Source organism: Octopus bimaculoides, unplaced genomic scaffold, assembly GCF_046866305.1.
Source record: "Octopus bimaculoides isolate indiv1 unplaced genomic scaffold, ASM4686630v1 contig82, whole genome shotgun sequence".
NCBI classification, from domain to species: domain Eukaryota; kingdom Metazoa; phylum Mollusca; class Cephalopoda; order Octopoda; family Octopodidae; genus Octopus; species Octopus bimaculoides.
Window position 1 is genome coordinate 12,419 of NW_028315332.1, and position 72,089 is coordinate 84,507.

General features: G+C 39.6%; 2 protein-coding genes across 4 annotated transcripts; both read left to right on the top strand.

Moving 5' to 3' along the window:
- The first annotated feature begins 1,364 nt into the window (after window positions 1–1,364).
- On the top strand, window positions 1,365–28,089 carry LOC149129276 (ATP-dependent DNA helicase PIF1-like). Of its 2 annotated transcripts, XM_089346631.1 has the most exons (6): window positions 1,365–3,190; window positions 8,457–8,585; window positions 10,435–10,563; window positions 15,257–15,385; window positions 22,841–22,973; window positions 27,796–28,089. In XM_089346631.1, exons 1-2 carry the CDS (start codon window positions 2,066–2,068, stop codon window positions 8,463–8,465), a joined length of 1,134 nt encoding a protein of 377 aa, XP_089202757.1. In that variant the 5' UTR covers window positions 1,365–2,065; the 3' UTR covers window positions 8,466–8,585; window positions 10,435–10,563; window positions 15,257–15,385; window positions 22,841–22,973; window positions 27,796–28,089. The 2 variants fall into 2 exon arrangements, with proteins under 2 accessions (XP_089202757.1, XP_089202758.1); XM_089346632.1 differs by lacking the exon at window positions 22,841–22,973.
- Window positions 28,090–47,404: 19,315 nt separating this feature from the next.
- On the top strand, window positions 47,405–57,694 carry LOC149129277 (uncharacterized). Of its 2 annotated transcripts, none has more exons than XM_089346626.1 (2): window positions 47,405–48,880; window positions 52,037–57,694. In XM_089346626.1, exon 2 carries the CDS (start codon window positions 52,155–52,157, stop codon window positions 57,672–57,674), a length of 5,520 nt encoding a protein of 1,839 aa, XP_089202752.1. In that variant the 5' UTR covers window positions 47,405–48,880; window positions 52,037–52,154; the 3' UTR covers window positions 57,675–57,694. The 2 variants fall into 2 exon arrangements, with proteins under 2 accessions (XP_089202752.1, XP_089202751.1); XM_089346625.1 differs by having other exon boundaries at window positions 47,405–47,485.
- Window positions 57,695–72,089: the final 14,395 nt, after the last annotated feature.

Here is a 72,089-nt window from a genome sequence, read left to right on the forward strand (position 1 = left end):
TGCTGTAATAATACACATACACATACATACTTTTCTTTGTACGACGGCCTGTCTTTGATTATGTTCTTATATGTCGCATTCACACTCTCACACAGACATACATCTTTAACACTACAATAAATATCTCTGTTATTCATCTAATACGGTTGTGGTCTTTCATTACTGGTCATCTATGTTATCGACGTATAACATATTATGTATATCATCCATTGATATATATATTTGTATGTTCGACCGTGTGACACGTTTAAATAAAAGGAGTCCTCTGTTCTTCCATTCGTCACCATATCTCCTTTTATGAGTTCGCACGGTCGTCCCTTACATATATATAGATATAGATCTATATGCATACATGAATATGTATACATATGTGTAGATGTACATGTAATATGTACACATATATATATATACATGCATACAGATATCTATACATATATACACCCATCACACACATACACATGCACACAAACACACACATTAGTCATTTGTTTTCTTATCCAAAACTACGTCAAAAGTACTGAATGAATCTTTATGAAATTTGGAAATTATATTCTATGCATAACGGCCATAACTCCCATGAAAATTCATATATTTTTGATGTTGATGAAATTTTAACCCGAACATAACAGATGAGCATTATTTGTAATTCAACGGTACAACAGTGTAAGACTACCCTTTCAAACATACTTACATTGTGATTTCTGCAATGTGGTGCATAAATTGTCAAGTAAATGAGACGCATCTTTGCCTCCACTGATTCACTTGCAAAGTGTTGAGTAAAATTATTTCGTTGCAGACCTCCTTTGAGTCTTTTTATTATCACTGCGACACACATAGTCCCCAGTTGGTAACATTGATTTCAATGCCTTCCAAGATGAGAGACTGGTTGTTCTAAGACATTTATCGATTGTAAATTTTGTTTGCACAGTTACCTATCGGTATAGTGGTCATTTGCAAACTCCAGAGGCGACACTTTCATTTCCCTTTACTCCAAACGTCACACGTTGTTATTTCAATTGGGTCATGCCCTTCCAATTTCTATAGATCCGTAATGCATCTTACAGCTGTGTCTGTCACCTGTATGGTGAGCAATCCTACATGTATTTGGAATGTTTGTGTGTGTGTGTCTGTCTGTCTGTCTGTCTGTGAATCCCTAACACTCGAGAACTACACAACCAATTTCATTCAAATTTTACACATGCCTTACTTGTGTTTTAATCAAAACCAATTTCTAACCTATGGCATACTTCCAGTCCACAGCAACATTATATCTCTTCCACTATTTAAGTATTACGTGTCAAAAATGAAACAAAAACACTGATGTCAATTCCAACTGGACTCTCCAAAACATTGTCTCCTTACATCTCATTCTCATTTAAGTACCACGGCAGGTAAATACAAATTAATTCTCACGACGATATAATGGAAGATGGTAACAGACATTAACCACATGCTACCCTGTCAAGTCAAATATATTGTCATCCAATTCAACTCTAACCTTCCTACCCTAACGACAGTTCTAAGAACCCAACACGACTACAGCACTACTTAACTGCTATCTCTAAAATTTTGTCCACTTACATCTCATTCTCATTTCTCTACCACCACAGTGAAATACAACTTACTTATCAATAAAACTCTCATTGACACTGAAGACAGAATTGCTACACTGGGTGGTAATGAATTGTCCACATATAGCCTGCCACAGACATTCAGGTCAGGGTCAAATAGCCTTCCCACTGCCGTCATTCGTGAAACCTCTTACGACACTCAAGCGCTTTCAAACTACATTGCTGAAAACAAGCATAAATTACTTCCGGACCAGCTACAGGCCTACACAACTATTATTAACAGTGTACGCCAACGTGATGGACGAATCTTCTTCCTCGATGCTCCTGGAGGGACAGGGAAAACATTTATAACAAAGCTTCTCCTTGCAGAAGTTAGGCAGCATCAGGACATTGCAGTAGCTGTGGCTTCCTCTGGGATTGCAGCTACTTTGTTACCCGGTGGCAGGACAGCACACTCGACTTTTAAACTCCCTCTAAATTTAGCAGCATCCGAGATGCCTTCATGCAACATCACCAAAAGCTCAGATCAGGGGCAGGTACTTAAAAGGTGTCATTTAATTGTCTGGGATGAATGCACCATGGCTCACAAGAGAGCTTTGGAAGCATTAGATAGAGCCCTGAAAGACATCCGAGACTGTCACGCTCCAATGGGAGGTGTTACGCTTCTGTTGTCAGGTGATTTCAGGCAAACTCTTCCTGTCATTCCAAAAGGCACTAGAGCAGATGAGGTCCAAGCATGCCTAAAGTCCTCTACCCTGTGGCATCATGTTACTATCCTCACTCTTAACACTAACATGAGAGCTCAGCTACACGGCGACCAAATGTCCAAAAAATTCGCACAGGACATTTTCACAATTGGTGATGGCAAGGTGCCTCTCGATGCTGCAGAAGAAATAGAAGTATGGCTATTTTGTTCTGTTGTTAATTCTGTAGATGACCTCAAACACAAAGTCTTTCCCAACTTTAAACAAAACTACCAAAATCACAATTGGCTGTGTGAAAGAGCAATATTAGCTCCAAAAAACGTAGCTGTTACAAAAATTAATCAACAGCTGATGCATTCTCTTCCCGGCAATCTTCAAACTTACAAGTCTGTTGATACAGTTCCAGATACAAATGAAGTGGTGAACTATCCTCCTGAATTTCTCAATTCGTTGGAGCCTCCAGGACTACCTCCCCACATATTATCACTTAAAGTTGGAACGCCTGTTATGCTGCTCCGCAATCAGGAACTACCAAGACTTTGCAATGGAACACGACTCGTTATAAAGAAAATGATGTCACACGTTATCGAGGCTACCATTCTTTCTGAATGTGCAAAAGGGGATGACGTCTTTATTCCAAGAATTCCTCTTACTCCATCAGGAGCAGACATTCCTTTTACATTCAGAAGACTACAATTCCCCCTTCGTGTGACTTTTGCCATGTCCATAAACAAATCTCAGGGTCAAACACTGTCTGTAGCTGGTCTTCTCTTGGAAGAGCCCTGCTTCTCACATGGACAACTGTATGTTGGCTGCTCAAGAGTGGCAGCAAAAAAAACCTATTTGCATATTCTCCACAAGGGAAAACAAGGAACATTGTTTACAACGAGGTGTTATAATCACAACAGTAAGAAAGTATGTACATGACTTTCATATATTTATATTGACTGTCATATATTTATATTGATATACATATATTTATATTGATATACATATATATACGTGTGTTTGGGTGCGTGTGTGTGTGTCTATATATATCTCTATATATAAAGATGATGCGTAGTCTAGACGGCGTTTTTAGATTTCATTATTCTCTTTAACCCGGGAAACGCCGGGTATTTCTGCTAGTAATAATAATAAAAGAATGTAGATATCATGCAACAATAAATACCAAATGAATGTATATAAGATACTTATTATATAAAGATAGAAAAATATTAAAAATATCAAAATAATAAACATTCCATTATCAAACCTACGTCCATTATAATATAAGCTAACAGGTATATTATATTCAAAAACCAACTTAACGAATTTTTCGTTTAAAATACAATTTGGACGAAGTTTAGTGTTAAAATAATAAAGATAGAATTAGCACATATCTAAACGATGCAATAGTTTAAGCTAGAATATTTTAGACTACAAACGTTTATTTCAAAGAAGTCTAGTGAAAATATTGCGTAAAGAATAGGAATAGAATTAAAAATATGAATGAAAGATTAAACTTTATATAACTTAAGTCATAATAAAACAATTAACGATATTGTATAATCAAAGAAATTAAATAAAAAGACTAGTTATTTATCGCATAAAATAGAAAGAAATATTAAACAATATTAATTGAAAATATTTTAACCCTAATCAAATCGAAGTCTTAGTTTAGGCTAAAATGATACTCTTACTTCTAAATAATTTTGTGTTAAATAAGGTATCGATTAAAATTATCATTAAAAATCAATTGAATAATATTAAAATACAAAAATATATATTTGTTTCAAACAATGATATAAAGTCGTAGACGTTAAACTCAGAAGTAGAGCATTTATTAGAAAAAGGTCGCGTGAAAATACTACGTTAAGATAGAGAATAGAATATAAAAACATGAATGAAAAAATTATTCTTAAAATCATGAATGAAAGATTTAAACTTTATATAACTTACATCGTAAAAAAAAACCGAGCTATATTATAAAACATATTAATGAACTTTAAATTCTAAGAAATAATAAATTTTAAATAATAAGACTAAGAAACATAAATTAAATAATATGTATGAAATAAGGTAAAATACTACTATTAATTTAATCTTATAAAAATCGTAGTGTCATTACAATTTTAAATCCTTAAACTCACTAAAATATTAACCTACCAATAAATATAAATTATAACTACTACAATTAGTAAAGAAGGAATAGTATAAACAAATACACACCAACACACGCCCTCACACATACATATATATACATATAGACATACACATACTAATATACATACCTATATACATACATATACACATATATACATACATATATACATACATATACACATATATACATACATATATGCACAAGTATATACATATATACTCACAACATACACACACATATACACATAAACACACATATATACATATACATAAATAAACACATGCACACATATATATATATATATACATACATACTAACACATATAGAGAAAATCACACACACTCACATATATACATATACCCATACATATACATCATCATCATCATCGTTTAACGTCCGCTTTCCATGCTAGCATGGGTTGGACGATTTGATTGAGGACTGGTGAAACCAGATGGCAACACCAGGCTCCAATCTAATTTGGCAGAGTTTCTACAGCTGGATGCCCTTCCTAACGCCAACCACTCAGAGAGTGTAGTGGGTGCTTTTACGTGTCACCCGCACGAAAACGGCCATGCTCGAAAGGGTGTCTTTTATGTGCCACCCGCACAAGAGCCAGTCCAGGGGCACTGGCAACGATCTCGCTCGAAAACCCTACAAAGGCCAGTCAGGCGGTACTGGCAACGGTCACGCTCAAGATGGTACATCTTATGTGCCACCCGCACAAGAGCCAGTCCAGGGGCACTGGCAACGATCTCACTTGGCTTGCCGGGTCTTCTCATGCACAGCACATTTCCAAAGGTCTCGGTCAGTAGTCATCGCCTCAGTCAGGCCCAATGTTCGAAGGTCTTGCCTCACCACCTCAGCCCAGGTCTTCCTGGGCCTACCTCTTCCACGGGTTCCCTCAACTGTTAGGGTGTGGCACTTTTTCACGCAGCTATCCTCATTCATTCTCATCACATGTCCAAACCAGCGCAATCGCCTCTCTTGCACACCACAGCTGATGCTTCTTCTGTTCAGCTTTTCTCTCAAGATACTTACACTCTGACGGATATGCACATTGACATTACACATCCAGCGGAACATACTGGCTTCATTCCTTGCGAGCTTACGCATCTGCTCAGCAGTCACAGCCCATGTTTCACTGCCATGTAGCATGGCTGTTCGTACACATGCGTCATACAGTCTGCCTTTTACTCTGAGTGAGAGTCCCTTTGTCGCCAGCAGAGGTAAGAGCTCTCTAAACTTTGCCCAGGCTATTCTTATTCTAGCAGCTACACTTTCAGCGCAGCCACCCCACTACTAACTTGGTCACCCAGATAGCGGAAGCTATCGACTACCTCTAGTTTTTCTCCCTGGAAAGAGATAGAAGTTGTTTCCTGTTTGTTTACAGTGTTTATTGCACCTGAACATCTGCCACATACAAAAACTAACTTTGTAGTTAATCTGCCTTTGATATTGCTGTACCTCTTATGTGTCCATAGCTTGCACCGGGTACATCTTATAGAGTTACTACCTACTCCTTTACTGCATACTGAGTAGGGCCATCTACCTGAAGGGGTTTGTGTTTTATCTACCTTCCTACTTATTAGGATTTTGGTTTTTGCTAGGTTGACTCTAAGGCCCTTCGATTCTAGTCCTTGCTTCCACACCTGAAACTTCTCCTCTAGTTCTGATAGTGACTCCGCAATTAGTGCAAGGTCATCAGCATAGAGGAGCTCTCAGGGGCATCCTGTCTTGAATTCCTCTGTGATCGCCTGGAGGACTATGATAAATAGGAGGGGGCTGAGGAGGGAACCTTTGTGGACCCCTACCTCTACCCGGAATTCATTACTGTACTCATTTCCAACCTTCACCTTACTGGCAGCATCTCTGTACATGGCTCACACAGCTCTCACTAACCATTCTTCTATCCCAAGTTTCCTCATTGACCACCAGATAAGGGATCGGGGGAGCCTGTCAAAGGCTTTCTCCATGTCAACGAAGGCCAGATACAGAGGTTTATCCTGCAGCTGTCTCACTAGAAATATGGCATCAGTGGTGCTTTTACCTGGCACGAACCCAAACTGCATCTCATCTAAATTGATTCGCTCCCTAATTAGTTGGGCTATGACCCTCTCCGTAACTTTCATAACCTGATCTAACAGCTTGATGACTCTGTAATTATTTGTATCTAAAGCGTCACCTTTACCTTTGTAGCAGCTGACTATGGTGCTGCTACACCAGTCATTGGGTATGACTCCTTCGTGTATCACCTGGTTCATAATACGGGTGACTAGGCTGTAGCCAACACTGCCAGATATTTTGAGCATCTCTGCAGTGATTCCTGATGGGCCGGGGGCTTTCCCTGTCTTCATACTCTTAATTGCTTTATCTACCCTGGTACTGTCAACTCGGATAGCTGGTCCCTCTGTTGGGTCGACATACGGCAGGCTCTCTTTCTCCCATTCATTCTCTTTATTAAGCAATCTATCGTAGTGGCATCTCCAGATCTCTTTCTTTGCAGCCTCATTTAGTGCAAGCGTACCATCATCCATGCAAACACATTTCTCTCCTACAACATCACTATTCTCTCTCCTACACTGTCTTGCAACACGAAATACCTCGAATATGTATGTATGTATGTATGTATGTATGTATGTATATATATATATATATATATATATATATAATATATAAACAAATTAGTGTGCGCATTTATACACAAAAGAGAGGGCAGTTAAAGCCCAAACCACAAGAGTAATTTCAAAGGGAATGAAAAATAAAAATATTTCTATAGTTACCCCTAGACTCAAGTTTCTGTATTAATGTGAAAATAAATTAATTTGCCATTTGTGCTTGTGTATATATGTATATATATATATATATATATACATGTGTGTGTGTGTGTGTGTGTGTGTATATATATATATATATATATACACACACATATACACACACACATATATATATATATATATATATATATATATACACACACACACACCCACCCGTACATACAGTCACACTCTTTACGCCCATGCCTTCCCCTAATACAATGTTCCTCCAACCCATTCTCAATACTTCCCTTTCCTCCTACTTCATGCCCCTCCACTCTCCCTCATATGCCACCTCACACATATTCACTCTTAATGCCCTTACAGACTTACCATGGTCCCCTGAGACACTCCTATATCTCTCCCCCTCCCTTGTTACACTCTCCATAACACCCAGTCCATCTTCCCTCACTCTCTTAGGGATCACACCTCTCCCTTCTCTCTATCCACACACCCTGCCCAGTCTTCTGTGCCCCTTCATTAGGCAGGTGCTCCTACTTCCTTGTGCATTCACTCTGCCTATTCCGAATATGATCCTATTTAACAAGAGAGGAGGGGAGTGAAAAGTAAAACTCTCCTTCTGTAGAGAGACTGTCTAACTGTCTGTCTCTGCATCCGTCCGTCTGTCCATCTTTCCATGCATCCAATCACAAAAACAGATATATAGTTCAAATTTACAGAAAATAAAAGACAGGTGTAGGAACAAGGAGCACATGTATTAGTTGAAAACTTGAGAATGGAAAAGTTTATTATATATTATTTGCATACACGCACACACGCACACAAACTCACACATATATACATGTAAATACATACATACATACATATATATATATATATTTACGTATATATTTATGTATGCATATATATATATATATATATATATATATATATATATATATATATATATATATATTTACCTATATATGATTACATGTATGTATATACACATTTATCCACGTAATGCAAGCTAATTAATCAGAAAATGTAACGCAGTGTCCATAACTTAACTCAGTACCCCAAAACCTAAAAATTACGTGAGCAGAATAGTACCAACATATTACTGGTACTTAATATTTTCCAGTATGGCGAGATGCTGTGTAAAGTTAGTCCAAATAGTATGTCTTGGCTGGAATGTCTTGGCTTCTAGATTTGATGGATCAGGGCTGAGTTGGGGCTAAACTGCTATAACTAGACTAATACCAACCTTTCCATCTGACAGGTACCATGACCACCACCACTAGCACCAATGTCACCACCACGTTGCCAATTTCTACTCTGGCCACCTCCACAATTTAGTCAAATGCCTTGCCTTGGGCCCTTAATGGAATGAGAGCAGTGCCATGGTGAGGTAGGTATGTCTTGTATTTTATTTATTGATCCTGAAGGAATGAAAAGTAAATCTGATTTCAGCAGAATTTGATCTCAGAACACAGAGAGCCAGAACAATTACTGAAAAGCTGTCAATTTGCTACCATCATGGACAATTAGAAAAAGTAGCTAAACCTCACTCAAATCACACGTGGAACAATAAATTTCTAGCTGGCATTCACTGACTTCATCAACAAGCTTGGGGGAAATGACATGACATCAACAACAACACCAACAATATCACACACACACACACCACTACCAAAATCACCACCACAACCGTCAAGAACAGCAAGATTGACAATCCTTAAATTTATTCAAGATCACCTTTCTTAAACGAGACAATAAATGGAAACGCCTGGGGTAAACTGATACAGTGAAATTATCCTACCTCACCTAAGGTGGCAGTCACGTTGTCCATCGATGTTATTCAAGATAATATTGGCTTACACACTCTGCTCTCTTATTCGGTTCTGCAACAATGAATTTCTAACCTGTTTCTTTATTTTGGGTTTCTTGCAAATATTTCAACAATTTCTATCCTGATTTGAAATGTCAGACTGAACTTTATAGAAGTAAACTGGTTAATTTCAAACTGGGGGTGCACACACACACATACATGTGTTATGTTACACACACACATATGCTATGTGTGTGTTTCAGTATCTTTGCTTATTTCTGTATTTGAGGGTTATGTAGCTACTATTTATAGCTGGTCTTACAACCATACAGTAATTTCCCTCATTGAACTCTGTGTGTGTATGCGTACGTTGGTGATGTCCAGCAAAACTGACTTTGTAGACAGCCACAAGATTATCCAGGGGCACTGGCAACGCTCTCGCTCGAAAATCCTACGGAGGCTAGTCAGGCGGTACTGGTGACGGCCGCGCTCAAAATGGTGTATTTTATGTGCCACCCACACAAGAGCCAGTCCAGGGGCACTGGCAACGATCTCGCTCGAAAGTCCTTACACATGCCGTGGGCACAAGTGCCAGAAAGGCGATGCTGGGCACAGGTGCCATCACAAATTCACTTTCGCTTGCCCCAATAAGTCTTCGCAAAATGAGTTTCGTGTCCAATTTAACTCGATCTCGATTTCACTTGCCTCAACAGATTTTTGCAAGTGGAGTTTAGTGTCCAATGAAGGAAGGTATGCCTAAGTGGACTGGCTGAGGCCTTAGATTTAGATCTCACTTGGCTTGCTGGTTTTTTTCACGCACAGAATTTGACAGAGTATCTACAGCTGGATGCCCTTCCGAAACGCCAACCACTCAGAGAGTGTAGTGGGTGGTTTTACATGTCATCGGCAAGAAGGCCAGTCAGGCGGTACTGGCAACGGCCATGCTCAAGATGGTGTATTTTATGTGCCACCCGCACAAGAGTCAGTCCAGGGGCACTGGCAACGATCTCGCTTGAAAATCCTATGAAGGTCAGTCAGGTGGTACTGGCAATGGCCACATTTAAAATGATGTATTTTATGTGCCACCCGCACAAGAGCCAGTCCAAGGGCACTGGCAACAATCTGGCTCGAATGTCCTTAGGCATGCCGCGGGCACAAGCACCAGAATGGCGACGGTGGGCACAGGTGCCATCAAATTTCGATTTCTCTTGCCAAATCTTACTACCCCAAAACCTAAAAATTACGTGAGCAGAATAGTACCAACATATTACTGGTACTTAATATTTTCCAGTCTGGCGAGATGCTGCGTAAAGTTAGCCCAAATAGTATGTCATGGCTGGAATGTCTTGGCTTCTAGATTTGATGGATCAGGGCTGAGTTGGGGCTAAACTGCTATAACTAGACTAATACCAACCTTTCCCTCTGACAGGTACCATGACCACCACCACTAGCACCAATGTCAACACCACGTTGCCAATTTCTACTCTGGCCACCTCCACAATTTAGTCAAATGCCTTGCCTTGGGCCCTTAATGGAATGAGAGCAGTGCCATGGTGAGGTAGGTATGTCTTGTATTTTATTTAGTGATCCTGAAGGAATGAAAAGTAAATCTGATTTCAGCAGAATTTGATCTCAGAGCACAGACAGCCAGAACAATTACTACAAAGCTGTCAATTTGCTACCATCATGGACTATTAGAAAAAGTAGCTAAACCTCACTCAAATCACACGCAGAACAACAAATTTGTAGCTAGCATTCACTGACTTGATCAACAAGCTTGGGGGAAATGACATGACAGCAACAACAACACCAACAATATCTCACACACACACCACTACCACAGTCACCACCACAACCATCAAGGTTGACAATCCTTAACTTTATTCAAGATCACCTTTCTTAAACGAGACAATAAATGGAAACGCCTGGGGTAAACTGATACAGTGAAATGATCCTACCTCACCTAAGATGGCAGTCACGTTGTCCATCGATGTTATTCAAGATAATATTGGCTTACACACTCTGCTCTCTTATTCGGTTCTGCAACAATGAATTTCTAACCTGTTTCTTTATTTTGGGTTTCTTGCAAATATTTCAACAATTTCTATCCTGATTTGAAATGTCAGACTGAAGTTTGTAGAAGTAAACTGGTGAATTTCAAACTGGGGGTGCACACACACATACACTAACATACACACACATACGTGTTATGTTACACACACACATACATGTGTTATGTTACACACACACACATATGCTATGTGTGTGTTTCAGTATATTTGCATATTTCTGTATTTGAGGGTTATGTAGCTACTATTTATAGCTGGTCTTACAACCATACAGAGATTTCCCTCACTCAACTCTGTGTGTGTGTATGCGTAGGTTGGTGATGTCCAGCAAAACTGACTTTGTAGACAGCTGCAAGATTATCCACCATCTTTCCAGCAGCAACCTTCGGCCCCTGTTTTGAATTCCATATGTCTAACCCCGCCATTGACATGCTTACAAAATCAAAAAACAATGCATCGTCCATGAATTTCGTAAACCTTTTCTCTTGCTCAGAATTGAATCAACCACCCGCATAGTAAGTCTATGTATGTACATACGTAGTAAGTATATATATATACAAAGGTGTGTATATATAGATATATAAAATTATATTTATATTCATACACACACACACATATATATGTATGTATCAATATATAGATACCTGTCTATATCTATGTGCTTTTATGTATATATCTACATATATACATGTGTGTGTGTGTGTGTGTGTGTGTAAGGTGAGCTGGCAGCAGAATCGTTAGCACACCAGGCAAATTGCTTGGTGCATTTCGTTCGACTTGTTGTTCTGAGTTCTAATCCAGCAAGGTTGACATTTAGGTTCAATGAACTCTGGGACTGATGTAATCAACTTAACCCCTCCCCATTATTGCTGGCCTTGTGCCAAGATTTGAAACCAGTAAATATATACGTAGAGGTAAGCCGTTTATGTTTATGCCTTGCCCCAGTACAATCTGTTCCCTCACCTCCCCCACCACAACACACTATTCCAACTCCTTCCTTTCTTCCACCCATGATCATTCCCCCCCCCCTCTGCATGCTCCTCTCCCCCATCACATACACTCACTCTCAATGCCCTCACAAACCTACCCTGGCCCCCTGAGCTGCCCCTATATCCCTCACCATCACCTGCTACACTCTCCACACATCTCCATCTGTCTCCCTTCCCACTCTCATGAATCACCCCTACCCCTTGATCTCCTCTGTCCACTCACCCTGTCCAATCCTTGGTATGTCCTTCATTTCATTTATATTTTCTCCCCCACTGTCCCTTAAGAATATGTCCCATCACACATCTCCCCTGCCATTTATTTTTCTCAATCTTTCAAACGGGGACAGCCAAATATCTCCTACAATACGACCCCTATCTCTACCTTGCTCCCAATTATACATTCACTGTGTACATCTGTCAGACGGGACCTTGATGAATGCCATGAGGCATGAAAGTATACTAGCCCTTATATATTTAATATGGAGATGCCACTATGAAAGGTTGCTCAATAAAGAGAATGAATGGGAGAAAGAAAGTTTACTGAATGCCGATCCAACAGAGGGACCAGCTATCCGAATTGACAGTACCATGGTAGATAAAGCGATTAAGAGTATGAAGACAGGGAAAGCCCCTGGCCCTTCAGGAATCACTGCAGAGATGCTCAAAATATCTGGCAGTGTCGGCTATAGCCTAGTCACCCGTATTGTTAACCAGGTGATACACGAAGGAGTCATACCCAATGACTGGTGTAGCAGCACCATAGACAACTGCTACAAAGGTAAAGGTAACGCTTTAGATACAAATAATTACAGAGGTATTAAGTTGTAAGATCAGGTTATGAAAGTCACGGAAAGGGTCATAGCCCAACTAATTAGGGAGAGAGTCAGTTTAGATGAGATGCAGTTTGGGTTTGTGCCAGGGAAAAGCACCACTGATGCTATATTTCTGGTAAGGCAGCTGCAGGAGAAATACCTAGCCAAAGATAAACCTCTGTACCTGGCTTTCGTTGACATGGAGAAAGTCTTTGACAGGGTCGCCCGATCCCTTATCTGGTGGTCAATGAGGAAACTAGGGATAGAAGAATGGTTTGTGAGAGCTGTGCGAGCCATGTACAGAGGCGCTATCAGTAAGGTGAAGGTTGGCAATGAGTACAGTGAAGAATTCCGGGTAGAGGTAGGGGTCCACCAAGGTTCTGTCCTCAGACCCCCTCCTATTTATCATAATCCTCCAGACGATAACAGAGGAATTCAAGAGGGGATGCCCCTGGGATCTCCTCTATGCTGATGACCTTGCACTAATAACTGAGTCACTATCAGAACTAGAGGAGAAGTTTCATCTGTGGAAGCTAGGACTAGAGTCGAAAGGCCTTAGAGTCAACCTAGCTAAAACCAAAGTCCTAATAAGTAGGAAGGTAGACAACACACAAAGCCCTTCAGGTAGATGGCCCAGCTCGATCTGTAGCAAAGGCGTAGGTAGAAACTCTATAAGATGCACACAGTGCAAGCTATGGACACATAAGGGGTGCAGCAATATCAAAGGCAGGTTAACTAGGAAGTTAGTTTTTTTATGTGGCAGATGTTCAGGAGCTATAAACACTGTAAATGTACAGAACACAACTTCTGCCACATTCCAGGGAAAAAAACTAGACGTAGTTGATAGCTTCCGCTACCTAGGTGGCCAAGTTAATAGTGGAGGAGGGTGCGCTGAAAGTGTAGCTGCTAGAATAAGAAAAGCCTGGGCAAAGTTGAGAGAACTCTTACCTCTGCTGGTGACAAGGGGCCTCTCACTCAGAGTAAAAGGCAGACTGTATGACGCATGTGTATGAACAGCCATGCTTCATGGCAGTAAAACATGGGCTGTGACTGCTGAGGCCATGCGTAGGCTTGCAAGGAATGAAGCCAGTATACTCCAATGGATGTGTAATGTCAGTGTGCATACTCGACAGAGTATCAGTACCTTGAGAGAAAAGTTGAACTTACGAAGCATCAGTTGTGGTGTGCAAAAGAGACGACTGCGCTGGTATGGTCATATAACGAGAATGGATGAGGATAGATGCGTGAAAAAGTGTCACACCCTAGCAGCTGAGGGAACCTGTGGAAGAGGTAGGCCCAGGAAGACCTGGGATGAGGTGGTGAGGCACGACCTTCGAACTTTAGACCTCACCGAGGCGATGACTTCTGACCGAGACCGTTGGAAATTTGCTGTGCGTGAGAAGACACGGCAAGCCAAGTGAGACCTAAATCTAAGGCCTCAGCCAGTCCACTTATGCGTACCTTCCTTCATTGGACACCAAACTCCACTTGCGAAGACCTGTTGAGGCAAGTGAAATCGAAATCGAGTTAAATTGGACACTAAACACCACTTTCGAAGATCTATTGAGGCAAGTGAAATCGAAATCGAGTTAAATTGGACACGAAACTCAGCTTGCGAAGACTTATTGGGGCAAGCGAAAGTGAATTTGTGATGGCACCTGTGCCCAGCATCGCCTTTCTGGCACTTGTGCCCACGGCATGTGTAAGGACTTTCGAGCGAGATCGTTGCCAGTGCCCCTGGACTGGCTCTTGTGTGGGTGGCACATAAAATACACCATTTTGAGCACGGCCATCACCAGTACCGCCTGACTAGCCTCCGTAGGATTTTCGAGCGAGAGCGTTGCCAGTGCCCCTGGATAATCTTGTGGCTGTCTACAAAGTCAGTTTTGCTGGACATCACCAACGTACGCATACACACACAGAGTTCAATGAGGGAAATTACTGTATGGTTGTAAGACCAGCTATAAATAGTAGCTACATAACCCTCAAATACAGAAATAAGCAAAGATACTGAAACACACACATAGCATATGTGTGTGTGTATGTGTGTGTGTAACATAACACGTGTGTGCGTAACATAACACGTATGTGTGTGTGCACCCCCAGTTTGAAATTCACATAATGCAAGCTAATTATTCAGAAAATGTAACGCAGTGTCCATAACTTAACTCAGTACCCCAAAACCTCAAAAATTACGTGAGCAGAATAGTACCAACATATTACTGGTACTTAATATTTTCCAGTCTGGCGAGATGCTGTGTAAAGTTAGTCCAAATAGTACGTCATGGCTGGAATGTCTTGGCTTCTAGATTTGATGGATCAGGGCTGAGTTGGGGCTAAACTGCTATAACTAGACTAATACCAACCTGTCCCTCTGACAGGTACCATGACCACCACCACTATCACCAATGTCAACACCACGTTGCCAATTTCTACTCTGGCCACCTCCACAATTTAGTCAAATGCCTTGCCTTGGGCCCTTAATGGAATGAGAGCAGTGCCATGGTGAGGTAGGTATGTCTTGTATTTTATTTAGTGATCCTGAAGGAATGAAAAGTAAATCTGATTTCAGCAGAATTTGATCTCAGGGCACAGACAGCCAGAACAATTACTACAAAGCTGTCAATTTGCTACCATCATGGACTATTAGAAAAAGTAGCTAAACCTCACTCAAATCACACGCAGAACAACAAATTTGTAGCTAGCATTCACTGACTTGATCAACAAGCTTGGGGGAAATGACATGACAGCAACAACAACACCAACAATATCACACACACACACCACTACCACAGTCACCACCACAACCATCAAGGTTGACAATCCTTAACTTTATTCAAGATCACCTTTCTTAAACGAGACAATAAATGGAAACGCCTGGGGTAAACTGATACAGTGAAATGATCCTACCTCACCTAAGATGGCAGTCACGTTGTCCATCGATGTTATTCAAGATAATATTGGCTTACACACTCTGCTCTCTTATTCGGTTCTGCAACAATGAATTTCTAACCTGTTTCTTTATTTTGGGTTTTTTGCAAATATTTCAACAATTTCTATCCTGATTTGAAATGTCAGACTGAAGTTTGTAGAAGTAAACTGGTGAATTTCAAACTGGGGGTGCACACACACATACACTAACATACACACACATAGTGTTATGTTACACACACACACACGTTATGTTACACACACACATACACACACACATAAATGTGTTATGTTACACACACACACACATATGCTATATGTGTGTTTCAGTATATTTGCATATTTCTGTATTTGAGGGTTATGTAGCTACTATTTATAGCTGGTCTTACAACCATACAGAGATTTCCCTCACTCAACTCTGTGTGTGTGTATGCGTAGGTTGGTGATGTCCAGCAAAACTGACTTTGTAGACAGCTGCAAGATTATCCACCATCTTTCCAGCAGCAACATTCGGCCCCTGTTTTGAATTCCATATGTCTAACCCCCCCATTGACATGCTTACAAAATCAAAAAACAATGTATTGTCCATGAATTTCGTAAATCTTTTCTCTTGCTCAGAATTGAATCAACCACCCGCATAGTAAGTCTATGTATGTACATACGTAGTAAGTATATATATATACAAAGGTGTGTATATATAGATATATAAAATTATATTTATATTCATACACACACACACATATATATGTATGTATCAATATATAGATACCTGTCTATATCTATGTGCTTTTATGTATATATCTACATATGTACATGTGTGTGTGTGTGTGTGTGTGTGTGTAAGGTGAGCTGGCAGCAGAATCGTTAGCACACCAGGCAAAATGCTTGGTGCATTTCGTTCGACTTGATGTTCTGAGTTCTAATTCCAGCAAGGTTCACATTTAGGTTCAATGAACTCTGGGACTGATGTAATCAACTTAACCCTCTCCCATTTATTGCTGGCCTTGTGCCAAAATTTGAAACCAGTAAATATATACATGCATACAGGTAAGCCGTTTATGTTTATGCCTTGCCCCAATACAATCTGTTCCCTCACCTCCCCCACCACAACACACTATTCCAACTCCTTCCTTTCTTCCACCCATGATCATTCCCCCCCCCCCCTCTGCATGCTCCTCTCCCCCATCACATACGCTCACTCTCAATGCCCTCACAAACCTACCCTGGCCCCCTGAGCTGCCCCTATATCCCTCACCATCACCTGCTACATTCTTCATATCTCCATCTGTCTCTCTTCATACTCTCATGAATCACCCCTACCCCTTGATCTCCTCTGTCCACTCACCCTGTCCAATCCTTGGTATGTCCTTCATTTCATTTATATTCTCTCCCGCTGTCCCTTAAGAATATGTCCCATCACACATCTCCCCTGCCATTTATTTCTCTCAATCTTTCAAACGGGGACAGCCAAGTATCTCCTACAATATGACCCCTAACTCTAACCTGCTCCCTATTATACATTCACCTCTCAACTGGCACAAACCCATCTCCCTCAGTGCTACTCATCCCTTCCTGTTGAGACGTCTTCATCTTGCAAGTGACTCGGTGGAGCCATGTTAAAGGCACTTCTATGAAGTGGTTGGCATCTGGAAGGGTATCCAGCCATAGAAACCAATGCAATGTGGCTAACACAGCCTGGTGCAGTCCTATGGCAAACTGTCCACCCCCATAGCAGAACAGAAAGTGGACTTTTCATACACACACACACACACACATTCATACATACATGCATACAGACGGACCGATCACGTGACCGACAAGACTATCCAATGTTGCTACACATCACTGGTCACAATTCACTTTGCACGGTTTTAGCTATCGAATGACCCCCCACCCCTCGGGCTAGGCAAGCAAACCATCCCTCTCCACGCCACCGATTTTATCCAACGGAAAGGCAAACTGGAGCAATGTGAAATAAAGTGTCTTGCCCAAGGACACAACACACAGCCCACTCTGGGAATCGAACTCACTATCTCATGATTGTGGAACCGATGCTCTGACTACTGAGCCATGCATCTGGACATACACACACACACATATAAATGTGTGTGTGTGTGTGTGTACAGGAGAGTCTCTCTAATGTGGATCCAACAGAGGGACCAGCAATCCGAATAGACAGCAGCATGGTAGATAAAACCACGAGACGTATGAAGACCAGGAAAGCCCCTGGCCCCTCAAGAATCACCACTGAAATGCTTAAAGTATCTGGTGGTGTGGCATATGGCAGCCCTTAAATGATGATGATGCACACACACACACACACACACACACATAATTATACATATCTATGCAGACAGGTATATATAGCCCAGTGGAGGGGGGCTTCTCACAAGCATTTCCTGTAAGGAGAATTCCCTTCCTGAGAGAATCTACACAGCAAAGGTCTTTGCATGTCTGTGTACAGAAACCTATTAAATATAATACATCTTTAAACAGAACACATATTTCAATCAACACTCTTTAGTCAATGTTGAGTTAATGAATTCCTGTGAAACTTTTGCATCTGTCAGAAACTGTTTTCCTGTTCTGTTGAAATGTCTTGACATCACTTGGGTGCCATGAACTATGCATACGGATTCAATGTCCTTCGCAAAAACACTTTTATGTCTTTCATAACCCAGTTGTACACAAACACACACACATATCTTTTATCTCTTACTTGCTTCACCCGTTTGACTGCGGCCATGCTGGGGCACAGCCTTGAAGAATTTTTAGTCAAAGAAATCAACCACCACAATTTATTCCTTATTCTATCGGTCTCTTTAGGGTTCATGTTTCCCTTAATTTTCCAAATTGCAAGAGTAATTTATAGATGCCTTTTATGTGTATCTAGAGCCATTTATTTATGATCCCTTCGAAAACCCTCATTAAATTAGATTATTTCATTTTCAGTTTCCTTTAGGTTTTATGTGTTCTTTTATACGACCAGCCTATATATGTATGTGTATATATATGTATATATATATATATACATATATATATATATATATATATATATATATATATTTATATTTCACACACACACATGTATATATGTATGCATTCATATATATATATATATATATATATATATATATATTAGCAGAGATACCCAGCGTTGCCCATGTTACATGCAATTGAAGAATGAGACTTTTCTGTTATATTTTCTGTAAGGAACTGGAATACCTATGATTCGAATTTCATCAAAATTGCAGATGAGGGTTCTTTCCCTCTTTACACACCATAAAAAATTCTAATCATGCCACATATTTCCCATACTACTGATCTTTATGCACAGATTCCAAAATTCCAGTCTTATGGAACATATAAAAAGTATTTTGCTCATGGAGCTCTAAAATGTGGGAATTAAGGTCCCTATTGGGGGTAGGTGTGTTAATGTCAACCAGAGAAATTGAATTGTTGGGAATGTTTTTAACTTGGGTCTTATAGTATTGCTCCTGAACATCTGCCACATATAAAAACTAACTTCCTAGTTAACCTACCTTTGATATTGCTGCACATCTTATGTGTCCATAGCTTCCACTGGGTACATCTTATAAAGTTTCTACCTACGCCTTTTCTACAGATCGAGCAGCGCCATCTACCTGAAGGGCTTTGTGGTTTTGTCTACCTTCCTACTTATTAGGACTTTGGTTTTAGCTAGGTTGACTCTAAGGCCCTTCGATTCTAATCCTTGCTTCCACACCTGAAACTTCTCCTCTAGTTCTGATAGTGACCCAGCAATTAGTGCAAGGTCATCAGCATAGAGGAGCTCCCACGGGCATCCCCTCTTGAATTCCTCTGTTATCGCCTGGAGGACTATTGTAAATAGGAGGGGCCTGAGGACTCAACCTTGGTGGACTCCTACCTCTACCCGGAATTCTTCACTGTACTCGTTGCCAACCCTCACCTTACTGACAGCGTCTCTGTACATGGCTCGCACAGCTCTCACTAACCATTCTTCTATCCCTCGTCTCCTCAATGACCACCAGATAAGGGATCGGGGGACCCTGTCAAAGGCTTTCTCCATGTCAACAAAAGTTAGGTACAGAGGTTTATCTTTGGCTAGGTATTTCTCCTGCAACTGTCTTACCAGAAATATAGCATCAGTGTTACTTTTCCCTGGCACGAACCCAAACTGCATCTCATCTAAAGTGACTCGTTCCCTAATTAGTTGTCACGATATACCTCAAGTCTTTGTTCCTCACAGCACATAACATTGGCAAACTTTTTCTCTTCTGCTTCCCCTCTGGCTAAATAAACCTGTCGCTTAGCTTCCCTTCTAGCAGTCTGATGCAATTCCCTGCTACCACCGTTCTTCCAGTCCTTCCAAGCCTGTTTCTTTTCCCTAATGTCTCTGTCAATAACATTGTTCCATCACTACATTATATTGGGTCGAGAGGGGACTTTGCACCATCCACAGATCTGGTCAGTGGCCCTCAGCAGGTTGTCCTGTTGAAACCTCCAGTTGTCTTCTACATCATGTGAAGCTATATCCCCCTCTATTTCGTCAAAGGCTTTGAATAATAAGTCTCTAAATCTCTGTCCATTCGCAGGATCTTTGAGCTTCCAGACCCTTCTCCTCCATGCTGGTCGTCTTCTGGGCAACCACTTAGCTCTAATCCTGAAGTCACTAACTACTAGTCTATGTTGTGGGGTACATTCTTTGCCAGGAAAGGTTTGGGCTTTTATAAGCAGCCATCTTTCCCTTTTCCTGGTGAGGATGTAGTCGATTTGGCTAGTGTGTCTGCCAGAACGGTAGGTGACTAGGTGACTGGCAGGTTTCCTGAAGTTAGTATTGCAAACCATAAGGTCATTTGCATCACAGAACTCCAGCAGCCTGGTTCCCTCTTCATTGCGTGAACCAAAACCATAGCCTCCATGTACGCCATAAAAGCCCCCTGAATGTTGTCCAACATGCCCATTGAAGTCACCAGCCACAAAGAAAAGGTCCCTGTCATTCGTGGACAAGGTAGTCTGCAGGAGGGTGTCATAAAATTGGTCTTTCTGTCCGTTGGGTAGCCTGGGCTGAGGGGCATAGGCCGAGATAATGGTTGCTAACTCATGGTGAAGGACTAATCTAATCTTAAGTATTCTATCGCATACTCTAACCACCTCGATTACCTTATCCACCCATTTCTCTGCAAGAAGTATACCCACGCCGCCGACCCCGTCTGTGTTCCCTGCCCAGAAAATCTTGTACCTGTGTTCTTTGCCTGTGAGGAACCTAGTGGAACCTCCTCTCCACCTTACTTCTTGGAGGCAGCAGATATTGACACATCTCCGTTCAAGCATCTCAACAATCTCCCCAGACCTACCTTTCAGTGTGCCGACGTTGAGAGTGCCAACCCTGAGGGTGTGGGAGGTATGGGCCTGTGAGACCCTGGGGCGGGGAACAGCAGCGTCACGTACCTTAAAAGAAAGCTTGCATTTTGCAGAATTCATAAACAATCAGTAGCATTCATTTCAACCTGCATCTACTACACTATCGTATTTTGCACCATATGATCGCTACCTTACATAGGAGATGAACCCTAAGTGGGGGTAGGGGGGAATGGCGTGAAGCCTTTAGAAGTGTTTATGGGAGACAGCCAAGTACTTACGGTACTGGTGGAGAAGGTAGGAACTTCCGGTACTGGTGGGGGGGTGAGAGGGCGGGTGCACGACAGCCATTGCTGCAAAGGTATTTAGGTCTAGTGGGGGAATTTGGGGTGCGCGCGCTAGTTTTATAGCCCTGGCGAAGCAAGGGGTTAATCGAAAGAGGAGAAAAGAGAGAGAGAGAGTGGGATCGAGAGAGACAGACTAAAGGAGAGAGGGTTAGGCCAGAGCACGAGGGCAATAGAGAGATACTCTTTTGGGATTTATGTCTCATAGAGACAGTAAGTGGTAGAAATATAGAATTGAGAAATAAGAGTTTTCGGTCAGCTAATCTAAGGCAGAGATAAGTGACTATGTGATAAAAATTAAAATTGAATAACTTGAATATCTGAGTGAATTTGACGACATTGTTATGGACAACTGAAATGAATTTGACGACATTATAATGAGACGGACAGAATAGTGGAAGCACTAAGTAAGGTTGGAAGCACTAATATATATATATATATATATATATATATATATATATATATATATATATATATGTATATATATATACATACATACATATATATGTATATAAATTGCATATGTATGTATTTATATATGTGTGTGTGTGTGTGTGTGTGTGTGTGTATCTAAATATGTATATCTGTATACATATATACTATTGTTTTATTCTTTTACTCATTTCAGCCATGCAGCTGTGGTTATGCTGGAGCACCACCATATATACACACACACACAAATAGATATATTTATACATTGACAGATAGACAGACAGACAGACAGACAGACAGACTGAGTTTCTTATTTAAAAGCAATTTCCAAAGTCTTCTCCTTTCTTTGGTGGGGTGGAGGGTGTATCAGATTTCTTTTCATGCAGTCTTCTCGTCTTCCCAAGTCTTCATGGGTGTGTTGCATACCCACACACACACACACATGCACACGCAGCTGTTTGCACACACTCATACATATATGCACACACATTGATGCATATACACATGAATAGAAATTGCAAAAGGTCAAAATAATAAACAAATTAAATACACGAAAAGGAAAAAAAAAAAACTGGTTGTTGTGCATTATTAAATGAAATGATTAATACTTGTTGAATAGAAGAAACATCAGGTGAGATTTTATTTGAAATGATCAGTTTTGGGTCAGGCCACAATGACGCCTGTGTCTATGTCTAAGTAAAAGTGTGTGTGTGTGTGCAGATGTGCTTGGGCACACATTTACTTGTACAGAAAGACTGACGTCACTGTGATCTAACCCGAAAACAATCATTTGAAATAAAACTCACCTGATGTTTTCTCTCTTCAAAAAGATTTAGTCATTTAGTCACTCAATAAAGCACAACCTATTTTCTCTGTTTATGTGTTTGCTTTTGCAAGATTCTTCATGCTTCTGCCCCAGTCAACCGAAAACAGGTAGACACCCTACCATCACCCCATGGCCAAGAATACCCTTATGGACAGATGGAAAAGGTGGATCAGAGGCATAAGGACTCCAGAAAACTATGACCAGGTGAGAAAATGTTACATGATAGTTGCTAGTACCAAAGTTATTCTAAAGTATCAAATGTTTGAGTTCAATGAAAAAATATATGCCTAGGAAGAGGGCATGTGGCCAACCTCTTTATGGTATGGTGGGATAAGAGATTCCAAGAACGCTCTGCAGAGAACTCCATAATCCTAACCATGTATTCTCGCTATGTTAATGATTTCAAGAAAGTAGTAAAAACACTTCCACAAGATAACATCTATGAACTAGAAGCAAGCACCATGAAGAGCATCCAGCAAATAGCTAATCCCATCTAACAGGGTGTTAACGAACAATAGATTACCCTAATAAGCACCCCAACTACAAACTACATGTTTTGGACACTCAACTGTAGATGGAAACTAGAAATAGCAAAGTTCAGATTCTCCATTCATACTATGCCAAACCCATGGCCTCCAGATCCCTGTGCCACAGAATACAACAAATGTGGATGATACTAAGTTCAATATCCTGATATCGGACTTGATAAGGGTTATGAGAAAGGAGTCCTAAATGTGTGACCCAACGGAATTGAAGAGACACATACAGTACTTCATCTACTGCTTGCAGTTCTCCAGGGACAGTCAAAGAGAAAGGATCAGGGTGGACAAAGGAGCCGTGACAAAACTCAAGACCATCATAGAGAATGATGCAAATGGGATCTGCCTGCTAGACAAGAGTAAATCATGGCATAGTATAGAAGGGACGAAGAGGAAGATAGGGAAGGCCAGCTCATGGTATGATGGCCAAACGTACCAAAACATCATGTTCATCAATGCTAGCCTTGGAGGAGAACTAACATATTAATTTAGAAAAACCTCGGGTAAATTGAATCCACTGACTGAAGCAGGAAGAAAGGCCAGGAACTGCCATAAAATCCATTCGAAAGAACTCTCTGTACTGACAGGAACTGTATATTGTGTAGGTTATGACCAGATATAAACAGCAAAACTAGGAATACAATTTATAGTGGTGTACAGAGGGATGGTGCAGAATCATGATAAGAATATAAAGAATGTGGTTGTCCAACTGTTTCCACCAATGTCCAGCCCCATTTGAACTGGTGATGCTAGTGCTTGACTATGTCGTATGATGGTGCATCGTCACCATAAACTTCTTTCATCTCATCAAAAGTCTCATTTGGTGTACGACCTTTCAAGTATAAAGAACCTGATCATTGATCTGCATTCAACTGCCTCCATTATAACTGCTTAGTGCACTTCAGCAGCCAAAAAAGACAAACGAATTCTAGTGGAAAGCTGCAATTTACAATGTGACGTGTAGAGACATGTAGGATTCTACCTGTACAAGTTCTGTTTCCTGCAATAACTGGAAGTGGGTGGGTGATAGGACATCGTTAATGAACACCCCTCATTTTTTTGTTAAGCCTTGTAGTTATTCCATCGATCCCTCCATGTAGCACCTTCTTTCTCACTCCCTCATTATATGTCCTCCTCCCTCTCTCATTCTACTCTCTTTGTCTCTCTCTTTCATCTCCTATGTTTAATGTCAGAGGGAGATTTGGACGTTATTTCTAACAAGCTGAGTCACACTATAGATATTTCCTTCAGACATTACCCAGTATAATGTGTGATTTAAAGGGATTTGACTGCTATTTCTACAAGAGAAAATATCAATACAACTATATATACAGATATACAAGAAGCGACTCCCTGTCCTCAAAACGAATAGATTTTTTTCCTGACTTATGGAGAAAGCCAGAAATGTTAAGGGGAGGGGTTAAATCAACATTTACTAAAAGTGATCTAGCTACTAGACAGAGATCCTGTATGACCTTATAGGAAAGTGGGTTATCCATCATTAGATGTATATCTGACTTTCCTATATAATATTAAGAATATAACGGAATGCTGAACTCCGGACTATCAACCTAAACAACATTTATTCAGGTGGTAAATATATATATCTTTAGCTCTTGTTTATTGTTACAGCTTCTGTGTGTGTGAGCATAGTTGTTGGGACATTGTTATGTAGATGTAAGCGAGCTGTCGAGTGTAACTCCGAAAGATGGAGAGTGACAGCTAAACACGTCCATGCTCTATTGCTGGCCAGCAAGAAAGAGACTGTCTCCAGGTTGGAATGTTGGAGACACTGCTTGACACGTCCATGCTCATGGCCGGCCGACCGAGAAAGAGATAGAATAGAAGCGGGAACGCTTGGTTGTTTAATTCCACGCATGCGCACGGCGTTACTACAGGGCTACCTTGCCAGTGCGGAAACGCACGATAATATGAAATCTGTTAGAACGCCTGAGGCAGGATGGCCACTGAAAACCACCCACAAGATGTAGCACAAAACACACACAAAGAAAAATGAAAGAAATGAAATGTACACTCGTGTGATACATGCATGCAATGTACAAATGAAATGACAATGACAAAACAACCATGATGACAACTGTCCAGGAAACTGGAATCACGCAATGTAAAAGTCTGATTGTTTGTTTTCCCTGAAAGGAAAGAAAATATATGAGTGCACTAGTGTGTGTGTAAGTGAAAACACAGAACAAGTGAAAGTGTCTGTAGAGAAAAAATCCAGTTCGTACAAGAGTCCCACAAGGAGATAGAATGTCCTGTTGAAACTTGGCGACGTCGGGAGGAATGCTTGTAGTTGGTAGTAGTAATTGTTGTCGTCACGGTGGTAATCTTGGTTGAACGAAGCTGGTGGTGAAAAGGCTGTTCGTTGATGATGGTTGAAGAGGTGCGCTTTTTACAGACGGTCGACAGACAAATCTCTGTACGGCCATTAGCGAAAACCTCGAAGAAAAATTTTCTTAACCCAAGATGAAAGAACGACCGTGCGAACTCAAAAGGACAAATGGTGACGAATGGAAAAACAGAGGACTCCTTTTATTTAAACGTGTCACACGGTCGAATACAAAATATATATCAATGATGATATACAAATAATGTTATACTTCGATAACATAGATTTCGTAAATACCAGTAATGAGACGATAGAAAAGACAACCGTATGAAATGAATAACAAGAGTTATTTAGTGTGGCATAAAAGATGTATGTGTATGTGAGAGTGTGAATGCGACATATAAGAACATAATAAAAGACAGGCCGTCTATATGTATGTGAGATATCACAGCAGATAGAAAGTCAGAACACGTGAGAGTTTTATACCAAGTTTTTTTTTTAAGTACACAATTGGAAAGTCGCAGGCTGTAATTCTTGTCTGTTTATCGTGAGTGGAAAAATCCACTCTAACAGAGGCGAGATAAAAACCGCGCTTGTTGATGTTGGTAATACGTAATTCAGTTTCCATGGCCGTATTTGTTCTTTAGTCGGGGTTCACCAGTTATAGGTTGGTATTGTAGCTCAGCGGGCTGCGTGTTCGAATCACGTCGGGGGTCACCAGTATTGGAAAGTTGGTTATACATCATTAGATGTATACCTGACTTTCCTATATAAAATTTAAAATATAACGGAACGCTGAACTCCGGACTATCAACCTAAACAACATTCATTCAGGTGGTAAATATATATATCTTTAGCTCTTGTTTGTTGTTACAGCTTCTGTGTGTGTGAGCATAGTTGTTGGGACGTTGTTATGTAGATGTAAGCAAGCTGTTGAGCGTAAGTCTGAAAGATGGAGAGTGACAGCTAAACACGTCCATGCTCTATTGCTGGCCAGCAAGAGACTGTCTCCAGGTTGGAATGTTGGAGACACTGCTTGACACGTCCATGCTCATGGCCGGCCGACCGAGAAAGAGATAGAATAGAAGCGGGAACGCTTGGTTGTTTAATTCCACGCATGCGTGAGACGTTACTACAACCTCATATATACATGCATTAGAAAGTACACTGTAATTAGAGCTTTAATTGGCTGGTAATTCCAACGAGCCTTCCTACAATGCAGATACATTCTTCAGACCTAACACAGCATGATGTGTGATTTTAGGAAATTTGACTGCTATTTCTAGAAGCATATATATTAATATAACTATATATGATATATATTATTGTAGTTATAGTATGTGTGTGTGTATGTTCATAAGACAGCGTGTTGGCAGAATCCCTCACATGTCAGAGGAAATGCTTGCAGCCATTTTGTACAGTTTCACATTGTGAGTTCAAATTCTGGTGAGGGTAACTTTGCATCTGATTGTTCCATGGTCATGAATTGAGCACAAATCATGTAATAGGGTCAATGTAATCGATTAGCTGCCCACAATAATTGCAGGCCTTGTGCTAAAAGTAAAATGAGAATTATTACGTAAATAAATGAATAGAAAGATGGAGAGGGAGAGAGTGAGTGATGTTACACTGTGTGTGTGTGTGTGTGTGTGTGTGTGTGTGTGTGTGTGTATAAGCCAGTGAGGTGAAAGAATCGTTCACACGCAGGGTCGATGGAGTCGATTAGCTGCCTCTACTAGAATTCCAGGCCTTGTGCCAAGAGACAAAGAATAATCACATGTGTATGGTAGAAAATGGTGCCCTGGGACTGAATGTCTATACGGGGGAGGGTTGCAAGGAAGGTATCTGATTCCAAATGCTGTTAAGAAGAGCTGATAATAGACAGACAGGTAATTCTGTGATTCAAGGAGACTTGACTGCTATTTCTTGCAGAAGGCCTAGTGTCCATTAAGCATTGATACATGAGATATTTAAATATTTTTCTTTCTGCTTCTTTCTATATTTTGTCCATGCTGGAGTTCTGATTTAAGCATCCCATATAATCACTCCTAACAGTTTTGTTTTTTCAATTTCCAGGAAATTTTGTTTTAATTTTTTGAAATTTAAAACAATCTTTTAAAATTTTTTCTTTAAAATGCAGATTTAGAAAATGGACAGTCTGGACTTTGTGCTTAAACCCCAGCAAAAGATCATTAAATGAATTTATTGAGAGAAATATGATGAAAGCATCAATACATGAAAGTGTTAAAAATAACAGCTAAATAGCACTTAAAAAACACAAAAACAATCTTTCCTTTTCACTTTTGCATAACTGTATCAATTTCTGTGTTGAGAACAAATTCACAAAACTCTTCTGAAAATTCCAGAAAATAATAAAGTTATGAGGGGTTGTATGGAGTGTTTACTTCAAAATTGCCCCTTCTCTTTCTTCATATATGTTTGCTAAAGTCTTGCTGTTGTTTCTAGCATATCAAGTGCTGCAGTTAAATGGACCTGTTGTTCATTTGTTGAAAGACAGCCATAGAATTTATAAACTGCAATTAATTTCAGTAGGCTGGAGGGGCATTTGGCTGCTGTTTCTAACAGATCTAGCTCTCATGTACAATTCAACTGTCACTGGTCACATACATAAATATGTATAAAGTTATGTTAAGACACTATGGTGTTATTGGAAGGGGATTTGGCTGCTATTTCTAACAGATCCTACATTCATTAACCTTTTATACATCATGAATTTAATTTTCTTTTCTGGGTCTTGATGGTTGTGGTGGTGACTGTGGTAGTGGTGTGTGTGTGTGTGTGTGTGTGTATGCTTGTGAGTGTGATATTGTTGGTGTTGTTGTTGCTGTCATGTCATTTCCCCCAAGCTTGTTGATCAAGTCAGTGAATGCCAGCTAGAAATTTATTGCTCCACGTGTGATTTGGGTGAGGTTTAGCTACTTTCTCTAATAGTCCATGCTAGTGGTGGTGAACGGATATGTTCATCTAAGTTAAATGAACGGATATGTTCATCTAAGGATACACTATTTTAGGTAGTTTATAGTAGATTTCTAATTCTCAAGTGAAATTAATTGTTGGTTTTTTGTAAACTTAATTTTTTAAAAGCCTAGCAAGGGAGAAGGGCCCTGCCAATGGCCCTTTATTTTTCCAGGGTCTGTGAGAGTGGTGAATGGAAGAAAGACATTCTCAAAACAAGAGACCTAACATGAATGCATACAACAGAGAAATCCTCTGCTAAAAGCATCCCAAGGGCCAGGTGATGGTGTTGAAAAAGGTGATAGATTAAGTCTGCAACCCAGGGAGGCAACAAAAAAGATTTGAACTCAGATCACAAAACAACCACATTACATACCCAAGATGCAGATAAGATAGAGATTTTTTATTTATTTACGGCCTCAAACATCTCATAATACCTTGCGCTTTAGTTTTGCCCCCTATTATTTATCTTGTTTCTCTCCATGAAATTCAATTGAATTCAGTTGTTGTCTTAAATTCATGCTTATTCATTTTCTAAGCTTCCTAAATTCATGCTACGTTATATTCTAATCACCCAGAATTCATTGCTCTTTTAAAAAATTACGATTTATGCATTGTTGTCTCTCAAATATTTAAAATCTACAATTAAGAGCCCTATCTACTCGCTGGCGGTACCTACCCACCACTACCCATTTTCCTTTATTCAAAAATTCTTATCGCTCCTTAAAATTATGGCTTTTAAGTGTTGATTTCTCAGCCCAAGAATTACAGCGTGATGTGCTGCTTGACTGGTCCCCCCTCTCTCTCTCTCTCTCTCTTTATATATATATATGATGATGATGATGATGATCTTTTCTCCCGCCATGCCTCTGTCTACCCCTCCATCCTCTCTCTCCTTCGTAGTTTTCCTTAAGGTCTTCAGGTTCTGGCTATATATAAATGAGAAACCCATTCTAAATTATCTCGCTGACATACTACGACGAAATACCCAAGATGCAGATAAGATAGAGATTTTTTTATTTATTTACGGCCTCAAACATCTCATAATACCTTGCGCTTTAGTTTTGCCCCCTATTATTTATCTTGTTTCTCTCCATGAAATTCAATTGAATTCAGTTGTTGTCTTATATTCATGCTTATTCATTTTCTAAGCTTCCTAAATTCATGCTACGTTATATTCTAATCACCCAGAATTCATTGCTCTTTTAAAAAATTACGATTTATGCATTGTTGTCTCTCAAATATTTAAAATCTACAATTAAGAGCCCTATCTACTCGCTGGCGGTAACCCGCCCTCCCACCCCCTCCACCGGAAGTTCATTCCTCTGTCATCCCACCCCCTCCACCGGAAGTTCATTCCTCTGTCATCCCACCCCCTCCACCGGAAGTTCATTCCTCTGTCATCCCACCCCCTCCACCGGAAGTTCATTCCTCTGCCATCCCACCCCCTCCACCGGAAGTTCATTTCTCTGTCATCCCACCCCCTCCACCGGAAGTTCATTCCTCTGTCATCCCGCCCCCTCCACCGCAAGTTCATTCCTCTGTCATCCTGTCAACCTCGGCTGTCTCCCGGAACCCATCTAGTGGCCTTGGCCATCCTCTCCCCTACCTTTGGGTAGCGCATTAAGGTTGAGAAATGTTTGCAGGTTGTAGGTACTGTTTTGCTTATGAATTCTTCCAATTGCAAGTTTTCTTTTCAGGTACACGACACTGCTTTTCCCCTTCCCAGGCTACAGGCCCACACCCCCAACACCCATACTGTTAGGATTGGCACTCTCAACGTCGGTACGCTGAAAGGTAGATCTGGTGAAATTGTTGAGATGCTTGAACGGAGACGCGTAGATATGTGCTGCATCCAGGAAGTAAGATGGAGAGGAGGTTCTGCAAGGTTCCTCACAGGCAAAGAACACAGGTACAAGATTTTCTGGGCAGGGAACACTGACGGGGTCGGGGGCGTAGGAATACTTCTAGCGGAGAAATGGGTGGATAAGGTAATCGAGGTCGTTAGAGTAAGTGACAGAGTACTTAAGATCAGACTAGTGCTTCATCATAGATTAGCTACTGTCATCTCAGCCTATGCACCTCAACCTGGGCTACCAGATGGTCTGAAAGACCAATTCTATGACACCCTCTTGCAAACTACCTCGTCGACGAGTGACAGGGACCTTCTCTTTGTGGCTGGAGACTTCAACGGTCATGTCGGACGTCGTGCTGGGGGCTTCCATGGCATACATGGAGGCTATGGCTTCGGTTCCCGCAACGAGGAGGGAACCAGACTGCTGGAGTTCTGTGATGCAACCAATCTTATGGTCTGCAATACCAACTTCAGGAAACCTGCCAGTCACCTAGTCACCTACCGCTCCGGCAGACACTCTAGCCAAATCGACTACATCCTCGCCAGAAATAGGGAAAGAGGGCGGCTTATAAATGCCAAAACCTACCCTGGCGAAGAATGTACCCCACAACATAGATTAGTAGTTAGCGACTTTGGGATTAAGGCAAAATGGGTGCCCAGAATTAGACAGGCTTGGAGAAGAAGGGTGTGGAAGCTTAAAGACCCTGCAAACGGACAGAGACTTAGAGACAAGTTACTTGAAGCATTTAACGAAATAGAAGGGGATATAGCATCATACAACGTGGAAGACAATTGGAGATTTCTGCGGGACAACCTGTTGAAAGCCACCGACCAGATTTGTGGGTGGTGTAAGGTCCCCTCCCGACCCAGAGTAACGTGGTGGTGGAACAAGGAGGTAGACAGGGCTATTAGACAAAAGAAACAAGCTTGGAAGGACTGGAAGAACGGTGGTAGCAGGGAATTGTACCAATGTGCCAGAAGGGAGGCTAGGCGACAGGTTTATTTAGCCAGAGGGGAAGCAGATAAGGAAAGATTTGCCAATGTTCTGCGCCGTGAGGACCAAAGACTCGAGGTATTTCGTGTTGCAAGACAGTGTAGGAGAGAGAATAGTGATGTTGTAGGAGAGAAATGTGTTCGCATGGATGATGGTACGCTTGCATTAAATGAGGATGCAAAGAAAGAGGTCTGGAGATGCCACTACGATAGATTGCTTAATAAAGAGAATGAATGGGAGAAAGAGAGCCTGCCTTATGTCGACCCAATAGAGGGACCAGCTATCCGAGTTGATAGTACCAGGGTAGATAAAGCAATTAAGAGTATGAAGACCGGGAAAGCCCCCGGCCCATCAGGAATCACTGCAGAGATGCTCAAAATATCTGGCAGTGTTGGCTATAGCCTAGTCACCCGTATTACGAACCAGGTGATACACGAAGGAGTCATACCCTATGACTGGTGTAGCAGCATCATAGTCAACTGCTACAAAGGTAAAGGGGACGCTTTAGATACAAATAATTACAGAGGCATCAAGCTGTTAGATCAGGTTATGAAAGTTACAGAGAGGGTCATAGCCCAACTAATTAGGGAGCGAATCAATTTAGATGAGATGCAGTTTGGGTTCGTGCCAGGTAAAAGCACTACTGATGCCTTATTTCTAGTGAGACAGTTGCAAGAGAAATACCTAGCTAAGGATAAACCTCTGTACCTGGCTTTCGTTGACATGGAGAAAGCCTTTGACAGGGTCCCCCGATCCCTTATCTGGTGGTCAATGAGGAAACTTGGGATAGAAGAATGGTTAGTGAGAGCTGTGCGAGCCATGTACAGAGATGCTGCCAGTAAGGTGAGGGTTGGAAATGAGTACAGCAATGAATTCCGGGTAGAGGTAGGGGTCCACCAAGGTTCCGTCCTCAGCCCCCTATTATTTACCATAGTCCTCCAGGCAATCACAGAGGAGTTCAAGACAGGTTGCCCCTGGGAGCTCCTCTATGCTGATGACCTTGCCCTAATTGCGGAGTCACTATCAGAACTAGAGGAGAAGTTTCAGGTGTGGAAGCAAGGTCTAGAATTGAAGGGCCTTAGAGTCAACCTAGCTAAAACCAAAATCCTAATAAGTAGGAAGGTAGATAAAACACAAACCCCTTCAGGTAGATGGCCCTGCTCAGTATGTAGAAAAGGAGTAGGTAGTAACTCTATAAGATGTACCCGGTGCAAGCTATGGACACATAAGAGGTGCAGCAACATCAAAGGCAGGTTAACTAGCAAGTTAGTTTTTGTTTGTGGCAGATGTTCAGGTGCAATAAAGACTGCAAACAAACAGGAAACAACTTCTATCTCATTCCAGGGTGAAAAACTAGAGGTAGTCGATAGCTTCCGCTATCTAGGCGACCAAGTTAGTAGTGGGGGTGGGTGCGCTGAAAGTGTAGCTGCTAGAATAAGAATAGCCTGGGCAAAGTTTAGAGAGCTCTTACCCCTGCTGGCGACAAAGGGACTCTCACTCAGAGTAAAAGGCAGACTGTATGACGCATGCGTACGAACAACCATGCTACATGGCAGTGAAACATGGGCTGTAACTGCTGAGGACATACGTAAGCTCGCAAGGAATGAAGCCAGTATGCTCCGTTGGATGTGTAATGTCAATGTGAATACCCGTCAGAGTGTAAGTATCTTGAGAGAAAAGCTGAACATTAGAAGCATCAGTTGTGGCGTGCAAGAGAGACGATTGCGCTGGTATGGACATGTGGTGAGAATGGAGGAGGATAGCTGCGTGAAAAAGTGCCACACCCTAACAGTTGAGGGAACCCGTGGAAGAGGTAGGCCCAGGAAGACCTGGGCTGAGGTGGTGAGGTAAGACCTTCGTACATTGGGCCTCACCGAGGCGATGACTACGGACCGAGACCTTTGGAAATGGGCTGTGCGTGAGAAGACCCGGCAAGCCAAGTAAGATCGTTGCCAGTGCCCCTGGACTGGTTCTTGTGCGGGTGGCACATGAGATGCACCATTTTGAGCGTGGCCGTTGCCAGTACCGCCTGACTGGCTCCTGTAGGATTTTCGAGCGAGATCGTTGCCAGTGCCCCTGGACTGGCTTGTGCGGGTGGCACATAAAAGACACCATTTCGAGCTTGGCCGTTTTCGTGCGGGTGACACGTAAAAGCACCCACTACACTCTCTGAGTGGTTGGCGTTAGGAAGGGCATCCAGCTGTAGAAACTCTGCCAAATCAGACTGGAGCCTGGTGTTGCCATCCGGTTTCACCAGTCCTCAGTCAAATCGTCCAACCCATGCTAGCATGGAAAGCGGACGTTAAACGATGATGATGATGATGATGATGAAGAAATCTTGTCAAAAATATAATTCCATCAGACCACCACCTCAGACGGGCATTTTAACTATCGACCCTTGCATAATAAAAATCAAAATTAATCTCGGCATGATTTGAACTCAGCAGACAAAGACTCAGTATAAATACCACAAGGTATTAAGTCCAACGTTCTAACGACTCTACTAATTAATCTTTTTCTTCTTTCAATCAATCAAATTCTTTAAACTGATTTTTTAAAATTTTAATATTAAACTTTGAATATAAATGAAATTGTTCTGGTGATTTCATTTCTATTTTATATCTTGAAGCAAACAAGAAGAATTGTTTAAATATTAAACAATTTGGTGACAACATATATTTTCTCTCTCAGCACATCTTTATCCTACATCAACCTTTTTAATGTGCAATGCATTAAATATGTTTTTTCACCATCTTCGATATTATTTACCAGATGGATGGCTTCTGAGAATTACTTCACATTTTCTGCAATTATTATAAACTCTATTACAAAACCAACAGCAAAGTCCCAAAGGTGCCCCTAAAAACATGTTAGATAATAATGACTTATGGGTGGGGTCATGGCTAGAATGTCTGACCATAGGGTTACTAGATAAGAATTGACTTTCAGTTAAACATCAACAACAGAAACCATAATTTTAATTTATTTTAAACAAATATATTTGTTACATTTCAAATATTCAGTTTATAAAAATAATTTTCATATTTCAACTTTATAAATTGTATTTTGACATTATAAAAGTTAAACATCCTATTAAATTTAAGAAGATTATATTTTTGATATATTTTTATAAATTACATTTAAATATTGTATTTGAAGGAATAATTTATGTTATATTTTGGTAAATTTCGAAATATTCTTGGAGATTTCTGTGGAATTATCAACTTGGTTGAGAAATAGAATAGTGATGGGTTTTTTTTAAGTGTAGATTTGTGGATAAGAAAGACATGAATAATAATTGAAGAGGGGGTGTGACATTTATAGAGACAGGTTAACAGATTAGATGGTGGTGGTCATGGTGGTGGAGAGATTTCAAGTTATGTATGTAATGTGTGGCTGATGTGTTTTACTCCTTTATTTATTGAACCATGGCCATGCTGGAGCATTGCCTTCATGCATTTAACTGATCATATGAGCACCAGTATTTCTTTTTAAGTCCGGTACATATCTTAACTATTTGCGGATCAGCTAGGTTAGGAAGTGAAGTTGATATTTTAATTAAACACTAAGTACTAACACATTTATAGCATGATTAAATGATGGAAAGAATATATATATATATATATATATATATATATATATATATATATATATATATATAAAGTGAGAGAGAGAGAGAGATACACACTTGCATACATACATATATACACACACACTCTTCACATTTGTGCTTATTTCCTCCTACCGTTTTATAAACTATAAAAAATGTGTCCAGGATTTCAAATACTTTTACAAGAAGAGAAAGTTCATATTTTCTTGAACAATCTCAAAAATATTTTATGAATTCTAAAGAAAGAAAATGTAAATTCTATTTAATGACAAAAAGTTTTAGATTTTATGTTTCATGGAAAATTCAAAATTTGTAAATCAATTTTACAGAAATAGAAGCTAAGAAATCAAATAGGTTCATAATTGTGCCTCTATTTTTGTCCCACCAAAATTGCTTGCCAACCGATGTTGGTGTGTTTTCATCCATGTAACTTAGAAGTTCAGCAAAAGAGACCAATAGAATAAGTACTAGGCTTACAAAGAATAAATCCTGGGGTCCATTTGTTTGACTATAGGCAGTGCTCCAGTATGACCACAGTCAAATGAGTGAAACAAGTACAAGAGTAAAAGAATATATATATATATATATATATTTACACCACCTGTCCTCGTCTGTTGTTATTTTTTGTATATTCTCCCATATATATATATATATATATATATATACACACACACATACATATACATGTACACAATATATATACACACTCACACACACACATATATATATGCTCATATAAAAGAAGGAAACTAAAATGTTGAAGTTGATATTTAAAAGGAGACAGTGAAAGAGAGAGAGAGAGAGAGAGAGAGAGAGAGAGAGAGAGAGAGAGAGAAAGAGAGAGAGAGAGAGAGAGAGAGAGAAAGAGAGAGAGAGAGAGAGAGAGAGAGAGAAAGAGAGAGAGAGAGAGAAAGATGTAAGTAAAAGAAGAGAAGGACATATGAAGGATACAAAATAGGAAAGGTAGGGTTGTCATCATCATCATTATTATTACTATTATTATTATTATTATTATTATTATTATTATTACATTAGTATTGTTGTTGTTATTATTTTTTAAATTTTATTTATTATTATTATTATTATTATTATTATTATTATTATTATTATTATTTGGGTGGTGAGCTGGTAGAATTGTTAGCACGATGGGCAAAATGCTTGCCAGTATTTTGTTTGCCGCTACATTCTGAGTTCAAATTCCACCAAGGTCGACTTTGCCTTTCATCCTTTTGGGGTCGATTCAATAAGTACCAGTTATGCACTGGGGTCAATGTAATTTACTAGTCCCCTCACCCCAAATTTCAGGCCTTGTGCCTTTAGTAAGAAATTATTATTATTATTATTATTATTATTATTATTATTATTATTATTATTTATCACTACTACTACTACTACTACTACTACTACTACTACTACTACTACTACTACTACTACTACAAAGAGCTGGCAGAACTGTCAGGATGCAAAGCAAAATGTTGAGCAGCATTTTGTTCATCTTTACATTCTGAATTCAAATTCCACCAAGGTTGACTTAGCCTTTCATCCTTTTGGGATCGATAAATTAAGTACTAGTTGAGTACTGGGGTCAGTGTAATAGACTGGCCCCTTCCTTGAACTTGCTGGCCTTCTGCCAAAATTTGAAATCATTTTCATTGCATTAAAAAAAAATAAAAGAAATCATTATTATTATTATTATTATTATTATTATTATTAATTAATTAATTAATTAATGTGATGAACAAGCAGAATCGTTACAAAATGCTTTGTATCATTTCTTACAAGTTTACATTTTGAGTTCAAAGTCTGCCAAGGTGGACTTTGCCTCTCGTCCTTTTGGGATTGATAAAATAAGAACCAGTTAGGGGCTGGGGTCAATGCAATCAACTAGTCCCCACACCTAAAATTTTAGGATTATTATTATTATTATTATTATTATTATCTTCAAAATATCACCAAAAAAAAAAAAGATTGGGTCATGGCTGTAAGGTTAAGGAATTCACTTCAAAACCTTGTGGTCTCGGGTTCAGTCCCACTTTGCAGCACCTTAAAGAAGTAATTTCTTTTAATCTTCCCGGTTGACCCAAGCCTTGTGAGTGGGTTTCGTACATGGAACTGATAAATCCTATGGTATATATATATATGTGTGTGTGTATATTCATGTGTGCAAAGCTACAGTTGTACTTGTATGTTTATGCGTGTGTGTGTGTGTGTGTCTGTCTGTGTGCATATGTCAGCTCATGTCTCCTTGTCTTGTCATCAGCTGCTAATTATAAACAAATGTCACGTCACACAGTGTCGTTTGTTTGCAGTGTTCCACCAGAAAACATATCCAACCATTGTGCTGTTCATGTTTGAAGAACTTGGTGAAATATTCTCTTGCTTGAAACCAGGTGAGGATTGGTGACCCTCATCGAGTGTAGTCATACACTTGACTGAGTGGGACTCACAAGAACCTGGCAAGAAACAAAACAAAATTATGAGAGGGAAAATACAGAAGAGAAAATACATCATCTGATGTATTATAAAGGTTTTGACATCCATTTTCCCAAACTGGCATGGGTAGGACAGTTGAAGAGGAAGCAGTGAGCCAGAGGACATTGGTGAGCTCCAATGAAAGATTTGGCAAGATTTCTACAGCTGGATAATCTTCCTAACACCAAATGCACACACACACGTGTGTGTGTGTGTGTGTTTATGCGTGCATGAGAATATATGAATGTATAAACATGGGTTTACTTATGTTTGATTGTACATCTGATTTTGCATGCTAGCATGGGTTAGATGAATATATTATTGCAGCATTGTTTTAGAGACAGACAGCCTTCCTATTGCTCACCCAAAACCATTTTGCAAGAACAAAAGTTCTTATTTCCCATGTCTTCCAAGGAGGGGGTGATTGGTTGACAGATGTGTCTGCTTGGAGCAACTTAAAACAGATTGCAAACATAAACAAATGTACAGACACCTACACCCACACACTCAGCTCGAGTTCACTGCTTCCTGTAGCAGAAACAGCTGGAAGCTAATGGAAGTGATTACATAACTCATCTTCTTTTGTTGTTCATTAATTCATATCTATAAACATACATATATACATACACAGACACAAACATTTATACACGAGTATGTGAAGGTATATTCATATAATTACACGTGTGTCTATGTATATGTATGTGTATATGTATATGTGTGTGTGTGTGTATATATATATATATATATATATATATATATATATATATATATATATTTGTATTTAGCAGAAGTAACAGAGTGACCCAAGATCCAAAAGTTTCGTTTATTAGCATTTATCAAACTGGTTGTGTTTGTGTGAAGCCTTTTTGAAAGTTTATAGAAATCCACATTTTCCACTTTTTCGTAAAAAATTTTACATCAATGGAATTTTCTCGATCTGAACTTTGTGTGATTTAAGGGAGATTTGGCTGTTGTTTCTAGCAACTTTGATATTTCATCGCTGCTACCTGGAACGCCATTCTTACACACGCGCTCAACATAAAAATATAGAGAGTAAGAGTAAAAGAGGGAGAGAGAGAGAAAGTGATACATACAACGTCATAGATTAAACTTTCATCTCAGTATTCTTTACCTATTTTTCATAACATTGATACGTAAAAACACACACAACCACACATACATGACCTGTGACAACAACATACACATTGCTCTCAATCTCTATCCATTTCTCCTCCTCTTCCTCTCTCGCTCTCTCAAACGTATACACGTGCAAGTAAACACAGTCATTCACATCGTGGTATATTTACAAAACATTGATGCCATAACTACAGAGTTGTATCCCCCAACTTTGGAAGGTCATAACTTTCATAAAAATGAATATTTATTTGTGAAATTTTCTATGCATATATTATTTATTATGTAGATTCCAAATATACAAAAATTTTCGGTGAAAGTGTTTTGGAAGGGGGTGGGGTACAATATTCGGAAATTCCACTTAAATTCCTCTTAACTTCCAGGAAAATGAATATTTTTTCATGAAATTTTGTACAAATGTACCTTGATGTATGTACATTTCAAGCATGTAGGAATTTTGAAGGAAACAACTGCAGGTTATTTTTGAGAAGTGTTCCCCACTCGGTGGTGTTTCGGAGCAAGTCGTCCATATTTGTTTCATTTTTCTCTATTATGTGCTTATGTGCATCCTTAGATTTCTAATGAAGTAATAGGCAGTGAAGAGAAGCAGTCATAAGAAAACTTTTAACTACCCCTATTCCTTTCTCTCCCCCTCTCTACTTCTTCCTCTCTCGCTCTCTCAAAAGCATACACGTGCAAGTACACAATCATTCAGTAAAATATAACTCATGTTCGTCAATGTTTTGTAAATTTACCACGATTTTCACTAGGGTGTTAGGGTTAGGGTTTTAGGGTCAGGGTTAGGGTTTAGGATTAATGTTACGGTTACGTTTTTTAGGGTCAGGGTTAGGGTTAGGGTTAGGGTTTAGGGTTAGTGTTAGGATTAGGTTTAGGATTAGGGTTGGGTAATCGTGCGGATGTTAATTTGAAAAATTACAGATATGTGAAAAGTACCGACCCTGCCATCTATTATAACTTTTGTTGTTCTGTTTAATATATACATAGATTATGCCTCCAAAGAAGAGAGTTTGCTGGGGAAAGACAGCAACCGGTTTAAAATGACAGCAACAGACTGCAGTAATGCACCACATTCCAGAAGCTATTTTGAACATAATGCAAAATGGTGCATCAACATCTTCTGCCCAATCTGATAGAATTCTGGCAAAACTGTGTAGCAACAGATCGCCAGCAATTGCTACATCAGAAATTGCCGTCCTAGCTCCTGCTAAAAGGGATTACCCTGCTATGTATAATCAGGGCAGCGCAAAAAGTTGTTTTGCACAAGCATTTCTATAGCCAATTACACGGATGAAATTTACGTATGCTTAATAATTTTACGCAAAACAGCCTTCAGACTTTCCCTATTAATTTCATCGTTTTTTGAATTATGAACATATTTACATCATAAGGGTTTTTTCGTTGTAAGGCTTTCTGTTTTTAGTTGATTTTCAGCTAGCAAGACTTATCGTAGATGGCGTAATAAGTCACACCCGGACAAGGTCGGGTTATACTGCTAGTATATTATAAAAGTATGCATCTATGAGTTTTATGCGTTTAAAAAACATAGCAAAGACGTGTGTGTGTATATGTGGGTATATATCAATATACATGTGTATAAATGTTCCTTTATGGTGTATATGCTTCTTCCCTAAGAACTGGCAGAAAAATGGATATTCTTCATGGAATTTCCTACAAATATGCTTCACATGCTGTAGATTCCGATTAATATGGGCATTTATTGGAAAAACCATTTTTTTTTTCTTTCATAACAAAAGGCGAATCTTGTGAATTTTCTAAAACTGCTTTTCCCACCCAGAGACAAACGGTTTTCACAATGAATTCCGATTGAATCGGAATCTAAACCATCCGAAGAATATTTGTAGAAAATTTCATTAAAAAAATACCCATTTTCATGAAAGTTATGAAGGGGAAAAATGTCGTGGAAGTTTCATTAGAAAATATCCATTTTCCGGGAAGTTATGAGGAAACAAAGTCGATGGGGTGTACATCTGTACTTATGCCCCAAAGTCAGTGGGGCACAATTCTGTTGTTATGCCGAAATATTTATAAAAGAGGATGTATATAAAATTGTGTAGAAACGTATGTGTGTATATATATGTTTGTGTATAAATTATACATGTATATGATTAAGTTTCAAAAAGAAATATCACAAGATATTAGAATATTTAATGTATTGGATAATTTCCGACTCTATTCTATAGGATTGCCGATACATTAATATAGACGTAAATATATAACCTAAAATTATATACACAGGAAAGCAGAATATTATATATGCATACATATTTATATATACACTCAGATATATATATACACCTGCAGACATATACATACAATTATACATTCTTATACAAAGCTTTCTTGCACACACATAAGCATTCAGTCCCACTGAGTGGCACCTTGAGCAAGTGTCTTCTACGATAGCCTTGGCTCGACCAAAGCCTTCTGAGAGGATTTGGTAGACGGAAACTGAAAGAAGCCCGTTGTATGTTTGCGTTTGGCCCCGAACATCGTTTGACAATGGATGTTAGTGTGTTTACGCCCGCGTAACTTAGCGATTCGGCAAAAGTCACCGATACAATAAGTACAAAGAATAAATCCGGGATCAGTCTGTCCGTCTAGAGGTGGTGCTCCAGCATGGCCGTAGTCAAATGATTGAAACAGGTAAAAGAAAAAAAAAGAATACCTTATGATATGCATAGAGAAATGGTAAGGGGAGGAATGAAATCCATCTGTGGCCACCCATGCTTAAGGACATTTGATGATATTTCTGGTCTGGCATCACACAAACTGCCCAGTCTGGAGTCTCCGCCGCATCCCGTTCAAATGTGTCTGTCCGTTGCCTAGCAACAACAATTTGAATAAAAAAAAAGAAAACGCGGAAAAAAAAAGGCGGAAAATCCGAGCTTATTTTTAAGCTCTGTCTAAATGATTTATTTTCGGTAAAACAGACATTGTCAGCATTTTTGTGAATTAAGAAATGTTCAAAGAAATAAAATGTGTCACAATTAAGTCATAATTAGGAATTATAATTAATTTACACCTGAAAAAAACAAAGGAAAAAACCTTGATATGAACGGAAGACGAGTGAAGTAAAGAAATGACTGCTGCATTTGGGTGTGTGTATATGTATGTATTTATGTATGTATTTATGTGTACGTTGGCTGGTAAATATATATAAGTGTGTATGTATATGTAAGTGTGTATGAATATTTCTATATAGTGAGAGAGACAGATAGTGGAGAGAGTGATGTATATACATACTAGCAGAAGTGCCCGGCGTTGCTCGGGGCTTAATTGTTGTAAAGTACTGTTGATTCTACTCAATTATGATTATTGAGGGAAAGATTGCTATAATTTTTCGACACCCCCCTCCTTTTCGGCATCAGGGAATACGAATCTACAAAAAAATTGGCAAAAATCGGCATTCTTCAATTACCACCCCACCCCCAACACCATTTCCTTCATTTTTTTTTAGGAATTTCTTTTTTTCAAAATATGCAGAAAAATACGGAGATTATGATTCGGACAAAAATTTCAAAACATTTCTGTATTTACGGTCACGGCTTTAGGGTTAGGGTTGCGGTTGGGGCTTAGGGTTAGGGTTTTAGGGTTAGTGTTGGGAAAAAAAGTCAAAATTGAAGAATTTGGTGGGGAAGGGGGGAAAATTTAACAATGCCGATTTTTGGCAATTTTCCGGAACCTCTGTATCCCAAAACGGGGGTTTCTGGCAAAAAAAAATTCAAAATTAAACAAAATTGGGAGGAAATGGTGGGGCGGACGGGCGGAAGTTTTCCTCATTTTTTTTTACAACCGTAATTTCCGTTTTTGTTTCGTGATATAATAAAAATATATACATTTGTAAGATTTGGCTGTTATTTCTAGCATATGGAGAGACCTTGTAGGCTTAACTTTATGTCCTCGTTGAAAATCACCTAAAAAAGATTCGGGGGTATTCAACTAAAGTTTCTAAACACGAGAAAATGACCAAAAAATACAACCATAGGGCTTTTGTCCGAGGCCCTTTTTTCCTAGGGGGCTTTTGTCCGGATCCCACAAGACGTGTGTACATCTATCTGCTTGTGGACATATATCTGTGTATCTATGACATATGTATAACAAGGTATAATGAGAACATTTTAGGATTCTATTCTAGGACTCAACCAACTAGAAAATACACAGTTTATATTATATATCCATACTTGTTTCACTCATTGGACTGCGGTCATCCTGGGACGCTACATTGAACGGTTTTATAAATGTAATTTAACTGCTATTTTTAGCGTACTTTGTTTGTCTCACAGTCTTCATTTCAGGCCTTTATTTAATTACGTTTATGAAATTAAAAGTCTTATTCAAACAAGAATTGAAATTTAAGATGCAATCCTGACCTTGTAGAAATAGAAGCTTAATCTGCCTCAAATTACTGCCAACTGGGTATATCTATCTATCTATCTATCTATCTATCTATCTATCTATCTATCTACCTGTCAATCTGTCTGTCTCCCTGTCTATCTATCTGTCTGTCCATCTATCTACCTATCTGTCTCCCTGTCTATCTATCTATCTATCTATCTATCTGTCTGTCTCCCTGTCTCTGTATCTATCTATCAAGCGCGACCCAAAAGTCTGTTTTGGGGTTCAGTACGGTCTCTGGTATGCAAGAGTTTTTCAGGATTTCCATGCATTCGGCTATGCATAGTTTGCAGTGTACGGACTCAGACGGTGGAGGGTTTTCCATGATACCGAGTATGGAATTCCATCTTCCTCCAGTTGCCAGATATGACTGGCCAGCGATGTCACATACCTCTTTTCGGAACCCCGAAGGAGGATCTATGGTTGGAAAGACGTTTCTTAAAGGAACATCCCATGCATCCAATGTGTTTCCTTGGATGCGTGCAGCTAGTGTCGTGCCTACTGTTGCTGTTGTTGCGTTTTTAGTTTTCGATGTTGCTGCTGTCGTTGGTGCAGCTATTGTTGCTGCTGGGGCTGCTGATGGCGTCGCTTCTGGTTCAGGAGCTGTTGATGGTGGTGGTGGTGGTGGTGGTGGTGGTCGCATGGGTAGTATTACTACATGTGTTGGCATTTTCAAGTCTGCCGATGTTGCTGCTGCTGCTGTTGTTGGTGGTGGTGCTGTCATCGTCGATGATGTTGGTGTTGGCAAAGGTGGGGTGGTGGTGGCGACGTTATTGCTGGACGTGTAGGGGGCGGTGTTGATGATACCATTGTAGCAGTAACAGACCAAACTATATTGGCTGCACCAACAGCAGCAGCAGTGTCCATAGCAGAGGCACCGGCATGGACATGAATAATGGTAGACGTGTCGACGAAAACGACCCCGCCTCCCAGCCTCCACCGGAGATGAGAACAATAATAACATTTTCGGTTACACCATTGGCAACAGTAGTAATATCGACCACCACCCCCTCCACATCCGACTATAACAGCAATAATATCACCAACGCCACCACTACCGCCACCTTCGCCCAACACCAACACCAACGGCCCCACCAACATCATCAACGACAACACTGGCAACATCGTCGACCCCTGGCAACATCATCATCCTCAACAGCAATAATGTAAGGGAGGAGCAGCACTGTTGCTATATTTCTGGTAGTGCAACTGCAGGAGAAATACCTCGCCAAAGACAAGCCTCTGTACTTAGATTTTGTTGACTCAGAGAACGTCTTTGACAGGGTCCTCCAACCCCTTATCTGGTGGTCAGTACGAAAGCTAGGGAAAGGCACGTGGTTGGTGAGAGCTGTACAAGCCTTGTTAAAGGGCTGCTACCAGTAAGGTGATGGTGGGCAATGAGTACAGCAAAGAATTCAGGGTACAAGTAAGGGTTCATCAAGGAGTGGTCCTCAGCCCCCGTCTTGTTCATCATAGTCCTCCAGGCAATAACAGAGCAAGTTAAAGCAGGCTGCCCCCTGGGAGCTCCTCTATGCTAAGGACCTTGCTCTTATAGCTGAATCATCTGAACTAGGTCTAGAATCAAAGGGACTTAGAGTTAACCTAGCAAACACCAAAGTCGTAGTAAGTAGGAAGGCATACAAATCATAAATCCCTAGAAACTTCATAAGATGCACCGAGGGTAAGCTTTGGACATATAAAAGGTGCAGCAATAGCAGAGGAAGGTTAACTGGGAAACTAGCTTTTGTATGTGGAAGATGAATGGGTACAATAAACGCTGAAAATATGCAAGGGGGGGGGGCATGCTAGAAGTTGTAGATAGCTTCCGTTATCTGGGTGACCAAGTTAGTAGTGGAGTTGGATGCTCCGAGAGTGTAACTATGAGAATAAGATTAGGCTGGGCAAAGTTCAGAGAGTTCCTACCTCTGTTGGCAACAAAGGGCCTCTCTCTCTCTCTCTCTCTCTCTCTCTCTCTCTCTCTCTCTCTCTCTCTCTCTCTCTCTCTCTCAGAGTGAAATACAGATTCTATGATGTCTGTGTGTGAACAGCTATGCTACATGGCAGTGAAACATGCACTGAGACAGCTGAGGACATGCGTAGGCTTGAAAGAAATGAAGCCAGTATGCTTCGCTGGATGTGCAATGTCAGTGACCATGTTTGACAGAGTGTAAGCATCTGGAGAGAAAAGCTGGGCATAAGAGGCATCAGATGTGGTGTGCAAGGGAGACGACTGCACTGGTATGGTCATGTCATGCATATGGACGAGGACAGATATGTAGAGAAGTGCCGATCTCTAACTGTGGAGGGAACCTGTGGTAGAGGTAGACCCAGGAAGATATGGGACAAAGTGGTGACGCATAATCTTTGAACTTTGAGCCTCACAGAGGCAATGATTAGTGACGGAGACCTTTGGTGATATGCTAGGCTTGAGAAGAGCCGTCAAGCCAAGTCATGGCTGGTGTTGGTGTCATGTAACTGGGACCGATGTCAGTGGCGTGTAAAGAGCAATGTTCGAGCATTGGGCCTCACGGAGTCCAAGCGGCTGAGGTCCTTTGGAGAGTTGGGCCTCGTGGAAGCAATGACTGAGACTTTGGCATTATGTTCTGCTAGAGAAGAAGACCCAGCAAAATCACAGTTATGGCTGAGGCAGGTGTCATGCAAAATGCAATCATGCTGGTGGCACATTAAAGCACCCACTACACTCTCGGAGTGGTTGGTGTTAGGAAGGGCATCCAGCTGTAGAAAACTATGCCAAATCAGACTTCCAGCTTACCAACACTGGTCAAACCATCCAACCCATGCCAGCATGGACAACGGACTTTAAATGATGATGACATCTCATACTGAATATATACGACGCAGTAAATATTTTCTGCAGAAATATTCCTGGAATTAGCACGCCAAAACGAAGACTTTTGAATTTTACCATTAAGCTGTAATTAGCAGAACCATATGCACGCGCACCCATGGCGGTGGGCAACTCTGTATACGATTCTGATGATTACGGTTACATTACAAATCAGGCTGATGAGGAATAGACAAATGGTAAGAATTTGTTAAATCCGAAACCTGGTTCCTGTTTAATAATGATTTTTTAGGTGATTTTAGATGTCTTACCCGCTCACGTTTTTGGTATGCTGCTATATTTCATGCTGAGAACAATTTAGGTCTTAATAGACACAAGATGTGATCTATTTCTAGCGCATTAATTGTCCACGTTAGTGGTCGACGTTATTTTTTTAAAATGTACCTTAATCCCCTGAGATTGCAGATAATATTTCTGAATCTCTTTGATTCTTTAGATGTGCTGGCCTCCTGATAATTAATCGATATTAATTAATATATGACTAATTACCAGATTTTATAATTATATATATATATAGATATATGTGTGTGTGTATTTTATTAAAATTATTAATTTTTATAATAATTATTACCTATAATGTTTTTATTCCCATACTGTCCACTTGATATGATCAGTATTTTAAATAACGATCTAATCCTTATATATATATATATATATATATATATGACGGGCTTCTTTTCAGTTTCCATCTACCAAGCCCACTGACAAGGCTTTGGTCAACCTAAAGTTATAATAGAAGACATTCTGTGTTCAGTGGGATTGAACCCAGAGCCATGTGGGTGGGAAGCAAGCTTCTTAACACACAGCCACGCTGTGCCTATTATTTATACATATGTGTGTATATGTATATATAGACACATACATACACATATGGCATAAATATACACTACACTGCAAGCAGAAGCACACACACACAAATCAAATATATTATATATATATATATATATATATATATATATATAGGGTGTGTGTGCGTGTATTTAATATAAAGATATATATTATATATCTATCTACACACAGATAAATGTATGTACGTTTATATATGTGTCTGTATTTGTTTTTCTAAGTATTTTTCTTTTTGTAATTGTAGTGGGAACCTAGCACACTCACAAACACACAAACATACATATATATGGGCATATATACATATATATACACCTAAACACACACATGCTTAGCATTCACTGTTATAATTGGTGTCAAGGACTTACGATTTGCCTACGTGATCAAATCCATAGCAGATCGTGTGCTAGTTTCAGACACACGCACACGCACACACACACACACACACACACACACACACACACACACACACACACACACACACACACACACACACACACACTCGAGTCGTTAACGCCCACTTTTTCCTGCATACAAATAGGCCTTGTGACTTGTGATTTTTACATTTCTGCTACTCTTTGCTACGAACTGAACTCAGAGACGAAGACTTCAGGCTGAGATTCAAACACAATTATTGACTTTGGTAAGTCATCTTTTGATAATTATTTTCATTAACAATTTAGTAACGCATTTACTTTGTTAAATATGCATTAGACCTATTTCAAACATAAATATACTGTTTTATAGAAAATTATTTTATTTTCAAGCAGTAAATTATACACGAGAAGCTGTTAAACTTTGCCAGAATTTGAACCCAGAATAAATACCTTAGGATAACTGCAGTATTACTTTTTTAGTCTGGTAAATAATTTAACTGTATCTAATTGTCGAACTGCTAGCTTTGGAAATATACCAGATATTTTAATTGAATTGTTAGTACTAAGACATTTACAGTATGTTTGAAAGACGGGAACTATGTCTATCTATCTATCTATCTATCTATCTATCTATTATATGATTGAAAAAATTGGAGTCAACAAGAAGAAGCATGGTTGGACATTTATTTTCATTCACTACAATTGTTTCTGTGCAATGTAGTTCTCCAGGTATGCAGGTATTTGATTATACAACCGTTTCCCTGCATTACGCAACCACATTGTTTTGGGTTCAGTCCCACTGCGTGGCACCTTGGGCAAGTGTCTTCAACTATAGCCTCGGGCCAACCAAAGCCTTGCGAATGGATTTCGTAGACGGAAACTGAAAGAAGCCCATCATACATATAAAAGAATACGTATATTCATGCACACAGTTACATTCACATTTGTATTTAGTTTCTCATATCATTATATAGACTATATCAAATATGTATTTGATACAGTCTATATATATTTTCACAGGAGACAAAAGATTTCTCATCATTTCTTTCTTTCTCTGTGGAAGACATTGACAGGGGTTACGCATGTAGAGAGAAAGGGATCTTTCAGATTTAAAATACCCTAAACACACTGTATATCGTCACATGGATACTTTTTCAGCTCCATTAGTTGTCCAGAGCCCAAAAAAGTGCATTAAATACATGCATACACATGACTATCAACATCATCGTTTTTAATGGTCACTTTTCTCTGCTCCCATCGGTCAATTGAGACTTCATTGAGGCAGTTTTTCTATGGACAGATGCTCTATTTCCAAGCAAGCTAATATTTTCTCTAGCCTAGCAAACTACAGACAGCCAAACTGTTAGCTTTGGTTACTAATCACCAGACACAATACAAAACAACTACATACTTACTCGTATACATCCAACACACACACACACACACACACACACACACACACACACACATGCATTATTCCTACGCATATACATTCAAATATTTGTTATACATTCAAATACGCTTAGTCACAGCCACCCACACACAACATAGTGGTGTGAGAAGAGGGTTGTGTAATGGGATGGGAAAGGCCAGTGCGGTGATGGTGGTGGTGGTGGAGTAGCGAGGCAGTGTGACGTGGAGGAAGGATTTGCTACGGGAGGGTAAGGTTTGTTTTTTTCACCTTAAACTGTTTCTCGTGATTTTAATTTCTCATGTCCTTTACTTTTAGACACCATTATCTTTCATTATATTATTGCTCCCAACAGGAATTCATTACATATTTATTGAGCTCTGTCTTAACACATCTCACGGTTTACTCTTAACGGTTTTGACAAAATTTTGTATTTTAGAAGTTATTTCGTCAGAACTTACAGAGTGACAATGGACAAATTTGTGTTTGATAAGCACCAATACACGGCTTACTCTCTAACTTCTGCCGATGATATATATGCATATTATACATATATTGTAAAGAAAATCTCATCAAGCAAGCAAACCAATGAAAGAGCCTCTGCCTGGTCGTTTGACACGCTAAAAATAGCAGCCAACGTATGCCCCTACCCCACTATCCCCTGGAAAAGTACAGGACAAGTTATTACACCTGGAAAAGTATAGGACAAACTATTACTTCAAATAAAGAATAAGAAACTTTTTACTAAAAATATTGCAGCTAAAATTAAAATTTTGAATATTAAAACTTATTTTATTATAGTTTACAAATAACACTATACTTATTTAATTAGAATTTGGCTAATTTATCTCCTTAAATACAGAAAAGAGTGACTAATTAGACAAACATACAGTTTTGTACAATAAATTTAAAAGATGAGAATTGTAAAGAGTGATAAATTAGAAGAACTGGCATTCTTTGCCAAAATATTTTAAGTAAAAAGTTTCTTATTCTTTACTTTACTTGAAGTAATAGTTTGTCCTATACTTTTACAGGTGTAATAACTTGTCTTGTACTTTTCTGAGTTTTTATAATCTTAAGAATATTACTTTTCAAGCTTGCATTTTCCCATGTAATGATATGTGTGTGTGTGTGTATAATCATAAGATTTACAATTTTACCAACAAATCTTCAGGTTCTTATTCAAAATATTCTCAACCTAATTTTACATCACCTTAAAACTAAGCGTTAAATTAAACATTAAAAATTAAAAAATTGAACTTTACAAAATTAAGAATTATAAATTATAAATATAAATTAGCATACATTTGTCAAACTTAGAAAGTCAAGTATAGAATGTCAAATATAAAATATAAAATTATACATCAGAATAAAGATGTCTGTGATTAAATGTGAAAAATAATGTGAAAAATAAAGATACATCTCCTCTCTTGATAAAGTCAGGATCTCATTCCAAATGTGTGTGTCTATATATATGTGTATGTATGTGTGTGTGTGTATATATATATATATATATATATATATATATATATATATATACTTATTAATAATTAGCAGAAGTATCTACCTTTCATCTCTCAAACTCTCTCTCTCTTCTTTTTACTCTGCTATCTTATTGCTGTCACAAAGAATGGCAGTAAATCTCTTCTCTTCACCATTCTTCCAATGAAACTAGGGATGTTACTGGACCTCCCTAAGTCTCTCCCCATCACTCAACCCCTCCTTTCCATATATTTATTACCCTCATCCCAAGGTATATGTGAAACCCAGAGATTGAGGGGAACCTTTACTTTTGTCAAGGACATGGTAATCGTCTCTAGTGACGGTGCCATAAGATGCACCCAGTGCACATTGTGCAGTGGTTGGTGTCAGGAAGAGCATCCAGCTGTAGAAAGAAAACCAGAAGATGTAACTTCAGGCAAGATATTCTTTGAACCATCCAACCCATTCCAGCATGGAAAGTGGGGGTAAAATGATGATCATATAGATACGGACATATGGATGTATAAATATACATATGTGCATCTTTGTGTATATATTATACATATTCTTTCATATATATGTATGTGTATATAAATACATATACAATTAGATTAAAGTCTAATATAATTATTATGAGAGTTTTTGTAGGTTTTTCTTCCTCCAAAATAAACCAAGTAGAATGGCACAAGTGAAAACATAAACATTAATTCCAATTTAATTTTACAGTTGAAATATTTGCAATTATCTGGTTTTCTCTTTATAAACTTTGTTGTCAACAACAACAACAACAACAATAACAACAACATAGCCTTATCCAGCTTTTTCCAAAAATATGTTCTTGTTTAGTCCATGTATATGCAAAGAGCTGACATCCTGAAGAAGGTCACTTTTACTTTTCATTCCTCCTGGGGTCAATAGAGTAACAGTCATTATTTCATAGACCAAGGAGGGGGTGGAGGATCATTCTGATGATGATGAGTCACCAGAATGTCATTAATCACCCCACCAATATTTCCTAATCCACCTCATTAAACCCCCAATACTTCATAATAAACTACACCAAGTTATATCTCCTCACCTAACACAAAACAAAACACACTTCCCCTGCCAAACCCCTTTTTCATACAAACACATCTTTCTCATTGCTACCCAAACATTGTCCCTTAAATATAATTAAGATGAACCTACCTTTAGTTAATTAAGCTTATTCATTAACCAATCTTTATTATCTCAATCAGGAACAAATAATAACGATCCTCTCAACATGCTGTGTATCAGTGTGATTATATGGAAGCCCATCTTTTGATAAGCTTTCCAAGTTTAATCAATGTTGTCTATGATAATTGTGTGGATTATATTGGAATGTTGAGAGATTTACAGCATTTGTCAGGTTGAGAACCAGTTTCAACTCCAGCTTTACTGGATATTCCATAGAAATTACAGTTGGCTCTGATTTTTAGCTAAACCGTTTCGTATTGAGATGTCAGATGTAAACAAGCAATGAGATAAACAACAAGAACAAACAACAAATGTTTTTGTCTTTGATCTCATTGTTTGTTTCCGTGTGACGTTTAGATATGAAATGTTGTAGCAGGAAATCAGTCCTGGCTATAATTTCTATCGATAATATCTGTAGAAATAACCTCAACAAAATGTTTATATTCCTTCTTACTACAAAACTTTTCACCATCACTTATATTCAGTCAATAAAGATAATGGTGTATTTATATCTTCAAGTTCTATTTCTAAAATGATTATTCCATTGAAAATAGTTTAAATGTTTAACTTCACTGTCAAATAATCATTTTTTTAAAATATATTTAATGAAATGTGTGTTTTCCTTGAAATTGTTTGAACGAATCAAGTAAATATTATTTTATCAAAAGCTTTTCACAAAACTAATAAAGTTTTCATTCTATTTCAGCTTTGTTGTAAAAAATTTGTGAATTTTGAAGAGATAAATTGTATTTGAAAGGAAGAAGACAAAATCAAGAGCAAAGAATATATTTAACAGAACAAGATAATAATTTCATATTCATAAAATGGAGAAGATTAACGAAGAAAACAAAATGTTGGCTCTCATTCCTGCCACAGTCTGTGATACAACATCGGTTTATAAGGAAACTACACCAATTCTTTCCCAAATATTACATACACAAAACACAAAGAAAACAGAAGAACAGGAAACAAAAGACACAAAGAAATCTGAAGAATGGGAAATGTCCATGTTACCAAATTTTCTTCATATTGTGACATGTTACCAAACAATAATCAAAACAGACCACATCAACACGTTTATAGATTATGTAAAAGATGAATGTAATCACATGGACTCCATGGGTTTAGATGGATCTTGTATTTTGCGTAATATCAAATGTAAAATGCAAAGATTTCTGGAATTTACAAAACAAAATAATGATTTTGTTCACCAAAACCTTGATTGGTTTCAACAAAGACTCTTTGACATTTATGTCACTTGTAACCCATACAACCACAAAACCATTCAACCAAAAATAGCAATAAAATATCGTCCTCTTTGCCCAGTTGTGACCAGAGAAGCAAAGATTGAGGAATCTGGAGAAGAATGTGACAAACTCACAATATCCAATATTATTGTAATACAGGGGGGAGTGATTACCTATTCCCACCATTGTATGACAATATGTTGTGTGACAAGAGACGGTGACAGAAATGATGTCCATTGTCCATCTTCTGTCACCAGTTTCACCAGAATTGGTCAAGACATGGTTCTAGCAACCCTCCCCTTCCAAGAAATGATTCTCATTATCAGCCCCACTAGTTTCAAGATTAAAAAGATACAGTTGGGGTTATATTTGGTTGCTTACTTGGAACATTCTACACTAATAGGTGTAGAAATGTTTGGTAAGACAGTTTACCAAATGGATTGGGGGGAGAATAGAATTAAACACCAATTCATTACCAAAGAAGCACCTACAGATATTGCTGTAGGGGTCCACAATATACTTTTAATTACATTTTCCAGTATTAACAGAGTAATCTGTTACAATATGGACGGCCAACTGTTATGGGAGGTAGAGACCCATTCTCTGCACTTCCCAAGTAAAATCTCTCTGTACCAAAGCTATTTCTATGTCCTCCAGGGACAAATTATTTACAGAATTTCGGCTAAAGGTGGTGTGACAAAGAGGGACATTGGCAGGAAATGCCACTCTATTTCTGTTGGTAAAGATACCATTTTGGTAACAGATTATTTTGGCAAACCACATGCCATTCAAATAAATAAAGACTTTTGGCCCAAACTGTCACACAACCACCAGTTACATACCCCCAGCTTGAAAGACTATATTGATATTGAGGATTGCAACAACATTACAAATATTCTACCTATGTCTACATCTTCTACATTAATAATTTACAAAAACAAGAAAGCTAAACTATTCACTGATAATGAGGAAATAATTAACCAAAATAATTTAGTTTTCCTTGAACTTCCTTCTTTCTCTTGTAGAATAAACGCAAACAGATTCCTGGTATTTTATCGTGAAATGAAAGGATTTCAGTGTATCACTTGTCCTGAACTAAGAAAAGGTCCTTTAATAAAGGTCCAAACTGATTACATGAAAGTATGTCATATTGTCTCAAATAAGTGTTTAGCTGTGACCACCACTAAAAACAAAAATGAGATCCATATCCTATTGATCAACGAAGATAAAGTTGACATTACAGAAAGAATTTCTCTGGGACATTCTAATGTCACCATTGCTGCAACTCCAATTAATTTTGTGGTCGTAGATGGAAGCAAAAATAAAATGGTATTTTATTCCACATGTGGTGAAGAACTTTTTCAAAAATACCTTCCATTCTATGGCTACCCTCATCACATCTACTCTGATAATGTTTATTTTTATGTCCTCTTCAAGAGACACTCTATTCTGATATGTTATGATATATATGGAGAAATGAAATGGCAGTGGCAACTGCCTTTCCCTGTTCACCCTCACATTGCTGTTTTCCAAGGGACTGTTTATCTACCGGACACTCAACTCAACAGGGTCCTTCTTTACAAGTATCAGGACCGGCCGTCTGGCTGTTGTTTACACCTGAAAAATCCTTATATCAGAAATCTAAATTTACGACTCAAAGAAAAGGAGAATGACAAAAAACTTGTCATTGGCGAAATATGTAATCTGGCAAATGGACAGTTGGTGGTGTCCGACATCAACCATGATTGCTTGTTATACATTTCTAATGAAGGAGACATTGTGTCGAGATTATCTCTGCCGTCTACAGCTACAGATATATGTCGATGGGATTCTAATCAAATAGGTGTCACATTACCCCTACAGAAACAATTAAGGGTCATCGGAAACCTATCAAAGACAGTGAGAAGTGTATCATTAAGGCAGCCTTATGTACGGGTGTGTAAGATGGGTGAAGGTGAAATTGTTTGTTATTGTGATAAACCATCACATTTAGATATTTTAGCCATTAAGAAAAATTCTAATCAAGTTGAAACAATTAAGACAATTAATATCCCTTGTTTTGTGAAATCATTATCAATAGACAAGGAAACAGAAAAGCTATTAATTGTTACTAGGGGAAAAGCATTTCAGTACAACTTTACAATAGATGGTGGTGGTCATGGCAGTGCACGTCGTCAGAGTAGTGGCAGTGATGGTCATGCTAAGAGGATACTCAGTGTTTTAAAGTCTAAAATAGAAGTTTTCAAGCTCATTAGTAGTGGTGGTCATGGCCGTCGTCGTCATCATCCTTGTAGTATTAAGATGGTCCCCAGTGTTTTAATGTCCCAAGTGAAACGTCCCCTCAATCTCTACGGTGGATCTATTGACCAAATGTTTGTGTATCTTGTAGACAGCAGCCGTATGTTTGCTATAAACGATCATAATTTGTTGGTTAATGATCTCGTTACAAATAATCAACTTAATTATTATATCGACCTGGTAGATGTATTTTCCAGAAACATTTCTCTCAGTGAAATGTTGTCTTCTTCTTTATATCTACAGGATCTGACAGTTTCTGATAAAGGCAGACGTATTCCTCTCCCTCAACATTTGGCAGACAAAGAACCAGTGGAGATTAATCGTTTGGTTATAACTGAAAATAATCTGATTGCAGGATGGGACAGGAGGAATAGAAACATTAAGATATTCACATTGGATGGTCAACTTTTGGATTCAATCAAATTCAATGTTTATCAGAATATTAAAATGTGTCGATGGCAGTCAAACACACTGGTCATTACGAATTGGGATTGTTTTCATAATAAGAAATACCAACTGTTGACATTAAAAGTGGAATTTCCATTGTCGTTGGTAATTTACCAAACGAGAAATAAATATGAATGTCTGGCTTCTTTATCAAACAATCAACTGGTTTTTAGTAAAATGAGAGATGTATGTCATTTCTATTTTGTAGATATTGATGAAATACATTCGAATGTGAAGGAAATAAAACAAATAGACATACCTGAACCATTAATGAGGATTAAAGAAGATGGAGATTATGATGACGATGACATCCGTGATATTAAAGTTACTGCTGAAGATATCATCATTGTCTTAAACAGAAGATTCATCATTTTCTTCAACAGTGATGGTCAATATTTACATTCAGTCAGTCACTACAAGGAGTGTTATTCTAGTGTCGACAGGATGACAATTGATGACAGTTTTTTGTACATTCAGGGTGGATGGGAGAAATATTCAGTTTTAGCCGGATATCAAAACATTTTGTGTTTGACCCAGGATGGGGAATACAAGAGAATATTTTTAAATAGAAGAATTTATAAAGATGATGTATATTTCTCCAGTATAGACTGTAAAGGACCAAGGTTTGTTGGAAGCCCCGGGTGGGACTGGAGAGAGAATGAATTGTATGTTGAAGGGTTGTTTATGGTGAATCGAGAAAGGTTCCCGGTTGCTCGTTTACAAACAGACGAATTTCCTGTTCAAGTAAAAGATTTTGATATTTCTGATGAAGGAAAGACAGTTGTGTGTGAAAAAGCCAATAATGGAAATGTTAAAATATTTGATAAAGACGGGGAGCTGCTATGTCACAGAAATGTGGCAAGTTTAGTTGGTGGTGTGTGTTTTACACAAGGAAAACACATAATGGCCACGGTTCCTAAAAGAAAAGAAATATTTCAACTGAATGGAAAAGATTTGAAGAAATCTAAAGCTTGGTCAAGTCTCGTCCCTTATGGTGTAATATGGAGAAAAGTGGGGGGTATTTACTGGTGTCAACATATTGAATTGATTGAATGTCATTGCATAAAAATTGATGGGGACCAAGTGAACATTCTAGAATCTGTGTCTTTATTAAATCTTGATTCTGGTCTTTGTTTCCCTTCCATTACATCTGAAACGAACAAAGAAATATTCAGTAATGAATTAATCAATAAACTGGAATACAGTGGAGGAGATGGAGATGGAGGAAGAAGAGGTAAATCAGGTGAAATAATTGGTAAAGGTAGATTAAAGGTGAGATGTGGTAATTACATAGCGGAGATTAATAATTCAGGAATTGATGAAATATCAGTGAGGAGACTTCCATATAGAACAGCAATGGTCCCTTTTTCCATTCCTGCATTCGAGGAACCTGTTAATTATGATTTTAGGGACCGGAACAGTAAACTAATTAAGTTAGATGAGAATGTGAGTGTGTTGATGTTTCGAGAAAGTTTAACATTAATCAGATCAACAACAACAACAGTGGACATACTTCAATACGAACAACAAGAAGAAGAACCACTGGACATTTGTCGGTGGACAGACGAATGTTTCATTGTCGCCTTTGGGAAGGAAATGAGGGTCTTCAACAGGGATCTCCATCGTTTAAAAACCATCAGAACTGAGAAATACTACAACATCATTTCTAAATACAACGACAATCAACTCGTGTGTGGTGGTCATTATATTAGAGACATAACTCAAGAAGAGAGAGACAAGAAATACAAAAGAATATGGAGGAACAACAAGGTTTATTACATTTGCAGAGACTCTAACATCTTTGACTCTTATTATGTGGATGTGGTTGATATCAAAGATGGGAAATGTAAAGATGAAGTGTGTTGGGGGTGGATGGGGAGAAAGGGAAGGTTGGAGGGAGAGGAAGGGGTGGATGGTGTGGGGGTCACATCTTTTGGTGATGTTGTTGTTTTGAGGAGGGAGATGGAGGAGGTGTTTGGAAGGTGGGATGATTGGTCTTTAGTGGAATGGTTCAGGGAAAAGTCTTTGGTGAGGAGGATAAGAATAGAAGAAATAATAGATTATGGTGTGCAATCTTATATTGGAAGACCTCATTTAGCCATAATTGGTGAATGTGTTTATATAACAGATAGAAGAAACAATATTTACGAAATACCTGGACATATTGAAGGGGAAACATCTGAAGATATTATAATCTGGGGATTAAAAGATAATCCAAAATATTTACTCCTCAGTTGGGATGAAAATGAAGTCTTTGAAGTTCTTGGTTTGGATGTTTCAGAAAATTCTTTGATGGTTTTTGGAATTATTCCTGGACTTCAATCTTTTGCTTTTTTCTATTTTGACAAATAAATATTTCCAGAAATATTAAACTTCATCTTCATTATTATTATTATTATTGTAAATGGGTTCACCTGGGAATCGAACCTGCATCGCATACATTGCATTCTACACATTCCTCATGTGTGTGTATATATGTGTGTTTATAGACAAGTGAGTGTGTATATATATGTGTGTGTGTTTATATATGCATATGTGTTTATATATATATATGTGTGTGTGTGTATATATGTATGTGTTTATATATACATGTTTGTGTGAGTGTGTATATATGTATATATGTGTGTGTGTGTATATATGCATGTTTGTGTGTGTATAACCGCCGACACTGTTTCCCTTCAAAATGGGGGGAGTTTATCCTGTTCAGGCTTTATTATTAGCATTATTCTGCGATTGAGAATTGAAAATCACTTCTTTAACTTTCTAAGACATCTCAAAGCTTCTGAAAGCAACCTTCGTTTGTTTGTTTACGTTCATCGTAATTTGAATTGATATACATACAATATATATACATATACACGTGTATATATATGTATGTATGTATACGCATGCATGTATGTATAATGTATGTCTGGTGAAAAGCAGACGACCGAAAGCAACAACGGAAACATCAGCAGCAGCAGCAGACGACAACCGCCACCACCATCATCATCATCATCATTAGCACCTCCACCACCACCATCATCATCATCATCATCATCATCATCATCATCATCATCACCAAAAGCAGCAGCGTTGTGTGTGCGTGTGTGCAGTCTGCATCTGACAGTTTTTAACGTTTAATAATAAGATTGTTGTTGTTGTTGTTGTTGCAGTGACCTTTCAACTGCACACACGCACAAACGTTGCCTTTCCTCCTCGCAGGGTTGTTGTTGTTGCTGTTGGCGTTCATAGAAGGACGCTTGGCTCTCTCTCTCTATCTCTCTCTCTCTCTCTCTTTCACCCTTCCTACCCACTCTCTTTAAAACACATGTTACTTATCTCTCGCGTTCTCTCTCTCTCTATCTCTCTCTCTCTCTCTCTTTCACCCTTCCTTCCTTCCTCCTCTCTTTAAAACATGTTACTTATCTCTCGCGTTCTCTCTCTCTCTATCTATCTCTCTCTCTCTCTCTTTCACCCTTCCTTCCTTCCTCCTCTCTTTAAAACATGTTACTTATCTCTCGCGTTCTCTCTCTCTCTCTATCTATCTCTCTCCCTCTCTCTCTCTCTCTCTCTCTTTCACCCTTCCTTCCTCCTCTCTTTAAAACACATGTCACTTATCTCTCGCGTTCTCTCTCTCTCTATCTATCTCTCTCTCTCCCTTTCACCCTTCCTTCCTTCCTCCTCTCTTTAAAACATGTTACTTATCTCTCGCGTTCTCTCTTTCTCTATCTATCTCTCTCCCTCTCTCTCTCTCTCTCTCTCTCTTTCACCCTTCCTACCCACTCTCTTTAAAACATGTCACTTATCTCTCGCGTTCTCTCTCTCCCTCTATCTCTCTCTCTCTCTCTTTCACCCTTCCTTCCTTCCTCCTCTCTTTAAAACATGTTACTTATCTCTCGCGTTCTCTCTCTCTCTCTATCTATCTCTCTCCCTCTCTCTCTCTCTCTCTCTCTCTCTCTTTCACCCTTCCTTCCTCCTCTCTTTAAAACACATGTCACTTATCACTCGCGTTCTCTCTCTCTCTCTATCTCTCTCTCTCTCCCTTTCACCCTTCCTTCCTTCCTCCTCTCTTTAAAACATGTTACTTATCTCTCGCGTTCTCTCTCTCTCTATCTATCTCTCTCCCTCTATCTCTCTCTCTCTCTCTCTTTCACCCTTCCTACCCACTCTCTTTAAAACACATGTCACTTATCTCTCGCGTTCTCTCTCTCCCTCTATCTCTCTCTCTCTCTCTTTCACCCTTCCTTCCTTCCTCCTCTCTTTAAAACATGTTACTTATCTCTCGCGTTCTCTCTCTATCTCTCTCCCTCTCTCTCTCTCTCTCTCTCTCTTTAACCCTTCCTACCCACTCTCTTTAAAACACATGTCACTTATCTCTCGCGTTCTCTCTCTCTCTCTTTCACCCGTCCTTCCTCCTCTCTTTAAAACACACGTCACTTATCTCTCGCTTTCTTTCTCTCTCTCTATCTATCTCTCTCCCTCTCTCTCTCTCTCTCTCTTTCACCCTTCCTTCCTCCTCTCTTTAAAACACATGTCACTTATCTCTCGCTTTCTTTCTCTCTCTCTATCTATCTCTCTCCCTCTATCTATCTCTCTCTCTTTGTAGCAGTTGACTATGGTGCTGCTACACCAGTCATTGGGTATGACTCCTTCGTGTATCACCTGGTTCGTAATACGGGTGACTAGGCTGTAGCCAACACTGCCAGATATTTTGAGCACCTCTGCAGTGATTCCTGATGGGCCGGGGGCTTTCCCTGTCTTCATACTCTTAATTGCTTTATCTACCCTGGTACTGTCAACTCGGATAGCTGGTCCCTCTGTTGGGTCGACATACGGCAGGCTCTCTTTCTCCCATTCATTCTCTTTATTAAGCAATCTATCGTAGTGGCATCTCCAGATCTCTTTCTTTGCAGCCTCATTTAGTGCAAGCGTACCATCATCCATGCAAACACATTTCTCTCCTACAACATCACTATTCTCTCTCCTACACTGTCTTGCAACACGAAATACCTCGAATATGTATGTATGTATGTATGTATGTATATATATATATATATATATATATATATAATATATAAACAAATTAGTGTGCGCATTTATACACAAAAGAGAGGGCAGTTAAAGCCCAAACCACAAGAGTAATTTCAAAGGGAATGAAAAATAAAAATATTTCTATAGTTACCCCTAGACTCAAGTTTCTGTATTAATGTGAAAATTAATTAATTTGCCATTTGTGCTTGTGTATATATGTATATATATACATATATATACATGTGTGTGTGTGTGTGTATATATATATATATATATACACACACACACCCACCCGTACATACAGTCACACCCTTTATGCCCATGCCTTCCCCTAATACAATGTTCCTCCAACCCATTCTCAATACTTCCCTTTCCTCCTACTTCATGCCCCTCCACTCTCCCTCATATGCCACCTCACACATATTCACTCTTAATGCCCTTACAGACATACCATGGTCCCCTGAGACACTCCTATATCTCTCCCCCTCCCTTGTTACACTCTCCATAACACCCAGTCCATCTGCCCTCACTCTCTTAGGGATCACACCTCTCCCTTCTCTCTATCCACACACCCTGCCCAGTCTTCTGTGCCCCTTCATTAGGCAGGTGCTCCTACTTCCTTGTGCATTCACTCTGCCTATTCCGAATATGATCCTATTTAACAAGAGAGGAGGGGAGTGAAAAGTAACACTCTCCTTCTGTAGAGAGACTGTCTAACTGTCTGTCTCTGCATCCGTCCGTCTGTCCATCTTTCCATGCATCCAATCACAAAAACAGATATATAGTTCAAATTTACAGAAAATAAAAGACAGGTGTAGGAACAAGGAGCACATGTATTAGTTGAAAACTTGAGAATGGAAAAGTTTATTATATATTATTTGCATACACGCACACACGCACACAAACACACACATATATACATGTAAATACATACATACATACATATATATATATATTTACGTATATATTTATGTATGCATATATATATATATATATATATATATATATATATTTACCTATATATGATTACATGTATGTATATACACATTTATCCACGTAATGCAAGCTAATTAATCAGAAAATGTAACGCAGTGTCCATAACTTAACTCAGTACCCCAAAACCTAAAAATTACGTGAGCAGAATAGTACCAACATATTACTGGTACTTAATATTTTCCAGTATGGCGAGATGCTGTGTAAAGTTAGTCCAAATAGTACGTCATGGCTGGAATGTCTTGGCTTCTAGATTTGATGGATCAGGGCTGAGTTGGGGCTAAACTGCTATAACTAGACTAATACCAACCTTTCCATCTGACAGGTACCATGACCACCACCACTAGCACCAATGTCACCACCACCTTGCCAATTTCTACTCTGGCCACCTCCACAATTTAGTCAAATGCCTTGCCTTGGGCCCTTAATGGAATGAGAGCAGTGCAATGGTGAGGTAGGTATGTCTTGTATTTTATTTATTGATCCTGAAGGAATGAAAAGTAAATCTGATTTCAGCAGAATTTGATCTCAGAACACAGAGAGCCAGAACAATTACTGCAAAGCTGTCAATTTGCTACCATCATGGACAATTAGAAAAAGTAGCTAAACCTCACTCAAATCACACGTGGAACAATAAATTTCTAGCTGGCATTCACTGACTTGATCAACAAGCTTGGGGGAAATGACATGACATCAACAACAACACCAACAATATCACACACACACACACACCACTACCAAAATCACCACCACAACCGTCAAGACCAGCAAGATTGACAATCCTTAAATTTATTCAAGATCACCTTTCTTAAACGAGACAATAAATGGAAACGCCTGGGGTAAACTGATACAGTGAAATGATCCTACCTCACCTAAGATGGCAGTCACGTTGTCCATCGATGTTATTCAAGATAATATTGGCTTACACACTCTGCTCTCTTATTCGGTTCTGCAACAATGAATTTCTAACCTGTTTCTTTATTTTGGGTTTCTTGCAAATATTTCAACAATTTCTATCCTGATTTGAAATGTCAGACTGAACTTTATAGAAGTAAACTGGTGAATTTCAAACTGGGGGTGCACACACACACATACATGTGTTATGTTACACACACACATATGCTATGTGTGTGTTTCAGTGTCTCTGCGTATTTCTGTATTTGAGGGGTACAGAGTTAAGTTATGGACATTGCGTTACATTTTCTGATTAATTAGCTTGCATTATGTGAATTTCAAACTGGGGGTGCACACACACATACGTGTTATGTTACGCACACACGTGTTATGTTACACACACACATATACTATGTGTGTGTTTCAGTATCTTTGCTTATTTCTGTATTTGAGGGTTATGTAGCTACTATTTATAGCTGGTATTACAACCATACAGTAATTTCCCTCATTGAACTCTGTGTGTGTATGCGTACGTTGGTGATGTCCAGCAAAACTGACTTTGTAGACAGCCACAAGATTATCCAGGGGCACTGGCAACGCTCTCGCTCGAAAATCCTACGGAGGCTAGTCAGGCGGTACTGGTGACGGCCGCGCTCAAAATGGTGTATTTTATGTGCCACCCACACAAGAGCCAGTCCAGGGGCACTGGCAACGATCTCGCTTGAAAGTCCTTACACATGCCGTGGGCACAAGTGCCAGAAAGGCGATGCTGGGCACAGGTGCCATCACAAATTCACTTTTGCTTGCCCCAATAAGTCTTCGCAAGCTGAGTTTCGTGTCCAATTTAACTCGATCTCGATTTCACTTGCCTCAACAGATTTTTGCAAGTGGAGTTTAGTGTCCAATGAAGGAAGGTATGCCTAAGTGGACTGGCTGAGGCCTTAGATTTAGATCTCACTTGGCTTGCTGGTTTTTTTCACGCACAGAATTTGACAGAGTATCTACAGCTGGATGCCCTTCCTAAACGCCAACCACTCAGAGAGTGTAGTGGGTGGTTTTACATGTCATCGGCAAGAAGGCCAGTCAGGCGGTACTGGCAACGGCCATGCTCAAGATGGTGTATTTTATGTGCCACCCGCACAAGAGCCAGTCCAGGGGCACTGGCAACGATCTCGCTTGAAAATCCTATGAAGGTCAGTCAGGTGGTACTGGCAATGGCCACGTTTAAAATGATGTATTTTATGTGCCACCTGCACAAGAGCCAGTCCAAGGGCACTGGCAACAATCTGGCTCGAATGTCCTTAGGCATGCCGCGGGCACAAGCGCCAGAATGGCGACGGTGGGCACAGGTGCCATCAAATTTCGATTTCTCTTGCCAAATCTTACTACCCCAAAACCTAAAAACTACGTGAGCAGAATAGTACCAACATATTACTGGTACTTAATATTTTCCAGTCTGGCGAGATGCTGCGTAAAGTTAGCCCAAATAGTATGTCATGGCTGGAATGTCTTGGCTTCTAGATTTGATGGATCAGGGCTGAGTTGGGGCTAAACTGCTATAACTAGACTAATACCAACCTTTCCCTCTGACAGGTACCATGACCACCACCACTAGCACCAATGTCAACACCACCTTGCCAATTTCTACTCTGGCCACCTCCACAATTTAGTCAAATGCCTTGCTTTGGGCCCTTAATGGAATGAGAGCAGTGCCATGGTGAGGTAGGTATGTCTTGTATTTTATTTATTGATCCTGAAGGAATGAAAAGTAAATCTGATTTCAGCAGAATTTGATCTCAGAGCACAGACAGCCAGAACAATTACTACAAAGCTGTCAATTTGCTACCATCATGGACTATTAGAAAAAGTAGCTAAACCTCACTCAAATCACACGCAGAACAACAAATTTGTAGCTAGCATTCACTGACTTGATCAACAAGCTTGGGGGAAATGACATGACAGCAACAACAACACCAACAATATCTCACACACACACCACTACCACAGTCACCACCACAACCATCAAGGTTGACAATCCTTAACTTTATTCAAGATCACCTTTCTTAAACGAGACAATAAATGGAAACGCCTGGGGTAAACTGATACAGTGAAATGATCCTACCTCACCTAAGATGGCAGTCACGTTGTCCACCGATGTTATTCAAGATAATATTGGCTTACACACTCTGCTCTCTTATTCGGTTCTGCAACAATGAATTTCTAACCTGTTTCTTTATTTTGGGTTTCTTGCAAATATTTCAACAATTTCTATCCTGATTTGAAATGTCAGACTGAAGTTTGTAGAAGTAAACTGGTGAATTTCAAACTGGGGGTGCACACACACACATACACTAACATACACACACATACGTGTTATGTTACACACACACACACGTGTTATGTTACACACACACATACATGTGTTATGTAACACACACACACATATGCTATATGTGTGTTTCAGTATATTTGCATATTTCTGTATTTGAGGGTTATGTAGCTACTATTTATAGCTGGTCTTACAACCATACAGAGATTTCCCTCACTCAACTCTGTGTGTGTGTATGCGTAGGTTGGTGATGTCCAGCAAAACTGACTTTGTAGACAGCTGCAAGATTATCCACCATCTTTCCAGCAGCAACCTTCGGCCCCTGTTTTGAATTCCATATGTCTAACCCCGCCATTGACATTCTTACAAAATCAAAAAACAATGCATTGTCCATGAATTTCGTAAACCTTTTCTCTTGCTCAGAATTGAATCAACCACCCGCATAGTAAGTCTATATATGTACATACGTAGTAAGTATATATATATACAAAGGTGTGTATATATAGATATATAAAATTATATTTATATTCATACACACACACACATATATATGTATGTATCAATATATAGATACCTGTCTATATCTATGTGCTTTTATGTATATATCTACATATATACATGTGTGTGTGTGTGTGTGTGTGTGTGTGTGTAAGGTGAGCTGGCAGCAGAATCGTTAGCACACCAGGCAAATTGCTTGGTGCATTTCGTTCGACTTGTTGTTCTGAATTCTAATCCAGCAAGGTTGACATTTAGGTTCAATGAACTCTGGGACTGATGTAATCAACTTAACCCCTCCCCATTATTGCTGGCCTTGTGCCAAAATTTGAAACCAGTAAATATATACGTAGAGGTAAGCCGTTTATGTTTATGCCTTGCCCCAATACAATCTGTTCCCTCACCTCCCCCACCACAACACACTATTCCAACTCCTTCCTTTCTTCCACCCATGATCATCCCCCCCCTCTGCATGCTCCTCTCCCCCATCACATACACTCACTCTCAATGCCCTCACAAACCTACCCTGGCCCCCTGAGCTGCCCCTATATCCCTCACCATCACCTGCTACACTCTCCACATCTCCATCTGTCTCCCTTCCCACTCTCATGAATCACCCCTACCCCTTGATCTCCTCTGTCCACTCACCCTGTCCAATCCTTGGTATGTCCTTCATTTCATTTATATTTTCTCCCCCACTGTCCCTTAAGAATATGTCCCATCACACATCTCCCCTGCCATTTATTTTTCTCAATCGTTCAAACGGGGACAGCCAAATATCTCCTACAATACGACCCCTATCTCTACCTTGCTCCCAATTATACATTCACTGTGTACATCTGATGAATGCCATGAGGCATGAAAGTATACTAGCCCTTATATATTTAATATGGAGAAGCCACTATGAAAGGTTGCTCAATAAAGAGAATGAATGGGAGAAAGAAAGTTTACTGAATGCCGATCCAACAGAGGGACCAGCTATCCGAATTGACAGTACCATGGTAGATAAAGCGATTAAGAGTATGAAGACAGGGAAAGCCCCTGGCCCTTCAGGAATCACTGCAGAGATGCTCAAAATATCTGGCAGTGTTGGCTACAACCTAGTCACCCGTATTACGAATCAGGTGATACACGAAGGAGTCATACCCAATGACTGGTGTAGCAGCACCATAGTCAACTGCTACAAAGGTAAAGGTAACGCTTTAGATACAAATAATTACAGAGGTATTAAGTTGTTAGATCAGGTAATGAAAGTCACGGAAAGGGTCATAGCCCAACTAATTAGGGAGAGAGTCAGTTTAGATGAGATGCAGTTTGGGTTTGTGCCAGGGAAAAGCACCACTGATGCAATATTTCTGGTAAGACAGCTGCAGGAGAAATACCTAGCCAAAGATAAACCTCTGTACCTGGCTTTCGTTGACATGGAGAAAGTCTTTGACAGGGTCGCCCGATCCCTTATCTGGTGGTCAATGAGGAAACTAGGGATAGAAGAATGGTTTGTGAGAGCTGTGCGAGCCATGTACAGAGGCGCTATCAGTAAGGTGAAGGTTGGCAATGAGTACAGTGAAGAATTCCGGGTAGAGGTAGGGGTCCACCAAGGTTCTGTCCTCAGACCCCCTCCTATTTATCATAATCCTCCAGACGATAACAGAGGAATTCAAGAGGGGATGCCCCTGGGATCTCCTCTATGCTGATGACCTTGCACTAATAACTGAGTCACTATCAGAACTAGAGGAGAAGTTTCATCTGTGGAAGCTAGGACTAGAGTCGAAAGGCCTTAGAGTCAACCTAGCTAAAACCAAAGTCCTAATAAGTAGGAAGGTAGACAACACACAAAGCCCTTCAGGTAGATGGCCCAGCTCGATCTGTAGCAAAGGCGTAGGTAGAAACTCTATAAGATGCACACAGTGCAAGCTATGGACACATAAGGGGTGCAGCAATATCAAAGGCAGGTTAACTAGGAAGTTAGTTTTTTTATGTGGCAGATGTTCAGGAGCTATAAACACTGTAAATGTACAGAAAACAACTTCTGCCACATTCCAGGGAAAAAAACTAGACGTAGTTGATAGCTTCCGCTACCTAGGTGGCCAAGTTAATAGTGGAGGAGGGTGCGCTGAAAGTGTAGCTGCTAGAATAAGAAAAGCCTGGGCAAAGTTGAGAGAACTCTTACCTCTGCTGGTGACAAGGGGCCTCTCACTCAGAGTAAAAGGCAGACTGTATGACGCATGTGTATGAACAGCCATGCTTCATGGCAGTAAAACATGGGCTGTGACTGCTGAGGCCATGCGTAGGCTTGCAAGGAATGAAGCCAGTATACTCCAATGGATGTGTAATGTCAGTGTGCATACTCGACAGAGTATCAGTACCTTGAGAGAAAAGTTGAACTTACGAAGCATCAGTTGTGGTGTGCAAAAGAGACGACTGCGCTGGTATGGTCATATAACGAGAATGGATGAGGATAGATGCGTGAAAAAGTGTCACACCCTAGCAGCTGAGGGAACCTGTGGAAGAGGTAGGCCCAGGAAGACCTGGGATGAGGTGGTGAGGCACGACCTTCGAACTTTAGACCTCACCGAGGCGATGACTTCTGACCGAGACCTTTGGAAATTTGCTGTGCGTGAGAAGACACGGCAAGCCAAGTGAGACCTAAATCTAAGGCCTCAGCCAGTCCACTTATGCGTACCTTCCTTCATTGGACACCAAACTCCACTTGCGAAGACCTGTTGAGGCAAGTGAAATCGAAATCGAGTTAAATTGGACACTAAACACCACTTGCGAAGATCTATTGAGGCAAGTGAAATCGAAATTGAGTTAAATTGGACACGAAACTCAGCTTGCGAAGACTTATTGGGGCAAGCGAAAGTGAATTTGTGATGGCACCTGTGCCCAGCATCGCCTTTCTGGCACTTGTGCCCACGGCATGTGTAAGGACTTTCGAGCGAGATCGTTGCCAGTGCCCCTGGACTGGCTCTTGTGTGGGTGGCACATAAAATACACCATTTTGAGCACGGCCGTCACCAGTACCGCCTGACTAGCCTCCGTAGGATTTTCGAGCGAGAGCGTTGCCAGTGCCCCTGGATAATCTTGTGGCTGTCTACAAAGTCAGTTTTGCTGGACATCACCAACGTACGCATACACACACAGAGTTCAATGAGGGAAATTACTGTATGGTTGTAAGACCAGCTATAAATAGTAGCTACATAACCCTCAAATACAGAAATAAGCAAAGATACTGAAACACACACATAGCATATGTGTGTGTGTATGTGTGTGTGTAACATAACACGTGTGTGCGTAACATAACACGTATGTGTGTGTGCACCCCCAGTTTGAAATTCACATAATGCAAGCTAATTATTCAGAAAATGTAACGCAGTGTCCATAACTTAACTCAGTACCCCAAAACCTCAAAAATTACGTGAGCAGAATAGTACCAACATATTACTGGTACTTAATATTTTCCAGTCTGGCGAGATGCTGTGTAAAGTTAGTCCAAATAGTACGTCATGGCTGGAATGTCTTGGCTTCTAGATTTGATGGATCAGGGCTGAGTTGGGGCTAAACTGCTATAACTAGACTAATACCAACCTGTCCCTCTGACAGGTACCATGACCACCACCACTATCACCAATGTCAACACCACGTTGCCAATTTCTACTCTGGCCACCTCCACAATTTAGTCAAATGCCTTGCCTTGGGCCCTTAATGGAATGAGAGCAGTGCCATGGTGAGGTAGGTATGTCTTGTATTTTATTTAGTGATCCTGAAGGAATGAAAAGTAAATCTGATTTCAGCAGAATTTGATCTCAGGGCACAGACAGCCAGAACAATTACTACAAAGTTGTCAATTTGCTACCATCATGGACTATTAGAAAAAGTAGCTAAACCTCACTCAAATCACACGCAGAACAACAAATTTGTAGCTAGCATTCACTGACTTGATCAACAAGCTTGGGGGAAATGACATGACAGCAACAACAACACCAACAATATCACACACACACACCACTACCACAGTCACCACCACAACCATCAAGGTTGACAATCCTTAACTTTATTCAAGATCACCTTTCTTAAACGAGACAATAAATGGAAACGCCTGGGGTAAACTGATACAGTGAAATGATCCTACCTCACCTAAGATGGCAGTCACGTTGTCCATCGATGTTATTCAAGATAATATTGGCTTACACACTCTGCTCTCTTATTCGGTTCTGCAACAATGAATTTCTAACCTGTTTCTTTATTTTGGGTTTTTTGCAAATATTTCAACAATTTCTATCCTGATTTGAAATGTCAGACTGAAGTTTGTAGAAGTAAACTGGTGAATTTCAAACTGGGGGTGCACACACACATACACTAACATACACACACATAGTGTTATGTTACACACACACACACGTTATGTTACACACACACATACACACACACATAAATGTGTTATGTTACACACACACACACATATGCTATATGTGTGTTTCAGTATATTTGCATATTTCTGTATTTGAGGGTTATGTAGCTACTATTTATAGCTGGTCTTACAACCATACAGAGATTTCCCTCACTCAACTCTGTGTGTGTGTATGCGTAGGTTGGTGATGTCCAGCAAAACTGACTTTGTAGACAGCTGCAAGATTATCCACCATCTTTCCAGCAGCAACATTCGGCCCCTGTTTTGAATTCCATATGTCTAACCCCCCCATTGACATGCTTACAAAATCAAAAAACAATGTATTGTCCATGAATTTCGTAAATCTTTTCTCTTGCTCAGAATTGAATCAACCACCCGCATAGTAAGTCTATGTATGTACATACGTAGTAAGTATATATATATACAAAGGTGTGTATATATAGATATATAAAATTATATTTATATTCATACACACACACACATATATATGTATGTATCAATATATAGATACCTGTCTATATCTATGTGCTTTTATGTATATATCTACATATGTACATGTGTGTGTGTGTGTGTGTGTGTGTGTAAGGTGAGCTGGCAGCAGAATCGTTAGCACACCAGGCAAAATGCTTGGTGCATTTCGTTCGACTTGATGTTCTGAGTTCTAATTCCAGCAAGGTTCACATTTAGGTTCAATGAACTCTGGGACTGATGTAATCAACTTAACCCTCTCCCATTTATTGCTGGCCTTGTGCCAAAATTTGAAACCAGTAAATATATACATGCATACAGGTAAGCCGTTTATGTTTATGCCTTGCCCCAATACAATCTGTTCCCTCACTTCCCCCACCACAACACACTATTCCAACTCCTTCCTTTCTTCCACCCATGATCATTCCCCCCCCCCTCTGCATGCTCCTCTCCCCCATCACATACGCTCACTCTCAATGCCCTCACAAACCTACCCTGGCCCCCTGAGCTGCCCCTATATCCCTCACCATCACCTGCTACATTCTTCATATCTCCATCTGTCTCTCTTCATACTCTCATGAATCACCCCTACCCCTTGATCTCCTCTGTCCACTCACCCTGTCCAATCCTTGGTATGTCCTTCATTTCATTTATATTCTCTCCCGCTGTCCCTTAAGAATATGTCCCATCACACATCTCCCCTGCCATTTATTTCTCTCAATCTTTCAAACGGGGACAGCCAAGTATCTCCTACAATATGACCCCTAACTCTAACCTGCTCCCTATTATACATTCACCTCTCAACTGGCACAAACCCATCTCCCTCAGTGCTACTCATCCCTTCCTGTTGAGACGTCTTCATCTTGCAAGTGACTCGGTGGAGCCATGTTAAAGGCACTTCTATGAAGTGGTTGGCATCTGGAAGGGTATCCAGCCATAGAAACCAATGCAATGTGGCTAACACAGCCTGGTGCAGTCCTATGGCAAACTGTCCACCCCCATAGCAGAACAGAAAGTGGACTTTTCATACACACACACACACACACATTCATACATACATGCATACAGACGGACCGATCACGTGACCGACAAGACTATCCAATGTTGCTACACATCACTGGTCACAATTCACTTTGCACGGTTTTAGCTATCGAATGACCCCCACCCCTCGGGCTAGGCAAGCAAACCATCCCTCTCCACGCCACCGATTTTATCCAACGGAAAGGCAAACTGGAGCAATGTGAAATAAAGTGTCTTGCCCAAGGACACAACACACAGCCCACTCTGGGAATCGAACTCACTATCTCATGATTGTGGAACCGATGCTCTGACTACTGAGCCATGCATCTGGACATACACACACACACATATAAATGTGTGTGTGTGTGTGTGTACAGGAGAGTCTCTCTAATGTGGATCCAACAGAGGGACCAGCAATCCGAATAGACAGCAGCATGGTAGATAAAACCACGAGACGTATGAAGACCAGGAAAGCCCCTGGCCCCTCAAGAATCACCACTGAAATGCTTAAAGTATCTGGTGGTGTGGCATATGGCAGCCCTTAAATGATGATGATGCACACACACACACACACACACACACATAATTATACATATCTATGCAGACAGGTATATATAGCCCAGTGGAGGGGGGCTTCTCACAAGCATTTCCTGTAAGGAGAATTCCCTTCCTGAGAGAATCTACACAGCAAAGGTCTTTGCATGTCTGTGTACAGAAACCTATTAAATATAATACATCTTTAAACAGAACACATATTTCAATCAACACTCTTTAGTCAATGTTGAGTTAATGAATTCCTGTGAAACTTTTGCATCTGTCAGAAACTGTTTTCCTGTTCTGTTGAAATGTCTTGACATCACTTGGGTGCCATGAACTATGCATACGGATTCAATGTCCTTCGCAAAAACACTTTTATGTCTTTCATAACCCAGTTGTACACAAACACACACACATATCTTTTATCTCTTACTTGCTTCACCCGTTTGACTGCGGCCATGCTGGGGCACAGCCTTGAAGAATTTTTAGTCAAAGAAATCAACCACCACAATTTATTCCTTATTCTATCGGTCTCTTTAGGGTTCATGTTTCCCTTAATTTTCCAAATTGCAAGAGTAATTTATAGATGCCTTTTATGTGTATCTAG

What these genes read in the sequence shown, in the direction of transcription:
- LOC149129276 (XM_089346631.1), top strand. Translation starts at nt 2,066, where the DNA reads ATGCCTTCATGCAACATCACCAAAAGCTCAGATCAGGGGCAGGTACTT.
- LOC149129277 (XM_089346626.1), top strand. Translation starts at nt 52,155, where the DNA reads ATGGAGAAGATTAACGAAGAAAACAAAATGTTGGCTCTCATTCCTGCC.